We start from the raw sequence: 72,089 nt of genomic DNA, 5'->3' as shown, positions 1-72,089 counted from the left end.
CTGCCAGGAAAAACCAGAATCAAGCAGTCCCCCAAATGCTCACCAGGACATATAAACATTTTTTTGGCACTTTATGGTCTACTGTATAAAAAAACACTGACAGATATTGCAAGACCAGCAGAACACAGTTTCCCTTGTCAAGCTCCAGAGGGAAGATTGTTGACCAAGGCCATGAGTACAGTCTCTGTGCTAAACCGAGTGCAAGAATCAGACTGACAAGGGCCCAGGAATATGATAGTGGCCAGATGCACTGGAAGCTGCTGGGCAACCACCCATTCAATGTCTTTACCCAAAACAGGGAGGTTGGAAATGGAGCAATAGAAGGTATGGAAGTTGACTGCTTGGGAAACAGGTAAAAAAGTGCATGTGGAGCATACAGAATGATAGACAAAACTTGAGTGAGAGTCAAAGAAGCCTCTATTGAAAGAGAGTAGGTAGAAAAGAACAAGATAAAGATCATGGGGAAGAATGTGTGAAAGCACTGTGTCCATCTCCTTTCTGTGATGTTTACTAGAGTTGCTTCCAAAGGCCTCAGACTAGATTTTCTGTTGTCTAAATGCTGCAGAGGTGTATAGTAAAATGTAAAACCTGCTTCAACTCATTATTAGTCTAAAACAGTAATCAGAATAATAGAAAATTAGGGTTGGAAGGGACCTCAGGAGGTCATCTAGTCCAACCCCCTGCTCAAAGCAGAACCATCTCCAACTAGACTAGAACATTTCAGCCAGGGCTCTGTCAAGCCAGGCCTTAAAAACTTCAAGCCACCTCTAGGTAAGCTGTTCCAGTGCTTCACCACCCTCCTAGTGAGAAAGCTTTTCCTAATGGTCAACCTAAAACCTCCCTTGCTGCAACTTGAGACCACTGCTCTTTGTTCTGTCATTTGCCCAACTGAGAACAATCTATCCCCATCCTCTTTGTAATCACCCTTCTGCAGACTAAATAAATCCAGTTCTCTCAGCTTCTTCTCATAAGTCATGGCCCTAGCACCCTAACCATTTTGTTACCCTCTGCTGGACTCTCTACAACTTGTCCACATCCTTTCTATAGTTAGAGGGGGGCAAAACTGGATTCAGGACTCCAGATGTGGTCTCACCAGTACTGAATAGAGAGGAATAATTACTTCCTTCAATCTGGCAACACTCCTACTAATGCAGCCCAGTATGCTGTTAGCCTTCTTGACAACAAGGGCACATTGTTGATTCATAGCCACGTTATTGTCTACAGTAACCCTCAAACCCTTTTCTGCAGAGAAATGGGGATAGGGAAGTAGAGATTCCTCCGTAGTTTACCTTTTTGCAATGTAAGCCTCAGTCTCTCATCAGGATTTATTTGCACAGGCTCTCATACATGCATTCAATTAATTTTGAGGGCTGTATACAAAGAACTTCATGCAAGAAGATGTGAAGAATTGTGCCTTTAAGAGACACTGACATGGGCCAGCTGGATCTGGTTGTTACATCATTCCCAAACCCATACAGGGCAGAGCTTATCTGTTAGTATTCAGATGCTGAATCAAGTGGGCCTGTTCCTCAGCATTAAGTAAGGATGGAACAAAACAGAATTTGAAATTTTCATATTGTATTTGTATCAGTAGGAGCATTTGGTGCAAGACACAGAACGTGATAATGGCTCTGCACTCAGCAATAATTAGGCCTCATCTGGAGTACTGTGTGCAGGTCTGGGCTCCCCATTTTACAAAAGAACATGGAGAAGTTACAGAGGGTCCAGAGGTGGACAACAAAGATGATGAAGGTCTTAGAAATCAATTCAGATGAGGAGAGAATAAGGGAGCTGGGTATGTTCAGCTTGCGAAAAAGGTGCTTAAAGATAGCAGTTGTGAAATATTTGAAGGGCTGCCATAAAGAAGTAGGGAAGCACATTTTCTCTGTTGCTGCAGAGGGGACGACACAGACCAATGGCTTGAAGTTGTAGTAAAGTTTAGACTGGATATCTGGAAAAAATTCTTCACTGTTAGAATAATGAGGCAGTGGAACAGACTGCCTATGGAAGTTATAGACTCTCCATCACAGGAGGTGTTCAAGAAGAGGTTGAACAGACACTGGTCAGGGATGATCTAGGTGCAGCTATGCCTGTTTTCTACTGTGGATATCATAGAATCATAGAAAGTTAGGGTTGGAAGGGACCTCAGGAAATCATCTAGTTCAACCCCCTGCTCAAAGCAGCACCACCCCCAACTAGAACATCCCAGCCAAAGCGTTGTCAAGCCGGGTCTTAAAAACCTCCAAAGACTGAGATTCCACAACCTCTCTTGGTAACCTGTTCCAGTGTTGCAGTGGTGTTTAGAAAATTCTTCCTAATATCTAACCTAAACTTCCCTTGAGGCAACTTGAGGCCATTGCTCCTTGTTCTATTATCTGCCACCACTGAGAACAGTCTAGCTCCATCATCTTTCAAACCACCCTTCAGGTAGTTGAAGGCTGCTATTAAATCCCCTCTCAGTCTTTTCTTCTCTAGACTAAATAAGGCCAGTTCCCTCAGCCTCTCCTCATAAGTCATGTCCCCCAGCTGCCAAACCATTTTTATTGCCTTCCACTGGGCTCTCTCCAATCTGTCCACATCCTTTCTGTAGAGATGGGCCCAAAACTGAACTCCAGATGTGGCCTCACCAGTGCTGAATAAAGGAGAATAATCACTTCCCTGGACCTACTGGCAACACACCTAGCAGTACAGCCCAGTATGCCATTAGCCTTCTTGGCAACAAGGGTACACTGTTGGCTCATACTCAGCTTATAGTCCACTGTAACTCCCAGGTCCTTTTCTGCAGAGCTGCTGCCCAGCCAGTCAGCCCCCAGCCGGTACCAGTGCATGGGGTTGTTCTGTCCTAAGTGCAGGACTTTCCACTTGCCCTTGTTGAACCTCATGAGATTTCTTTTGGCCCAATCTCTCCAGCATATCTACTACTCCCCCTATCTTGGTGTCATCTGCAAACTTGCTGGGGGTGCACTCTATGCCATCTTCCAGGTCTTGATGAAGACATTGAACAAAACTGTCCCTAGGACCAAGGTTCAAATAACACTTTGACTGGGGGGGAGGGAGGGTCTGCAAAAAAAATTGGGCTGCCCGTTATGATAATAAAGTCAGAGACCACCCAGGTTATGATTTTCAAATCTTATAGGGGGATTCTCATTTCTTATGGGGGGGGCTCAGCCCTCCCAAGCTCCCCCATAATTTGAACGCTAGCCAGGGACAACTTCTGGGACACTCCACTTGATACCCGCTGCCAACCAGACATCAAGCCATTGATTATTACCCTCTGAGCCTGATGTTCCAGACAGTTTTCTATCCACCTTACAGTCCATTCATCCAGCCCATAATTCTTTAGCTTGCCTGCAAAAATGTTGTGGGAGACTGTATCAAAAACCTTACTAAAACCAGGGTGTGCCACATCATCTGGTCTCCCTGCATCCACAGAGCCAGTCATCTCATCATAGAAGACAATCAGGTTGGTCAGGCATGACTTGCCCCTGGTGAATCCATGTGGACTGTTCCTAATCACCTTCTTCTCCTCCAAGTGCTTCGAGATGGATTCCTTGAGGATCTGCTCCTTGATTTTTTCCAGGGACTGAGGTGAGGCTGACTGGTCTGTACTGCCCTGGATCCTCCTTTTTCCCTTTCTTAAATATGGGCACTATGTTATGTCCTATGCTTCTGGGCTTTGCTGCTTGCTCCCATCCCCTCCCTCCCCCCTGTTTCTGCTATATGTACTAGAGTGTTTTTAAGCCTCCCCAGAGGCATTGGGTGTTGGGAACTTCAACTGGGGTGTTCCAATTCTCTTGGTAGGGGTGAAGTAGGAGGTTCCTGGGTAAAGGGTCTTACCCCTCTGTTCAGGGTCAGACCAATGGCCATATTCAGGGTCAGGAAAGAATTTTACCCCATAGTAAGACTGGTATGAACTGAGGGATTTTGCCTTCCTCTGTAGCAAGGGGTTTGGCCATCTTCCCAGGACCTATTGAGCATATACTGACCTTTTATAGCAGGACATTGGCTGCCATGGTTCCCCTGCTTTACCTGTGGCAGGTTAGGGTGTTAGGTCTGTGTTGTGTCAGGGCTGAGGGTGGACTTTAGATTATGGTTGTATTAGGTGGTTTGGTTATGGATGATCCTGCCTCAGGCAGAGGGTTGGACTAGATGACCTCTGGAGGCCCCTTCATGCTCTACTTCTCTATGGCTCTATCACACTATTTCAGTACCCAGGAACAATATTATTGAGTGCTGTTACCTTGCTTGTTAACTATTTGCACTACAGACTTTTCTCATCTCTAAAGCACCCTCTTACAGTTAAACTAAAGTCCGTGGGACTCCATACTTGTGTAAAAGGCCTGGGTTGCAAATGCCAGGTTGTGATGAGGGTCTTAGACTGCAAACCTTCCAAGATGCAGCCCTGTCTCGTTATCCTATATTTGCCAGATGCCTGACATGTTTGCTAAACAGTAATACTAGATGTAATGCAAGCGCTCTAGGTAAAGGAAGTTATTGGCACCCTGTATCTTGCTGGTGTGAAGATAATTCATGGCATTTCTGAATGCAAGAAACCGGTATGATCAGAGCCTCTCCATCCCCAATGTGTTTACCTCGCTGCCTTAACCCACCGTGCTAACTACTGTTTTAGTCATGGCTCATTTTTACTAGTATGTGTGGCAAATTTTCATTTTAGTAATCTCCACAGAGCACCTCATGATTCATCTTTTCATGAGTCTACCTCTACACTGACCTGGTTAGTGATTCAAACCAACTGCCAATTTGAAGGACAGGTACAAGTACATTAGAGATGTGGGTGATGAATCTTTGGTGACCCAAGGCAGTCAACCAGCTTACAAAGGGATCTTGTATTTCAGTGCTGAGCAGCTAGATGAGCTGCTGACTCACTACTTCCCAGAAAGGCTACTGCTGCAGTAGTGAAGAGGTGCTTAAGCAAATACTTTTGTCACAGTTCTCCAGTAAAGCAGTGGTCAGGCCCTTCTATCTAGCTGGCACAGAAATATCTTAATTTGGTATTTAAAAAAATAAATGGAGAAATCTGGAAGGCAGAAAGATTTTAGTATTAAAAGGGAAAAAAATAGCCAAGTAGTGCTGGCACCAGACTGCCTAATCCACTTAATAGGGCAGAGAGAGAGAGAGCTCTGTAATTGTACCACAAATGCATCATTTGATAACAGTAATGAAAAAGACAGCAATCTATATCTGCAAATAGCATTACAGCAGATTTGGTTTGAAACCAAACTAGTTGATGTTAAATTTATGAGGTGGACATCTTGGGCAAATCTGATTAAGGCTTTTTCTTTCTTTCTCCTCTCCCTTTACTCTGTTGCTTGATTTGGATAATTGTTTTGCTTAAACAGCTACCAAATTGCTAAATGAGTTAATCCTAATCATGCTGACATAGCTAGTCTTCACTAGCATGTTATTGGTTTCATACTTTGCTCTTTCTTTTCCCTGCAGACCTCTTTGACACCTTTTTGAATGGAATTTGAGCCTCGGAGTTAGATCCACGTGACTGGAAGTTGGACTTTGAAATTCAAGCTTGTAAACGGAGCAGTGTGCCTTGCAGAATGCTTTGCAAGGCAGATGCTAATAGCAGCTTTATAAACTATTTACCGCGTATTCTCCCTGTGAATCACATACCAGCAAGACATGCTGTTGGGAATCACAAATGTATTTGATCTGGTCTGGGTTTTTTGCAGAGTTTCAGGATTTTCCATTTCAGGGTCTTAAGTCCTGCTCTTCTCTGTTAAGACCATAGTGTACATAATTTATGGCAGGACACAAATGCATCTCATGTTTGTCATTGCATGCTAAAGGCTATTCAGCTCATATAAACTGATGGGCCTTCATTGAAGTCATTAGGATTTTTGGCATTGTTTATCCCCAGATACTGAAAATAAGAGCGCAGCACTATAAAAGCACTAGTTTTCCAAAATAATAAATTTGAACCTCTCAGGGTTCTGATTTGCAAGCTTTTTCTCCACAATGATGGCTAGAAACTGGCTTTATTTTTTTAAAACAAAACTTATGATTTTTCTCATCAGTGCATGACTTCAGGAGCTGAGGCTTTAGGAAAAAGCACCAAATATTGGGAAGTATATGATAAAATCCCGAGGCCTAGCTGTCATCAGCAATCCCTCGATTCGAGAATGATCTCTACCATGGCTCATTAATGGGCCTTGAGGTAATTTAAGAGTCCAATCCCGCTCTACTTGGCCTTGGTGAGAGCACAGCTGGAGTACTGTGTCCAGTTCTGGGCACCCCACTTCAGGAAGGATGTTGAGAAGCTTGAGAGTCCAAAGAAGGGCCATGCGCATGATTAGAGGTCTAGTGAGCAGGTCATATGAGGAGAGGCTGAAAGACTTGGCACTGTTCCGCTTGGAGAAGAGAAGACTCAGAGGGGACTGGTGGCAGCCTATATAAGGGCGTACATCAGGGCCTGGGGGAGCATCTGTTCACCAAGGCACCCCATGGGAAGACAAGAAACCATGGGCACAAACTGATTGAAGATTGTTTCAGACTGGACAAAAGGAAAAACTTATTTACAAGTCAAGTGCCAAGGATCTGGAACAGGCTCCCCTAGAGGTGGTACAGTCCCCCACCTTGGTGATCTTCAAAAACCATCTTGACGCCCACCTTGCTGGGGTCATCTGACCCCAGCAGTCTTTCCTGCCCATGTGCAGGGGGCCTGAACCCAATGAGCTTGTAAGGTCCCTTCCAGACCCTAACACAGGCTTGTCCAACATATGGCCTGCAGGCCGCCAAGCCATTTTCTGAGGCCCGTGGTGTTGTGACGGGAAACCCTTCTCCTTTTCCACCCCTTGTCCCTCCCCAGCCCCTCAGAAGCTTCCTAATGGCTGCTGAAGGGCTGGGGAAGGGACAAGGTTCCCACACTCACCACGTCAGCTTGACATTGCCGACACGGTACGGCTCCTCCCCTCCCCCCTCATTTCACAGTGTCCCTTCCTCGCCCCACCCCTCCCTTCCTCATTTGCATGCCAGCTCCACCCTGCGCTGGTCCCCGCCGGCCACGTGGGCTGGAGCAGGTCACAGTGCAGTGTGCGGGCGGGCGCAGGTGGTGCAGATGTCAGCTCAGAGGGATGCTGCGGCTGGGCCTGCAGGAGATGCTGCTGCCACTGCTGCTGTGGCTGTCGGGGCGGGAAGCCGGCACCACTCCCGCCTCCCCACATCCCCCCCCCGCCTGCAGACATTGCGCTGGGGGGTGGTGAATAGTGGGCCCCAGGGAGGGAGGGGCCCCTGCCGCTTGGGCTTGGGCTCAGGTTGCCCCAGGGGAGAGGGAGCAGGAGGGTGTCCCTGCACATCCCACACCCCCCCTGTAGAGTCCCCTCATGTCCCCCTGGCTGCTAAGCCCAGGCGCTCAGGTGTGGAAGCATCCTTGAGGCCACCCAGGTGGCAGGGCAGACATGGTAGAGTTAGGCGGCACCCCTTGACCCCTGTGCCTCCAGGCCATGGCCGGACTGGACAGGCCACATGAGTGCCCGCTCCTGCTGGCCCACTGGGTGATAAAAAGTTCATGATCTGGCCCCACATTCAAAAAGGTTGGACACCCCTGCCCTGACATCTATGAATCCATGAGCAATAGACCTGTCCACAGAAGCTCCAAGTCTTTCTACAGTGAAGAGTGGCCTGCAGCCTGGGATTCCTCTCCTTTTCCCTCCTCTGCTCTCTCTTCTCTGCTTTGAGGACAAGACACTTTACATTGAAATGGGTTCCCACTTGGTTGAGGTTGCAGCACCATTGGAGTCAACAGCCAGCTCCTTCCAGCTCTTGATGTTGCCATCCATTTTCTTAGGTATGCCTTCAATGTGTCCTTCTGGTATTTCTTTTGGCCACTGCAAGAGCTTAGTCCATTTCTTATTTTGGGAGCTGAGAGTCAGGCATCCTCACACAATGTCCAGTCCAGTGAAGCTGATGCTTGAGGATCACCAACTCAGTGCTGGTAATGTTAGCTTCGGCAAGGATGCTGGTGTTTGTGGGGTAATCTTTCCATTTGATGTGAAAGATTTTCCAAAGGCACCATTGTTTATACCTCACCAATGCTCTTGAGATTACAATGGTAGGTCACCCACATTTCACATCTGTAGATGAGAGGGGATGAGGTAGACCTGGATCTTGGTGTCTTTCTGGAGATTGCAATGAATGAAGACATGCTGAAGCAATTTTCCAAAGGAGGCACTTGCACACTGGATCCTGTGCTGGATCTCCTCATCAAAGTTCACTCTCTGAAAGGTGGCTACCAATGTTGGGGAAGTGTTTGACTATCTCCAAGGTCTTTCCCTCGATGATAATTTTGGGAGGGGGGGGGTCGCATTGATGGCCTGGGAAAGATTGATAGGGCACTTTAGTCTTATTGATGTTGAGAGAGAGGCCCAAAGTTTGGTAGGCTTCTCTATAAAGGTCTAGCACAGTCTGGAGGTTTCCCTCACTGTGCACAAGGATGGCATGGTCATCAGTGTATTGAAGGTCAAGGATGGCTGTTTTGAATACTTTGATCTTTGACTGAAAACATCCCAAACTGAAGAGCCCTCCATCCATTAGGTATTCTATGTTGATTCCAGAAGGAAGGTGGTCATTAATGAGAACCAAGATGACTGTCAAAAAATGGAGAACAGAGTTGGGACAATGACACATCCTTGCTTGAGTGCAGTTTGGATTACAAACAGATCTGTCTCCAATCCACTACATAGGATGATTGCAGTCATCTGATCATGAAGAAGCCTCAGGATCTTGTTGTGCTTTTCAGGGCATCCAAATATGACCAGTACTTTCCACAAGGCTTCATGACTGATGGAATCAAAGGCCTTAGTGAGGTCAATGAAGGCCACACATAGGTCCTGATGTTGTTCCCAACATTTTTCTTGGACCTGGCAGGTAACAAAGATCATCTCACATGCTCCATGGGCTGGTCTGAAATCATGCTGAGATTTCAACAGGACTTCCTCAGCAAGAGGTAGAAGACAGCTCATGATGATGCAGGCAAGCATTTTCCCTTCTGTGAGACAGACTTATCTCGTTTCTTAAAGATAGTCATGATGTTGGCATTCCTCAGGTCCCCAGGGATCTCTTCATTGTTCCAAATTTATAGAATAAATTTATGGAGTCTCAATACCAGTTCTTCACTACCAGCCTTGTAGACTTTGTCAAGTATGCCATCCAGTCTAGTAGCCAGAGTTTCCTTGATGGCATTCCAGACTTCCAGGATAAGAGGGTTGATGAGGGTTCCCCTTTCAGGGTACCAGGGAATGGACTTGATAGTGGTATCTGCCACTGTTAACTGACAGTTCAGGAGTGCCTCAAATGGTCTTTTGATCTAGTTTGGATAGATTCATTGTCTCTGAGCTGCATCAAGCCATCCTGCAATCTCAGGAAAGTAGGACTGTGGGAAGTTAAGTTGTAGATGGTTTTCACTGCCTAGTAAAAGCTGTCAATGTCATGTTTGTCACCATAAAGTTGAATCTCCTTGACTTTATCTTTCTGCTACTGATTTTTGATTTCCCAGATCCTCCTTTAAGCTTTGGCTTTTGAAGAGGTGGTATATCTCCTTTTTCTCCTGAGATGAGGTATCTTCTTGACAAACAGAAAGAGCCCTTCTCTTCTAGTTCAGGAGGGTTTGTTGCTCTCATCAAACCAGGCTTGGTGTTGACAGGTGGCACAGCCAATGGATTCCACAGAGTCCATTTGAATGGTGATTTGAAACCCATTCCAGATTTCTTCAGTGTTGCCTTCATTTGTTGACAGGGCAAAGAGCTTTTCATGGAGACACTGTTGGAGATCCGCAACGAAGGAGCCTACTTGTGGCTGGTCACCATATTGACTGCTCCTCCATCTAGGGCAGTTTACCCAAGCTCACCTGCCATGATTTGTTGGGATATATTAGATATAATAAGCAGGAAGCTGCCCATTTAACACCCGATGCCAAAGAGGTTTACACATGGCTCTGCCCTTCCCTTACTGTGTCCCATGCCTTTCAGATGATATACAAAATTATTAGTTGCTCTAGCCAGAAGCCAGGCCAGACTCTGCCCCTTGCTGGGCCTCTCACAGACTACACATATAGTCCGCCCCCTCTCACAAGGCCTCATTCACTCTGCTCCCTGTCACAGGGCCTCTTTCATACCGCCCCTCATTGGGCTACTACCAACCTGCCCTGCTCCTCTTGAGTGGCCCCTCAGGCCATCAGGCTTGCCTATGTCCTCTCTGGGCAATCCCCCCGCATCCCTTTGGGTGCCTCCTGCAACCTACTCTACAGGTGATGGTCCTTGTGCCTAACACTAGGCTGACTGTAGCCACTAGCCCCTCACCGGGCACTGGGCTTTTCTGCCCCCCCCCCTTCCTGGGGCCACTCTCTACCCCATCACTGGGGCTAACTCTATACCCCCTTTCTGGGGTTTGGCATCTTACACCCCCAGGGACTCAGGTGCCTTTCCCTCTGCATGTCTGGCCCCATTGTCTGTTCTATCACCACTGAGTAGCATGGGCTAGGGTTATAAGGTGCCCCTACCTGCCTTTCACTGGGGAGACAACTGGCCTGGCATTTCTGGGGAGCTGCCCCACCACAGGCAGCCCTACCAGGCCATCCTTCCCCAGCAGGGTGCAGTTTCAAGTCCTATCCAGGACCAGGAGCCTCCTGCCATCCCCATAGTTCCTTTCCTTACCTCCAAGGATGTTCCAAGCAACAGGTCAGCTGAATGTTGTTTTTCCAGCTGCCAGCAGCAGACTGCTAGCTCAGCCCTGAGAGCCTGATCAAAAATGGAGTCTGCTCCGCTCTCTCCTCCAATCACATGGCCCTCACAGGGTCATGTGACTGCCTCATCATGGCTGGCCTGCACCTGCTGGCTGCCCTGCTGCCACTCAAAACCCTTAAAGTGACAGGTGTCAAAGGTGCTCTGTCACAAGATCCTTACAGACCTTTGGGGCTTGAACAGATTTGGGGTTGAGAGTCCTTTATTTTATTTTATTTTTTTTTGCTTTTTTTGGTGTTTCAAAGCATAATGGATCTTACAAGACAGTGATCTGTCCAGCAGTCATTGGTTCCTCACATGGCTTGCATGATATAGATGTCCATTTGATTACAGGTTCTAACAATAACATAACTGAAGAGGTGCAGGTGCTTAGATTGAGGATGTCTCTACATCTTCTTTTATTTGCCACTCTGTCTGAAGACGGTGTCTGTGATGACAAGACTGTGCTCTGTGCATTTGCTCAGGAGAAGGATGCCATTGGAGTTGACTTGCCCTACTCCATCCTTCCAATGGTGCCACTCCAAAGTTCCAGGTCATGTCCAACTCTGGCACTGAAGTCACTAAGGAAAATAATCTTGTCCTCCTTGTGAGTATTAGTCAGAATGTGGTCAAGGTTGGAGTAGAATTGTTCTTTGATTCTTAATGGCAAAGCCAACACCATGAACACATCTGTCCTGGGCCGGTTTCCCCTTCCAGATGAAGAGGTAGACTCTGCCCTCTTCCCTCAGCTGACCCCCATCTGGTTGTCTTGTCTCCCTCAGAGCTTCAGTGCCAATGTTCATAGATTCATAGATGTTAGGGTCGGAAGGGACCTCAATAGATCATCAAATCCGACCCCCTGCATAAGCAGGAAAGAGTGCTGGGTCTAAATGACCCCAGCTAGATACTCGTCTAACCTCCTCTTGAAGACCCCCAGGGTAGGGGAGAGCACCACCTCCCTTGGGAGCCCGTTCCAGACCTTGGCCACTCGAACTGTGAAGAAGTTCTTCCTAATGTCCAGTCTAAATCTGCTCTCTGCTAGCTTGTGGCCATTGTTTCTTGTAACCCCCGGGGGCGCCTTGGTGAATAAATCCTCACCAATTCCCTTCTGTGCCCCCGTGATGAACTTATAGGCAGCCACAAGGTCGCCTCTCAACCTTCTCTTGCGGAGGCTGAAAAGGTCCAGTTTCTCTAGTCTCTCCTCGTAGGGCTTGGTCTGCAGGCCCTTGACCATACGAGTTGCCCTTCGCTGTACCCTCTCCAGGTTATCCGCATCCTTCTTGAAGTGTGGCGCCCAGAATTGCACGCAGTACTCCAACTGCGGTCTGACCAACGCCCTATAGAGGGGAAGTATCACCTCCCTGGACCTATTTGTCATGCATCTGCTGATGCACGATAAAGTGCCATTGGCTTTTCTGATGGCTTCGTCACACTGCCGGCTCATGTTCAACTTGGAGTCCACTAGGACTCCAAGATCCCTTTCCACCTCTGTGCCACCCAGCAGGTCATTCCCTAGGCTGTAGGTGTGCTGGACATTTTTCCTCCCTAGGTGCAGCACTTTGCATTTCTCCTTGTTGAACTGCATCCTGTTGTTTTCTGCCCACTTGTCCAGCCTATCCAGGTCTGCCTGCAGCTGTTCCCTGCCCTCCGGCGTGTCCACTTCTCCCCATAGCTTTGTGTCATCTGCAAACTTGGACAGAGTACATTTCACTCCCACGTCCAAGTCGCTGATGAAGACATTAAAGAGTATCGGTCCAAGGACCGAACCCTGCGGGACCCCACTGCCCACACCCTTCCAGGTCGAGACCGCCTCATCTACCACGACTCTTTGGGTGCGACCCTCTAGCCAATTCGCCACCCACCGAACTGTGCAGTCATCCACATCACAGCCTCTTAATTTGTTCACCAGTATGGGGTGGGATACCGTATCGAAGGCCTTCCTGAAGTCCAGGTATACGACATCCACCCCTCCTCCTGTGTCCAGGCGTTTCGTAACCTGGTCATAGAAAGAGACTAGGTTGGTCAGGCACGATCTGCCCGCCACAAACCCATGCTGGTTTCCCCTCAGCATAATTTGCCCTGCCGGGCTCTCACAAATGTGAGCCTTGATAATTTTTTCAAAGACTTTGCCAAGGATGGAGGTGAGACTGACCGGCCTATAGTTGCCCGGGTCCTCCTTCCTCCCCTTTTTGAAAATGGGGACCACGTTGGCCCTTTTCCAGTCCTCCGGGACTTGGCCCGTGCGCCACGAGCATTCGAATATTCCTGCCAGTGGCTCTGCAATGACGTCGGCCAGTGCCTTCAGCACCCTCGGATGGAGCCCATCCGGGCCTGCTGACTTAAAGGCATCCAGTTCTTCCAAATGACTCTGCACCACCTCAGGATCTACGCATGGAAGTCTGGCGCCTTGCTGCTGCCTCTCTACAACCCCAGTGAGAGACTTGTCGTGCCCCTCGCTTAGGAACACTGAGGCAAAGAACTCGTTGAGGAGTTCAGCCTTGTCCCCTCTATCTGTCACCAATTGCTTCTGCCCATTTAGCAGGGGTCCTATTCCTCCCTGGGCCTTCCTTTTACTCCCAATATATCTAAAAAACAATTTCTTGTTGTCCTTTAGTAGGGTTGCCATCCTCAGCTCCATGTTGTATCTCACTAGTTCCCTGGAGACAATGGCAGTTCTTTTTTCAGGTTGTTAATTGTCTTGGTTTTCCATCAAGGTGCCAACATTCCATGTTGTGAATATCATTGTCTTCTTATGATGTTTTCTACCAAAGAGTGATCCCATTGGACATGGTTATCCAGCCAAGAGCAAATACAACAGCCTAGTAACCCTGAGTTGGAGAATATACAGCATGTGAATATCTTCACACATGATCCAGAAAGGTACCTGCCACTCACTCGTGCCATTCTATCTTCCCTGTTCATGTTGTGTTAAAGAAGGCATGTTCCCTTCCAGGGAAAACTTAAATTATATGATAATGTCTGTGGACAGCATGCTGAGATTTATACAAGTACATGCTCACTGCTATGCCACACCCCCTTTTCAGCCTTGCACTTGCTTGGCAAGAGGAAAGTCTGTTCCCATAGCTAAATATGAATTCTCATGCTCCATGAAACCAAAAATCTTTGTCTTATCTAGTGTTATTTAGCATTCCAAATTCTCTCTAGCTGGGACCTAGCCTCCTACTAAGATAGTGGCATGGTAGATGTGGTGGTACAAGTTAGCTTCGTTGTTACGTGTCTGCTTTTAGATCTGTCAAAAATAAAGAGTATTTGATTTTTTTTCTCCCATTCCCTCAGATGAATAAAAAACAATCTTTTTAATTTTTTAAGAAGAAAGGACTGGTCTTTAGATCAGAAATGTTTACATGTCTTATTTCCCCCAAAAATTGCACTGAAGTTGGCTTAAATTTACAATTATTTCACATCTCCTATGTTAATTAAAAACACCCCCCCCCCCCGCAAAAAAAAACAAAACCCCAACACTTGAGCCAGGCATTGACTGTTTTAATAACTAAACAAAGTCAAACCACTGAACGGTGTGGAAATCACTGGCAGAGCCCTGGGGACGGGACTGTTAGGAAAGACTAAAACAGCTTTGGATAGCAGTAATCCCCTGAGCAAGTGCAGAGAGAACTTTTTTTTTTTCATTTTCATTTTCCTTTAGTTATCCAGTTCATTCAAACTGGAGAAACTGATGGGAAGCTAAAAGACAGAGAAGCTTGTTTCCTGCTCCCATCCTGGAATAAGATGGATTTATTAATTCTAAAATGTTGAAGGATGTGGTGACTAGAAACAATTAGTCCAATTCACTACCTGCAAATAAAGCTTCCTTTGCTTAATACATCATTTTTAAAAACAAAACATGTTTTGGTAAGCACACATTTTACCCTATAAATCTAACCCATTTAAATGTTATTGGTATTTAACTCATAAAAAACAATTTTTAAATGCTGGGAGGAAGGGATTGCACATTTTAATTGCATTCCAATATTCACCCAAATACAGCCTGACAACTATTATTAAAAGTGTGTGTGTGTGTGTGTGTGTGTGTGTGTGTGTGTGTGTGTGTGTGTGTGTGTGTGTGTGTGTGTGTTATTACCTGGTTAAAAACACCAATGTGTCATTTACCATTTTCTCCATAATAAAAATGATAAATCTGAATAAAGGTATGTTACTGTCTCTAGTTAATTAAATAAGCAATGCTTATAGTGATTGGGGTACATTAGATTCAGTAAGAGACTTACTCACTGGATAAAAATCAAGAATAAACCTCAGAGCAAAGCCAGGACCTAGGACTTGCATGGGGAACAAGCAGGATGAGCATGGGGAACAAGCAGGATGAACTAGCGCTCCTGCTTGCACTAAACACCTATGACTTAATGGGGCTAACAGAGACCTGGTGGGATTCATCCCATGACTGGGCGGTACATATTGAGGGCTATAGATTGTATAGAAAGGACAGGTCGGGGAAGAAAGGGCGGGGGGTTGCACTTTATGTCAGTGAGCAATATACATCAACCCTCATCAAGACAGAATCCAAGGTTGAGGAAGTAGAAGGATTGTGGGTTAGGCTACATGGGGGGCAAGGAGAAAGGGATTTGGTGGTAGGGGTCTGCTACAGACCCCCACACCAAGGGGAAGAAATAGATGCGGGGCTCCTGAGGCAACTCTCGGAGACCATAAAAGCTAAAGAGGCGGTAGTCATAGGGGACCTAAACTACCCGGACATCTGCTGGGAGACGCAGACAGCAAGGTCCCATCGCTCACGCAGGTTTCTAACCTGTGTACAGGACCTCCACCTAACACAGGAGGTGCATGGTCCCACTAGGGGGAATGCCATACTGGATCTGGTATTGGCAACAGGGGATGACATGATAGGGGACCTCCAGATCGGTAGCCATTTGGGAGACAGTGATCACCTAATAATAGAATTCAACATAAGACGGTGAGCGGGTAAGGTAACTAGTAGGGTGAAAGTGCTAGACTTTAGGAAAGCTGATCTCAATGCACTCAGGCGATTAGTCAAGGAAGCACTGCAGAGTAGGAGTTTTGAAGGGATGGGAGCCCAAGAAGGGTGGCTGTGCCTTAAGGAAACGATCCTTCGGGCACAAAGCAAGACGATCCCCGAGCAAGGCAAAAAAGGGAAAGGGGCCAGGAGGCTTCCATGGCTGACCAGAGTAATCCAGGTCAGCCTAAGGGCCAAAAGGGGAGCACATAAAAAGTGGAAACAGGGTGAGATCACTAAAGATGAATATACCTCCTCTGCTCGTGCTTGTAGGGAGGCAGTTAGGCGGGCCAAAGCTACCATGGAGCTGAGGATGGCAACCCAAGTAAAAGACAACAAGAAATTGTTTTTTTAGATATATTGGGAGTAAAAGGAAGGCCCAGGGAGGAATAGGACCCCTGCTAGATGGGCAGAAACAATTGGTGACAGACAGGGGGGACAAGGCTGAACTCCTCAACTAGTTCTTTGCCTCAGTCTTCCTAAGTGAGGGGCACAACAAGTCTCTCACTGGGGTTGTAGAGAGGCAGCAGCAAGGCGCCAGACTTCCATACGTAGATCCTGAGATGGTGCAGAGTCACTTGGAAGAACTGGATGCCTTTAAGTCGGCAGGCCCGGATGGGCTCCATCCGAGGGTGCTGAAGGCACTGGCCGACATCATTGCAGAGCCACTGGCGGGAATATTCAAACGCTTGTGGCGCACAGGCCAAGTCCCGGAGGACTGGAAAAGGGCCAACGTGGTCCCCATTTTCAAAAAGGGGAGGAAGGAGGACCTGGGCAACTATAGGCCAGTCAGTCTCACCTCCATCCTTGGCAAAGTCTTTGAAAAAATTATCAAGGCTCACATTTGTGAGAGCCCAGCAGGGCAAATTATGCTGAGGGGAAATCAGCACGGGTTCGTGGCAGGCAGATCGTGCCTGACCAATCTAGTCTCTTTCTATGACCAGGTTACGAAACGCCTGGACACAGGAGGAGGGGTGGATGTCGTATACTTAGACTTCAGGAAGGCCTTCGATACGGTATCCCACCCCATACTGGTGAACAAGTTAAGAGGCTGTGACTTGGATGACTACACAGTCCGGTGGGTGGCGAATTGGCTGGAGGGTCGCACCCAGAGAGTCGTGGTGGATGGGTCGATCTCGACCTGGAAGGGTGTGGGCAGTGGGGTCCCGCAGGGCTCGGTCCTTAGACCGATACTCTTTAACGTCTTCATCAGTGACTTGAACGAGGGAGTCAAATGTACTCTGTCCAAGTTTGCAGATGACACAAAGCTATGGGGAGATGTGGACACGCTGGAGGGCAGGGAACAGCTGCAGGCAGACCTGGATAGGTTGGACAAGTGGGCAGAAAACAACAGACTGCAGTTCAACAAGGAGAAATGCAAAGTGCTGCACCTAGGGAGGAAAAATGTCCAGCACACCTACAGCCTAGGGAATGACCTGCTGGGTGGCACGGAAGTGGAAAGGGATCTTGGAGTCCTAGTGGACTCCAAGATGAACATGAGCCGGCAGTGTGACGAAGCCATCAGAAAAGCCAATGGCACTTTATCGTGCATCAGTAGATGCATGACAAATAGGTCCAGGGAGGTGATACTTCCCCTCTATAGGGCACTGGTCAGACCGCAGTTGGAGTACTGCGTGCAATTCTGGGCGCCACACTTCAAGAAGGATGCGGATAACCTGGAGAGGGTCCAGAGAAGGGCAACTCGTATGGTCAAGGGCCTACAGACCAAGCCCTATGAGGAGAGACTAGAGAAACTGGACCTTTTCAGCCTCCGCAAGAGAAGGTTGAGAGGCGACCTTGTGGCTGCCTTTAAGTTCATCACAGGGGCACAGAAGGGAATTGGTGAGTATTTATTCACCAAGGCGCCCCCGGGGGTTACAAGAAACAATGGCCACAAGCTAGCAGAGAGCAGATTTAGATTGGACATTAGGAAGAACTTCTTCACAGTTCGAGTGGCCAGGGTCTGGAACGGGCTCCCAAGGGAGGTGGTGCTCTCCCCTACCCTGGGGGTCTTCAAGAGAAGGTTAGATGAGTATCTAGCTGGGGTCATCTAGACCCAGCACTCTTTCCTGCTTATGCAGGGGGTCGGACTCGATGATCTATTGAGGTCCCTTCCGACCCTAACATCTATGAATCTATGACTTACCCTTGTTTTTAGCTGGGTGTCCTAACCACCAGGCTACAGTTATGCTCCCTCTTGTGTTGTGTCCTTGTGGCCATGAATCTTGCCTCCGTGTCTGCAGGGTGGCATCATTTTAGCAGAAGTGGTAGAGTTGCACCCTCTCAACCTTCCCAATAGCCTGGTAGTTTGGGGCACTCACCTGGCAAGCAGATGGCGTGGCTCGAATCGCCTTAGGTGAGAAGGGCCTAGAAGTCAGCACTTACCACTTCCTGGGTGAGAACTCTAATCACTAGGCTGTGATGCAAAACAAGGAAGCAGCACTTCATCCTCCTTTCCCAGATGTGCTTCAGCAATAAAACAGCTGAAGAAGCCTTTTGTGAGGGGCTGATTCTGCCACTGTGACAACATTGTGCTCAGAGGATACATCCTGGGTCAGATCCCTCAGACGACTTGAGCATTGCTCCACCTGCCTCCTGAATGCTGATGCAGCGTAGGCAAGAGCTAGCCACCATCCTAGCTATTCAGACCAGGGCAGTTCTGGGTAGGCAGGAAGGCAGACCTGAGGATACCTGGCAAAACTTAGGTCGTGCCAGGGCTCATGCACTTGAGAAGAAAGGGTTCTCTGCATCACAGTTTGGGTATTAGATGCCTGAAGTCCTCCTAAACCTTTTTAGGACCTGGTCCATAGTGTATTCACTAGTTAGCAAAAAACCCCCAAAACTACCAACTTATACCAAAAGAGACTCAACCTTTTTTACAAAGATAAAAATTGCAAACACAACACAAGACTAAAGCCAATGATTTCCATCACGCTTTCCTGCTCACTGCTTTAAACTGTGATTCAAATTGACTGCTTAAATCACTTGAGTTATTTCTTTATAATCAATTCAGCCTGCTTGCCAGTACTATCCTTATTAAATTGACCGAAACAAACTCCCAGTCAGAAGTGCTTAGCTATCAATCAACCCAGGTTTCATGGAATAAGAATAACAGTTTCTCAGGCTCCTTTTCTTTTCTTCTCTCTTTTTAATTTTGTGTATTGACATTTTCCACCTTTAAGCACAAACTGGCTTGCTTTGCCATGATGAGTGTGTCATTTGAGGCTGAGACCTCTGTAAACAAGATACAAATTGCCCAAATCACGTGATCAGACACATTTTAAAAGGCAGAACAATGTGTCAGGCAAATGGATACCATCAGAGTCCTTTTCTGCATGATTTGACTTACCCTCCCCAGTCAGCTGTGGTCTCCTATCCACCTGTATCAGGTCCACATTACACTGTGAATGCATGAGTACAGTTCTTTCTTTGGGTGGTTTTGGGAAGACTCCCTTGTAACCTAATTCTAAACCAGCTTTTGGCTTTGGAAAAAATAACCCTCTACTCTTACTCTGTGCTCTCTGTCACATGCTTTTTTTCCCTGCTCCCTATTGTCCTATGGGTCTTTTATAGCAGCACCCAAGCATTTGGCACTCTTTAATGCATCCCTGCTCTCAGCACCCCTGTGAGGTAGGGTAGTGCTGTTCTACCCAGTATATGGAAATGTGCTGAGGCACAAAGCAATTAAATGACTTCCCCAGTAACACTTAGGAAGTCTGTGGCAGAGCTGGGACTGAAACCCTAGCCTTTGACAAATGCCTTAGCCACTGGACTATCCTTCCTTTCTGTTCCCTCTCTCATTAGCACACGTTTTGCTGATAGCTGTGTGTGTGTTGAGGTTGGGGGCTGGGCATAGCTATTTCAGCAACTGCAACAGGAAAATTTATCTCTCCTCTTTCAATCTGATTTAGGGCTAGAGGCGCCACAACATCACATCAACCAGGGCCAAGTTAAGGCATAGACATAATACGCATCAACTTGAGGCCTTGGCTTCCAGTCAAGTGAAGGCAACAGAATCTAAACTTTCCTTTCACAGACATATTTCCAGCTTTCACTGGGGTTGCAAGGAAAACATAGCTGAGGTGGTGCTGTCTGACCCTGCACAAACACTCCCATCAGGAAAGGCTACAGCAATGCAAGCCCACAACCAACTGGTAGTCAGCGCTGTCTCTTGGTTAGCCTCTTACTATAGAGAGCAGCTTCCTCCCTTGGCTTTGGCCTTGGTGATTACAAATCTCTGACAGAGCAGAAGGCTGGGTTTTTGATTAATGTACTGGCCTCAGACTGAGGGCTGAAAAGTCTTAAAAGCATCTAGAGATTTGTCATACCCAACTTCAGATGCCATAATGGGGCTGATTTTAAGAGCATGTTAAGCACCTACCTTCTGAGAATCAGACTTTCAAAGCACCTGTAGCTGAAGAAGGCAATTAATGAAAAATCTCCACCAATCTTGGTCAAACTTCCCCTTAGAAATGGATCATAAAGGGTTAACAGAATGATTCTAAGCATATATCAGATGTGAGAAGCATGTTAAAAATGGCTTTAAGCACAACAGGCTATATAGATGGATACTGGCAACTTATTGACCTGCTAGACTTTAACAATAAAGTAGCCATCCCTAAATTTATTCAATTATTTTAATCTATTTGGAAATGGTACTTTAATATTAAACGTTACCCAACTCTGAATGTACTTCATGCCAACTCAGTCTTTCTTCTCTACCCCTAGTTTCTTTTTCTGAGGCGCCTTTTATAGGCTTTGGTGGTCAAGCTTGTTATGAATAATATACTGCATCTGTTATCTCCATTTTTAAGATGTTTTTGCCAGGAAAAATTCTGGAGACAATCTATTCTTTAACTGGGTTTATATTTGTAAGGATGAATGGCAGGTTTTATAAAGCTTTTATATAATCCCCATTTGAGAGAGGAAGAAAGTAAGAAACAGACTTGGCTAAGGACACCCAGCTGGCCAATGGCAGTCCAGTCTGATGTTCTGTCCACTGGACTGCACTTCTTTCCATACCAGTGGAGATGGGAGAAGGTTGGTGATTCTTGAAATAATAGAGTAGCTGCTCTGAGCTGAACCAAACTTTAGTAGAGAATGTCTTTATCAAGCATTGGAAATAAGAAAATGTATTAGATCCCTGCAGCCATGAGATTACTGTTGCGTAGAAAGTCATGTTCAACAGAAAAGTATTGATCACAGGAACTCTGAACAGTTCGCATAATACACACAAGAGACCACAACACCTGACCACTTCACACTACATAGCAGGTTGCAGAAATGGCATGGCCAGTAAGATAGGGCACCAGATTAGGAGACAAGAGTTGAATCTGTCCTAGACTCTGCCACTGACTTGATAAGTGACCTAGACCAGTCATTCCAGCTGCTGCTATAAACTTCTGCAGAGGCCTCTGCAGTTAAGCAACAGCCTATGCCAGCAGGTGGGATATTATCTCCAAAAGTTTATTGTGGACTAAAACATAAAAATCTGCTGCTGTGTCTCTTTGTGGTCCATAATGTCCCCTCCCTTTTTATTTAATTGCATCGGGTGTCAGCTTTTAACAAGCTCTAATGCTGCAGTAGTTTAACTAGGAATTACAAATAGATCAGGCTATAGGAACACTCTCAATGCCTAAGTATGGACACTGAGTGAATCTACATGTGCAATTAGCACATAGCAATAGACTCTGGTGCAGTTTGCGCCAGAGTTTATTGCTCCCAGGTGCAGAGCTTACATGTTTGCCCAGGACTGCAGCATGTTGAGCCAAGGTAGAGCAGCCCTGAGCTACCAGGGAGCCTGTGAGGCATCAGCCAGCCAGTCTGTGGCTGCTCCACCCCAGCTCAGTATGCTGTGGAAGGGCCGGCTGGGGCACAAGCATGCTCCAGTACAGGCCTCAGTGGCAGGCTGCCCCTGCACTGTAGCACCCTCCTGCCCCAGCCATCCCCGGTTACTGTGTACATGTGTGTTTTGGCACACTTTACTTGCTGTAGGATAGTAGGGCTGTGTACCCTGGCTTGGTGACTGGTGCCTCCTGGGTCTGGGGTTCCCCCATGGCCAACTGCCAAGCCAGGGAGGTGCGCACGGGGGGGCCTGCATGCTTCCTGGTAGACCCAGGAGTACCCCAGCATTGTAGCGTTCATGAGCCGCACCTGGTACCTCAAGGTACGTAGAAAAAAATATTTAAAGCTGTGTCTATGGCTGAATCACTGATTCTCCAAATCAGCATCAAATATTCATATTTGGATTCAGCTGAATCAAATTGGGTACAGTGATCTGAATCAACTAATCAAATCACTGTCCCCAGTTCGGGCTGAATCCGAATCGAATAGGGCCCGCTTAGCACACCCCTATAAGATAGTACTTGTCCCAGACAGTACTATCTTACAGAGGAGTTAATTTACTGTGTCCTGATATGGGCACACATGTAGACAACGATGCTTTACTATGGAGCTAATTAGATGAAGCCTGTGAGTCTGGTTCTCTGTTCCATGAAGGAAGGTGAAGGCAGAACTCCCATCACCCTCTCCTCTTAGAAGCAGGTGACCAGTGAGAAAGGAGTCAACGTGCATGCCAGTTACAAGTACACACCAGTTTCCAAGGTCGCTACCTGCCTGCTTTGGGAGCATGCCTCCCACTGCAAATTAAAATGACTTTGAATCCTGAATCAGCTAAGTACTTTGGGAAAATCCTATCCCAAAAGTGTTGGAATTCAGGTATCTAAGGTTCAGTACCTACATCATTATTTGAATAACCCTTGCAGTAGCAGGATATTGACCACTGTTGTCTCCCTGCTTTACCCATAGTGGGTTAGGGCACTATCCTGTGTGGTTGTGCAACAGGGTTGACTGCATAGCTTTAGTAACAGGTTAGACAAGGATTTGTATGGAATTTTTTGAATAGGGATGATCCTACCTCAGGCAGGGGCTTGGACTAGATGACCCCCAGGGGCAGGTCCCCCTGTACAGGGGTGTGCAGTTTGTGGCACCACAAACCACATGCAGGGAGCGTGAAAACATGTGCCACACTGCAGATGTGCAGTGTGGTGGCAGTATGTGCTACCAGAAAATCCCAGTATCAAAAAAACCCACAAACTCTGGGGGAAAAAAGAAGTGCAGACCACATGTCAGTAGTGTGAGCAGAACAAACAGAGGACTGGCCACCCAGAGCAAGGCTGTGGCTGCCGGCCAGGCTCCGAGCTGCTGGATCTGTGCCCCTGCTGCACCAGGACACTAGGTAATAATGCTGGAGCCAACACACACCAGTGCTGGCCCCAGCCTCCCCTACCCCAGACAATTTCCTGTGTGCTGCTGTTATTTGTGGCTCTACAAACACATGCCCCTGCCTGTAGGGACCCACCCTAGAGGTCCTTTCCAGTCTAACTACTCTATGATTCTATAATTTGGAAATAATTTCTTGACAGTACTTATGGCCTAATTGAATTAAGTGAGCAGGGCACCAATGCCAAGCACCTACTTAAAAGGGGTGCCAGAATTGCAGATTCTCAGGGAGTCTTTGCTTTGCAGGTAGGAGCAACCAAGTGTGCAGACACCAAAGCAGCAGTAGCCAGAGTCTTTGACATCTGGGATGGGTGAGACTGATCCTCATCTTTCCCCCAGCTCTGCTCTCCAGAGCTTGCCTTCCCCTTCCCCAGGGCACAAAACCTGTTAGTTATGCCTCTGTTGGTGACAGATGGCACCATTACACACTTCAGAACACCAGGCCACTTATGGTGTTTAGATGCCTAGTTCCCATCAGTGGCCTTGGCTCCTGCATACGGTTTACATACTTAACTTATAACCTGTATATTTTAAGGTAATGACCATTAGCCTTAGGACCCTGCTAAAGGCGCTGCTGGACTAATAGCTCAGATGTCGACAGCAGTGTAAAGGGCTTTCCTTATACCACTGTGCCACTGAGGGGGGGCATCACTCTGAGTGATGGAGTGTGTTCTCATTTCTGTGCTGGTGCCCTGGACTCTTTGCCCAGGTCTTTTCTACCCAGAACTGACTCAAACTCTCTTGCTGGAGAGGAATAAGCCATCCCCCACATACTGTTTCAAGAAAGAGATGTCCAAAAATGTAGTGGGTCATTGTTTGGTCACCAAGATGCGTGTAACCTCATTGGAAGCCATTAGAATAACTCTACAGTGGTTGGTAAAGGGCTTGTTGGGTGCCACCCTTCATCTTGCCCTGTTACCCTGCACCACAGTGACATCTGGTGGTCAAACTGCAGATTTGTGACATTCATTCTGACCAGTACCTGATTCGAGGCCGCTTGTAAAGAAAACAGGGTGCATCTACAGATGCAAATGCTGCGGGTTGGGTTCACAGTAAAACCTCTCAAGGCAGGCATCTACATGTGCAGGCATGCAAGAGCAGATTTGCTGCTCCTGGCAGCAGTCTGCTCCTGTCCCCCCTGGCCTTGCACCAGCCCACTGCAACTCTAGGCTCCCTCTGGGTGCTATCCCAGGGGCTGGCAGGGAGCATGGGGTCAGGAGACAACTGTCCCCTGGTGGGGGCTGGGAGATGGCTCCCTGCCCCCAGAAGCTGCCTGCTGCCAGGGTGAGCTCTGCCACCAGAGTGCAGGCAGGGACAATGTCCCCCTGTCCCAGCAGCAGGGAACTCCTGGCCCCAGCTCCCCAGTCAGGGGCAGGGGGCTTGGAAAGAGCTGCAGGGGGAGGCAGGTTCCAGCCTCCTGCCCCAATTCTGCACCCAGCCAGGGGCTCGATGCTAGCTGCCCCACCAATGGATCAGGGCAGGGAGCTGGGACATGCTCCCCCTCTCCTCCACAGCTCTTTCCAAGCCCCACACCTTGATTGCCCAACCAGGGCACGGGGCTGGGACCTGCCCCTGACCAGGACAGTACCCAACCAGGCCCATGCTACGTTGATAAGTCTGCACATGCAGCCCAGAGTTGGTTGGGGACTGCCCAAAATGGGACAGTCCCCAGCCACCTCCAGGATGCACATCCAGACTTGCCTGCACAGCCTGGGGCTGGCCAAAAACGGTCCCAGTCAGGGACAGGTCCCAGACAGCTCCAGGCTGGGTGGGGAACTCTCCCCATACAGGGAGCTCCCAGATCCCACTCCAAGATCACGGAGCAGAGGCTGGGGAGCTTGTTCCCAGCCCCAGCTCTGCAATTGCAGAGCGGGGCCTGGGAACAAGCTCCCAGCCTGTTCCCAGCTCCAGCTCCATGATTGTGATCAGGGAGTGGAGGCTGGGAGCTCCCTGCTGCTGGGGCAGAGGGACATTGTCCCCACCCAGGCTCCAGTAGCTGAGCCTGCCCCAGCAGCAGGTAGCTCCCAAGGGCAAGGCGCAATCTCCTACCCCCTGCTATCTGGCTGACTGGGAGTAAATTTTCTCCCAGTCAGCCATCTATACATGCCATACTGCACAGTAACTAATCACAAGTAAAGTTGCTACTTGTATTTACAGGTAGCAAATTTACTTGCAATTAGAGTAAATTACAGCACAATAAGCATCTACACATGTAGACAGTGACACTTACTGTGCAGTAATTTGCACTAATCTCTAGTAAAGCATCTCATATAGACATGTCCACAGTCTGGTAAACTCATCTCCAATATAAAACATGTTTAATTCCAAGGATGTGGTTGAACTCGTCATTGTGTTAGAGCTACTCAGCATTAGTTTTAAACGTGTGGGAATTACACTCTATATTTCAGAGTGCTGAGTAGATTCCAGCACCCATTTAACAATACATGTGGTTCTCCCTTAGCATAGTTTCTGGGCACCTTACAACTCCCCCATGAGGCAAAACAATGCCAATGATCCTCATTTTTGCAAATCTGGAGCAGGGGACACAGAGGGCATATATTTCAGGTCTGCAAGGTGAAACTAGGAGTCTTCAGTAGAACAAGGAATTGACCCCATATTTCCTAAATAACAGGCTAGTGTTCATATCCATCCCTCTTTAGCTGAAAGGAGAGATGATTAATTAATGCACTTACCTATCACCCCATTCTATTCAAAAAGGGCATGGTCTAAAGCTCAGTAAATTCGGGTCTCCACTGACTTTGGCAACAGAGAATGACTCAGACCTTGTTTTGCTCAGGCGGCGCATTGTCTTTATAAAGGGTAGGGATAGCAGTCAGGATCCAGAGGCTCAGAATAGCCAAGGCATTTCTGGCAGCAGTCACCGTGTGTTCCTCTTCCCCCTAACTCTTTATTTGCAGGAGGTGCTCACACCAGGCCCACTGCACCCTGACATTTATGCTTATGTACTTTAGTTTAGGAGTGGAGCCTATTTTGTGCTGTGATAGATTGAGTCATGGCCTGCAGAGTCATTTCTGACAGAGTTAAACAATGAGTCATTTTTATAATCAGGTGAGACTTCTCTGCATTCACACGCTGTTCACCTGAAGTGGCACCAGGGATCCCAGCATGACTGACAAGTCCCTCTCACACTGCAGACAGTACAAGGAGAGACCTTGGGGTGCTGAGACAAAGCTAGGATCTCTAAGTTGATATTTAGGCACACAAATAAGAGTGCCTGGATGGGCCTGAGAAAAACCTGTTTTTCAAAGCTGCTAAACATTCAGCTGTTCCCATTGACATCAATGAAAATATTGGCCTGAATTTTCATAGTTTTCAAAAGGTAGTCTCTAGCCCTTACGACGGTAAAGGGAATGTTCAGAATACAAGCTCATTCAGAGTCTGCTGAGTCTTCAGGCAGCCTGAATAAACAGTGCTACCTAGTGTGACCTCTTCCCAGACTCAGTAGGGTGTTTATTCAAGAGCTTAATGATGCTCATTTAAAAGTCAATGTCTCATTAACTGCTGATTGCTTGGGCAATAGTGGATTAAGATTTATTTGGACCCTGGGCAAACAGAAAATTGGAGGACCCGTACCAAACAAGGGCAGGTTCCCTTTGTGCTCACCAGGGGGCTGCAGCTGGGCATGCCTGGCCTCCTCGACACATACAGGGTGAGCTAGGGGGTGCGAGCACTGCTGGGGTGAAGGCAGCTCTGGCCCCAACTCAGCCCAGCCCCTCTGCCCAATGGGTGTCATGCAGCTGGGGCTGCGGTCCCCCACCACTGCAGCTCCCCTGCACCCCCAGGACAGGCTAGGGTCTGGGCCAGGGCTGGGGCCAGCCTGGGGAGAGGGCATGGGCTCCATGTTGCCCCAGCTACCTGTCTGCCCCAACAGGGCAGAGCTGTCCTGTTCCATCTTGTCCCAGCAGTACTGCTATCAGCGGCCACCCACAGATGGTAGAGAGCAAGAGCATGGGCCACCCATGGGACCTCGTGGCAGCAAACAGCCCCAGGAATTTGCCACCACCCACATGAAGCCCTGCACCCACCCCCTAGCCTCTGGCCCTGCCCCAGCCGGAGGGGAGGAGGCGCACGCTGCCTGCCCTGGATGCCCACGGGCAAGATGCCTGCCTGGGCCATGCTGTCCCTGGCACCCCAGGGAGCCCCAGATTGGAAGGGACCCCGCTGGCCCATACACTAATCTACTTCTGTGCTTGGGCAAAATAATTCACCTTTAAGTAGCAGTGTTGTGGAGGTAGTGGCAAGTGGCAAATGCTGGGTAGGTGTAGTACAGCTGCTGCTTGCTGTCAATTGTTTCTAGGGAAAGGTATCAGGAAATGTAAGGAACTTCACTGAAATTTGGGAATCTGTATCCACCCCACAACGTCAAAAATCTCCTCCTCCAAAAGTGCAAAATCCCCTGACCACAGCTCCTATCCTACTGTATTCTCAGTACAGAACTGTGTCTAATATGCAGGGGCAGCATAGAAGAAACTGAATTTCATATCCAAATAATACTGGATGGGACTGGAAGGGACAATAAGGGGCCAGAGCTTATGGTGGGGCAATGAACCAGCATGCCAGAGCTCCTTCCTGCACCATTTGGGGTTGCTCAGGAGTCAGACCTGGAGCTGTGCTCACCAACACAAAGGGTGGGTAGGCACTAACAATAACACCCTATTTAATATTTGTTTTATATTGCAAGTTGTTTAACTTGCCTTCCCCCCCTCCTCTCCCAAGCCCCGACCACTGACCTCCAGATTTTACATTCCAACACTCTGGCAATGTAGAGTGGTCTCCAAATTGACTTAAAGTACATTCAATTTTATTTTCAGACCACTTTGCAATGTTCCAATAATAAAGGGATGATTTGGACTCTCTGAGGATCAGGCCTCTCACAATTTGTTATTTGATTAGAGAATGAATTTCCACTCTGTCACCAGTTGATGTTTTTAATTTGCTTTTATTATCATCATTTGTAGCACAAACAGCACAATTTGTATTACAACTGCACGATTAAGTCTCTTGTTTGTAAAAGCAAAGTCATGCTTCTGCATGCAGATATAGTAACTGGGTATGTGCAGTCTGAAGCCCTTGATTGAAAATGTTCCATGCATTGCTCACCATGGCATATGATTTTTTTTTATTTTCTAGGAGTAATATTTTGGGGACAACAGAGAAGGATTGCTGCTTGTCTGCTGCTAAAAAAATTGCTAGTAGCAACAAATTATGATTTTATATCCTCCAGTGTGCTCTGAGCTGCATGAAACACAAATGAAAGAAAATCTGAAAAGTTTACAGTTTTACCAGGACGAGGTACCCAAGCTGTGTGAAGTATTCAAGGCTTCTCTTACCCTACTAATTGTCTTGCACTCAATTTTTGTATGAGCTAATGTGAAATTATAAATTAGGTGTACCACAGCACCATCTGGTGGACTGTACAAGTATGTGACAGGAAGTAGGTCAGAAAGAGACCTGGAGAGGCACAAGGTATAAAGGATTGAGAGAGATGTTGAATTCACTTTGAGTCATGATGTTGATTGCTCAATAAAAGCATTGTCCTGAAAACTGAGGCTCCCAACTTCCTTGGAAGTATTGCTCTGTATACCCGCATTTAAAGAAAAAGAGTAAGGGATGAATTAAAAGTGCCATGAAAGGTGAACAACCACCAGAGCCCTCTTTAGGCTTTCGTCTTAGCTGGGGAGTAATCATACACGACCATATTCAAGTAAATGTCTCCCAGGTAAGCAGAATAGCAGGGATTTCCTTAGGAACTAGCTTCCATGAAAAGTCATCATTATATGGAGCCCATTACACAATGTTGCTAAATCTACAGCCTCAGGGAACCCCCCCTCATCATGGAGAGGCTGCAATTTTACACATATATTGGAATGAACCAGCCCCCAAACAAGCTGGAACATTGTAGGGGATTTGCTGCAGGAACAGGAACAAAAGCCACAGTGAATAGCAGAGTGATATAGGTACAGAAAACTCTACATGGCATTTGAATTTGCTCCTGTATAATCCAGGTACAGGATGAGACTGGAAGCCACAACTCTGATGGCGGCAAGAATGAACTTGAGCAAGCAAGAAGCCATCATGAAACTAAAGCTGAGTGAAACAACTTTGATTGTGATGAAGGACCTGGGGGAACGATTGTTCACCAGAGCCCCCCAAGAGATGACAAGGTTGAACAGTTATAAACTACTGCAAGATGGTTTCAGGCTGGACATAAGGAAGAATTTCTTCACTGTCCGAGCCCCCAAGGTCTGGAATAGCCTGCCATCAGAGGTGGTGCAAGCACCTACTCTGGACTCTTTTAAGAACCATTTAGGCATCTATTTTGCTGGAATCCTTTGACCCCAACTGACTTCCTGCCCCTGGGGCAGGGGGCTGGACTTGATGATCTTCTGAGGTCCCTTCCAGCCCTAACGTCTATGAAATCTATGAAGTTCCCAGCAAGCATTCAGGGAAGCATCGCTAACACTCACTTTATCTATCCTGCTATATTGACCACTCCTAATGAACCTCGAGGTTCATGACCAAATGAACCATGACATAAAATGGATTTTCTTGATAAAGTTTGAATTTAATTCTACTGTGTGTGGGCTATTCCCCTATGTGTGGGCCTTGCATGTAAGATGAACCTGAGGAACAGACCTTTTGGGGTCCCTGTGGTTTTGTACAAACATCAAGCATACAGAACGGGAATTTGCTTTTTGCTGACTCAGGCAAAATGGCAGACGGCAGACAGCATCACTCAGGAAAAGTGAATAGTAGCTTAAAATGCAAACAACAGTCAGCAGCCCATTTTAGTGCATTAATAATTTACACTCCTTGAAAAGTTGAATATATTAAAAGGGAATGTCTTGTGGCATTGTTACAAAGTGAACATGGGATCAGGAGATAAGGCGACCATGCAGAGCGGATTCCAGAATCTGGGGTGGCCATACCAATGCTGCTAAATTCCAAGATTTTACCATGTCTTGTGATTTTTTAGTGTTTTTCTTAAAGCCCCAGCTGCTGCAATCCTGAGATGGCATGAGAATCTCAGCTGTAATTTAAAATAAAAATGTTTCCAGCTCCCAGAGTTGTATAGAAGAGCTTGAAAACAGGAAGCATGTAAACACAACTGAGCAAAAAAGACACAAGACAAAGAAAAAGAATCCAACTTCTTTCTTCTTTTTTTAAATCTCACAATTTTTAAGTGATGAGGGGTAGGGTGGAGGGGTGGGATTAGCTCATGATTTTTGAGCCATTGGGATGGGAAAAGGTAAGTTCACTACTAGTTACATTATTCCTGTGCCCTATACCCTGTTATATCTCTTAGTTAGCTACCTGTCCTGATCTCCTAGTCAGATATGGAATGGTCCAACTCCCGTCTGAATAGAGGAAAGGTTCTACCTGTGGTCCATGAATACCTGGTGGTCTATAAAGTACTAGCTGGTACTCCTTAGATTTGGTTGGTTATACGATTCTTACTCTTCACTTGTATTTGCCAGGTAATATTAGAAGTCAGATAAATATATTTTCTATGCAACCCTGGATACTGCTACAACTAACAGCAGACTTATCTGGCTGCCTACAAGATTCTCTGCAGCTCGTATCACACAAACCTCATGCATTCAATATGCCTTCACCTACAGCCAGAGCAAGAGACAGCATAAGGTCACATCCACTCATCTTATACTGGGGAAATTCTCCAGGGAGCCAGCCCAAACACCTTGGGTGCTTATACATGAGCACCAAAGCTGCTGGAATTGAGTCTGCTGCATCTCGTGTATCAGGGTCCCCATTCTTAAAAATGGTGGCAGGGTGCTTGAACTAAAGCTCATCAAATGAGTTTTAGTTCAAGTGAGCCCACTGCCATTTTTAAGTGCAGGGGCACTGATACAGGAGACGTGGCAGCACTTCAATTAGAGCCTCTCTAATTAAAACCCTGCCACCCCCACCCCTGGAGCACATGTAGAAGTGCCTCTTGTGCCTTGTGTGCATCGCCCTTTAGCAGAAAACTGGGGAAGGAAGAGGACCTGTGATCTAGCTTCAGTTCTCTCCATGTCTCAGTCACTTCACCACATTGCCTTTCAGAATGAATGAGCCATATCTACATACTTAGCAATGCAGTCTATGATTACCAAAATAGTTCCAAGATCCCTGATGACAAACATTTTCTACCAACTAACAAATGGTCGTGTAAGACAGCAGTAAACTATATAATGAAGTACTGTTCTCCTGGTCTACAGAGGAGATAACAACTTACTACAGATTCTGATTACTCCTTTAATCTGAATGTCTGCGTTGTGCATTTCAAAGATCCTGGGCATTGACCTAGCTGATGGAATCATAGAAAAGTAGGGCTGGAAGGCATCTCCAGAGGACATCAAGTCCAACCCCCTGCCTGAGGCAGGGATCATCCCTATCCAAACCATCATCCCTATCCAAAGCATCTCCTACAAATCCTTGTCTAACCTATTACTAATTCTATACAATCAACCCTGATGGACAGCCATGAGTCAAAGTACTTTAACCTGCCACAGGTAAAGCAGGGGGACAAAGGCAGTCAGGGTTTGGTGCTGAAAGTGCTGTTAAAATATGCTTGCTAGTTCCAAGAAAGAAAGTCGTGCCCCTTGCTACAGAGCAAAGCAAAACATCCCCACAATCCATTCATATCTGGCCATTGGGGTAAAATTCCTTGCTGATCCCAAATGTGGTGATTGGTTTGACCTTGAGTAGAGGGGCAAGACCCTCGAGTCATGCAGGACATCAGTATGCATCTACATGATGGAATTTCAGGTCTCAGTATTTCTTTCCCCTGACCTTTTTGAGGAAATTTTAACATTTTTTGTATGTAAAAAACTGTGGGGTTCCAAAAATCAAGTGCTCTAAAGTTAGAAAATGCCACAATTTGCCATAATCCATTCCCCTGTGTGTGAAAGTGATGATGCAGTCTTTAATGATCACAGTCACCTATGTTTTCATTCCACAATGCTTGTTCCTCAGATTGCACACACAGTGAATGAGAGAGAGAAGGTTGCCAGGAGAAAAGTGATATTATCTTGTGATTACAATGCCAGACTGTGACCAGGAGAACTAGGCCTCATACTCCTGGCTCTACAAACAACATCCTAAAAGATGTAGGCAAGACTATCTCATAAAATGGCAGCAAGCAAGGGGCTGAATTAAGGTTGCATAGAAAGTCTTATTCCTGCCTTTTCAAGCATTTGGGTACTTGACTTTGCAACCGCTGAGCACATCCCGATGTGTGGGCACATGCAGGGCCACATGTTTCCCACAAGCCAAACAGCAGCAGCTCATATTTGTGCCACTGCTATTTGTCCCTGGGCACACCCTGTGCATGTGCTCTGGCATGCAGCCAGAGGCAGCAGAGGTGCCTCCCAGGTCAGCAGAGGTGCCAAGCTGGCCTCTTGGAGCCTGGCCAGCAGCTAGATCATGCTTCTAGCTGGCCAGGCTCTGTTAATGGAGATACACACTGCTGCCATGTATGCTACACTGTTTTTTTCAGCAGTGGTTTTTTTGACACTGGGATCTCCCTATGTCAAAAAAATGGCGTACTGCAAATTAACAGCACAGCAAATGGGTACACATGTGCCACATGCAGTTTATGGCACCTCAAGTTGCTTGGGGGTGCTGCAAACTTCAAGTGCACACTCATCAGGATGTGCTCTAAATGTTTTTTAGCTACGGTTCTTTTTTCTCTTTGAAAGATGCACATATGCTAGAGTAAATCACTTTTCAAATTCTCCATCTGTCAAAAGTAAATAAAATTTCCTTTTTTTAGAAGACCAGAAAATCAGGAAATGCCTTTTTGATAAATATTAGTCCATTAAAATTGTGTTTGCACTACACATGCTTTTGCAGATGTCTACAAGTGAGGGTTCAGTTTGAGTAAACAGAATTCAGCAAAGAAATGTAGGCTAATTAGAGATGTCATCATTACATTGCTTTTGTCCCTCCCTTCTGTATATGAATAAGCTTTAGTGACATTATTATTTTTGCAATCTTTGCACCCTAAAAAAATACCTATTCTAAGCTGTTAAAGCAAGCTGATGCAAATTATGACAACATTGGCCCAAGAAGGGACATGGCAGCTACTTTGAAGAGACTTGCAAAAACCTTGGAAAAACATTTTGCCCATCCTCTGCAATTAGTTGGATGCACAAAGGATGGTTGCATGTGACCAGGTGCACAGCTGAGACAGACAAGACTACTCTCCTGGAATAGATGGTTTGCTTAGCACTTCTGCAAGCAAGTAGCTGAATCCATGTCCTTTTCTATTTTGCCAGCCTTAGTTATGGCAAGGGAAAGGTGTGTGTTAAGGGTGAACAGATTGGCCCAGATTCTCAAAAGGTATTTAAGTAGGAAATTGGAATTAGGCACATACTGGCTACCAGGGGTGTGCGAAACAGGCCCTATTCAATTCGGATTCAGCCCGAATCAGGGACAGTGATTCGATTCATTGATTCGGATCACTGTCCTCAATTTGATTCAGTCGAATCTGAATCTGAAGATTCGATGCTGCTTCAGAGAATCAGCAATTCGGACATAGATACAGCTTTAAATGTTTTTTCTACATACCTTGAGGTACCAGGCACAGATTGTGAACGTTGTGATGCCGGGGCGGATGGAGCATCCCATGTGAGTGAGAGGGGGGCCCCCCACGTGCTCGGCAACAAACCCGGAAATGGACTGGAAATACTTCTGGTCCACTTCTGAGCCCACCAAGGAGCATGCTGCCCCTCCCCCCCAAATCAGCAATTGGCTGCGGGGGGACCCCCAGGCGCCCCCCCAGACCTAGGAGGCACCAGTCGCCAAGCCAGGTGAGTGCAGGGGGGCCCCCCAACACGCTTTCCGGTGGACCTGGAAGTGGACCGGAAGTGCTTCTGGTCCACTTCCAGGTCTGTTCCCAAGTGCACTGGGGAGCCCCCCATGCTTCTGTGGGACACTCCATGCACCCCAGCATCACAGCGTTCACAAGCCGCCTGCTACTTAGAGGTATGTAGAAAAAACATTTAAAGCTGTGTCTATGTCTGAATCGCCAAATCTTTCCGAATCTCTCCGAATTGATTCAGAGGGTTCTGATTCGATTCAGAGAGATTAAAGAGTCCTCTGATTCAATTCGGATTTCGAGATTCAGCCACTGAATTGAGCTGAATCTCCGCTGAATCAAATCAGTAACTGAACCTTCGCACAGCCCTACTGGCTATGGTCCATCCTGTGACAGACAGGACAAAGACAGAATCAACAGGTAGCTGGTAATGTTCTTCTTTTGTTTTCTTAATGGGGTGGTAAACACTAAGGCTAAGGACAGGTATTAGACATAAACTGGTTTAAGTGATCAGAAACTAGTTTACACCTGTAACAGAACAGATGTTCAGTGCACATAAACCAGTTTGAAAAAGGCTGAAACTAGTTTAAGATAAACCTGGTTGAATGTAGTATAAACTTAACTGATTTGGGTCAAAACAGTTTATGCAATGTCTGTCCCAGACCACCTTGCTGATTTAAGATAAACCAGACAACCCCAGCATCCCAGCATGCTCTCTGGGCTGGGCAGGGCTCTCTGCTCCACAGCAGGGCTGGTCCCTCCCCTCTGAGTCTGCCTGACTTTTCCCTGCTAAGCAGGGATTATTCCCCCATCCCCTCTGCCTTACGCAGACACCTCCGCATTAACTAGCAGACCACATGCTGGCTACAGTCTGTGCTGCGGGAGATGATCAAGGCAGACAGACTTTTTGGAGCTAATCAGCAGGTAGCTTAATGTTCTTCCTTAGAAAAGCTCTTTGAGAAGAGCTGTTTGCTTCCCCGTCCCACCCCCCACTCCCTGCTAAGCACAAATTTCTCCCTCCCCTCTAATACACAGGTGTCTGTGTATTAGCCACATGCTGCATCTGTGCTGAATCAACAGGTAGCTAGTAATGTCTCTCTGTTTTCTTAATGGGGCAATAAACGCTGAGATAGGGGTGATAAACGCTGTTATCAGTCCCCTGGCTTGCTTGCCTTTCAGATTGCTGCAGATAGTATACCGAACCAGAGAAGGAGAGTGAAAAGCTCTGTATCCCCAACAGATGCATGCACTGCAAATACACCCTTGCCTCAGAGTGTTAGCCCGGGGCCCCCCTCAGCTCAGCACTATGGAAGGGAAGGGAGGGCTGTTCTATCACACCCCGGCATCTAGCCTGAGCCACTGCAGGCATGTGCCTGCATATTTGGGATGTCTGTGCAATTACAAACTGATTTAGCCTAGCCAGGTTAGACTTGTTGGAATATGTTTTGAAATATGTTATATCTATACCATTATTATTTAAAATATGTTATACTTATGGTATGACTTTGCTTATGTTATACTTATACTATAATTTTGCTTATGAATGCTTATGCTAAGCCAGCCATTCACTTATGCTAAGCCAGCCATTCGCTTATGCTAATTAGCCATCTTAACTGTGTCAACCATTTTCTGAAAAAGCAGCAAGTGAGTCTATGTAAGTCTGTGTGCTATGAATGAGGTGGAGTGATGGTTGAATGGAGGCTGGTACCAACCAGCTATAGTAAGTAACAAGATAAGATACAGGGGTCTTAGGAATGTGGAGATGGTACAACATAGGACTAAAAAACAGACTGGAATGTGAAAGACAACACGTAAGTGGTAACAGAATCCGAAATAAACATATGCAAAAAGGTAAATGGTGATTGGTAAAGAAACCTCCAGAAGTTTCCATGCTTTGGTCGAAGTCTGCCCAAAAAGAGATAAAAAGGCAGTGAAAAAACAGCCTGATGAGCGCCCTGACCACCAGCACCAACCTATCCACATGTTGAGAGAGAGAGAGAGAGAGCCAGCACCCCCTCTCGACTGGATATTGCCTTGAGGAAGCCTGTGACTGGCCATTGCAGCGTGACTCCAAGAGCCATGGATAGATGACTTAGTGTGAATGGTATGCATGATGTGTATGATATGAGTGTGGTGTGCTGCTAAATAGTCTGACTCAGTTGCCCACTGCTATGCAATAAACCCTGGTTTGCTGAACCTGCATGTTGGTTTTATGTCCAACAGACTAACCTGCAAAGATTGAATCAAAAAGCTCAGGCTTTTTGAATGTCTGTCCCTAGCCATTAAGACTTGCCCTGTGCAGAGCAGAGAGTGCAAGCATCTACCCAGAGCCTGGGACGGGGACCTGTGCTGCACTGAAATTAACACAGTCATTCTCACAGCTCACTCCCTTAATTACTACCTTAGTCATCGACTGCTGTACAATTTCTGCATTAAGCACTCCATTGTTCTTCTAATTTATGCCTGGTATATTGATCTCCAACAGCCTGATCATTACAGCATTAACCCTCCTTGTGCCTTCTAAAGAGGAGAACAAAATATGTGTTTCACAGCTGCCAGAGTTGCACTAAAATATAAAACATTGGAACACGCAATTTAACCTGAAAAGAATCATTTATTGGTAACAAGACCATGAGGGAGATAAATTCTACAATAAGTTATGTTATAGGCACCAGACATGTTCATGGGCAGGATTCTAGGGCTATGCCCCTGATCCACCAAAGCACTGAAGAACTAGCTTTGCTTTACACACAAGGAATCCCTCTGGCCAAGATCCTCAAGGAATTTCAGTGCTAGCTCCTCGTTGTTTCAAATACCTGTGAGGATTCTGGGCCATTATTATCAGTTTTCAAAGGCAACTATTACACACTCAAAGCTAATGTACTATTATGCTTTTCTTACAGGATCTAGCCTCAGACAGATGACTGAGCAAAATTTAAGAATCTTTACAACACCTGAGTGCTCCATGACTCTTGAAGGCACATTTGTTTGGCATAATGAATGAATTCGTAACTGTTTATCAGTACCCAAAAGGTAAAACATTCTTTAGAAAAACTAAGAGGACTAAGACAATTATGTAATGATGAAGTTTAGGGGAAAAGAAAAGCTTTTGAATGTATACCTTATTTTCATGAGACTGGAAGTCATATCCTGCTGTAACTGAGCATAAGTAAACAGGTCATAAACAAGTACTTTTGGATATATATTAGGTCAAAAATCAAAATACTGAACCTACATCAGAAAGTTGTTTGACAACTGTACCTATGCTACCATGTTGCTTAATGTGATCCTGTCCACTGGAAAGCAGCATAGTATTGCCTGCCTGGCACTGGATTGCCCTGCTGAACAGAATTACAAATCAGTACATAGGGATAGTAGTGCTAACAATCTGCTACAGGTATAAAAATGAATCTTACTGAGAGGACCATGGACTATGGAGGGGTTTTTTTTGCCGTCCTCTGTAGCAGGGGCATGGTCCTCTTTCCTTGGATCTCTCAAGCCTGCTTAATAACTTACTGTTGTCCTTGTGGTGGCAAGACCGCCCTGCTTTACTTGTGTCAATTTAGGGTGTCTTGACACTCCTAGGCTTTGTACCTAGTAGTTGTGCTAGAGGGCTGTTTGTGCAGTTTTAAGAATAGGCTAGAACAGGGGTGTTCAACCTTTGGCCCATGGGCCAGATCCAGCCCTCAGAGCTGTATTATCTGTCCTGTGGGGCTTCCCAAGGGTCTGGAAATTCAGTAGTGAGGAAGCAGTGGTAGCATTAATTGCTGCTTTCCTGCTGCTGAATCTGTGGGAAGCCTCATGGGCCAGATAACATGACTTTGCATGTCAGATTGCACTGGCACATAGCCGAATCCAATAGGTGGGCAGCATGGGGCCAGATAGAAGCCGCGCAGGATTGAATCAGGCAGTGTGGGGCTGGATCAAGGCAACAGGTAGCACAAAGTTGGATCAGCCACCACAGAGCCAGATTGGGCAGCAGGCAGCATATGGCTGGATCAGGGTGGTGCGCAGCTGGATTGGAGCAGCATAGGGCCACTTGTGCCAGCTGAACTGCTGAAGCAGCCCTAACCTAGAGTGGTCCCTGCACCCTCTACCCACTGCAGCAGTCTAGCAGTGAGGGCTGTTGCCTGGCTATGACTTGCTGCCACCTGCAACAACATCCCCCTTTGGAGCTGCGGCCCCATGGCTCCATGCCTGCCAGACCTGGATGGGGACTGCACAGCCACCTGGGCTGTAGTATGGCACTGCAACAGAGCCTCCTGCACTTCTGGGCCAGCTGCCAGTGGGCCGTGTCTGCACAGTTAGCCTTCGGGCAGCACTGATATCAAGTCTTCTGGTGCGCCCACCCTGCCATCTGGGCAGCTATCGCCCAGATGTGCTCATTGCGAGGCCCACTTTGAATTGTCTAAGCATGTTCTCTTGGCCCCAAATAGCCAGGTCAGCCACTTCATCTGCCCTCCAGCTGGGTCCCCAGTGCTAGCCCTGGGCAGGCTCCTCTGCCCAGGTCTTACCACTTGTCTCACCAGCAGTGATCCTGGTGCTCCCTGTTTCAAATTTTCAAATTCTCTGATAAAAAACCCAAATTTTCTCACTAAAATACTGAAAACCTGTGTTCTTCCATTATTAAAATGAAATACCACTATATAGAGAGAGATAAGTTGGGCAATGCTTTATTGATATATTTACAATTTTAAGGCAATTTGGAAGCCTACCAGTGCCACTATCATCATCATAAAAATTTCTAACTATCTAGAAATGTTGGCATTTGCTTTTGTTTTTTTAACAATCCGAGCTGCCCCTGCCCACTTCGCTCACCAGGATGTGGAGCAGTGAGCAGCACTGATATGCCAGTGCCCTGCCCCTGTCCTTGCCCCTCACTCTCAACCCACAGCCCTTCCCAGTGCCCCTCACCCCTGACCCACAGCCCGGCCTGCCCCCAACTAGCTCCATCCAGGCAGCAGTTCTGTCCAAGCACCAGGACGGGTCCAGCAGTAGCTGTCTCACCGGTTGCTTTGTGGCTCTGAACCAGGGGCACGCAAAATATGGCCTGTGGGCTGCATCTGGGCCACCAGGCACTTTCCTCTGGCCCATGGGGCCCACCAACAAATTGTACCCCACCCAGCCCTTCCACCCACAAGGGTAGGAGCGAGGCGCCTACACCCACCCCCAACGTACCCTATTACACTTTGTTCCCACCCTCATGGGTGGAAGGGTCCGGCCCCATCAGCACTGGGCAGGGCTACTGCTGCAGGCTTCACTGGTGTCCCACTCCCTCCGAACAGCAGATAGGGAAGTGAGGGACATGGCTCCAGCTGGGCAGGGTGTGGAGCATGGGGCTGGGGCTGGTGGCATTGCAGTGCCCGTGCCCAGGGGCGCAGCAGTAGCATGGAGTTCAGCTGCGCAGGGTGTGGGTGTGAGGGGGGGGGGCCATAGGGACCCCTCCCACATTCCCCCTATGGCCTGCAGCCCTGGCAGGCAGCAAGGTAGCAGCAGCAGCAGCAGGCAGGGGTGCCCATGCTCTGCACTGGTGTCTGACTGGCCAGCGCTGCACATCATGGTGAGCACAGCCCCTGCTGGGCTGTCTGTTTCACCAGCACTCCCCGCACTCATGCAGCATGGGAGTGAAGCTCCAGGCACAAGAGGGAAGCCCCAGGTGCTGGAGCCAGATGCAGCAGAGAAGGTATCCAACTCCAGCACCTGGGGCTTCCCTCCTGTGTAGCATGAGTGTGGACAGCATTGGCAATAGAGACTGCCTGGCAGGTAGCTGCACTCCTTGATGCAATGTGCAGTGCTGGCTGAAGCTGGGCACCAGCAACCTGAGTGCCCCTGCCTGCTGCTGCACTATGGAGGGAGTGGGGGGGGTCCCCAAACCCTTCCCACCCTCCCTCACACCCCACAAATGCCACACACCCACACCACTATGTTGCCTGCATGGACTGCAGGAGAGGTCAGTGTGTTCCAGAACCACATACCCACACCCTCCAAACACCACACAATCCCCAACATAACCTATTCCCCTCCACACACAGCCACACCCCACCACACCCCACCACACACACACACACGCACACACCACCGTACACCCCCCCCCCCCCCACAATACATACACAGCTCCACACAATATAGAAAACTAAGACTTTATTTTAAGGTATTATGCAATCACCTCTATATACAGTATGAAAATACAAATCATGACAAAAAATGGTTTTGTAATAAAATTAAAATATGTTATAGTAGGTGTTTGACTTTTAGTGTATGATTTGTTTTTTTCTGGTTCTAAGATGGCAACTCGCCCTACCTCCCAAAAGGAGTATTTCCAGGGGAGCAAGGGCAAGGACTTTCAGTGGCAAAAGTCAGGGGTTTGGGTGGGACTTCTGGTCTCAAGATGGTGACCAGGGAGCAGGGCAACTGTCAACGGGCAGGGCTACCCATAAGGCCCTTGAAAGTTCACCAAACCTCATTAAGCAGCCCTCCACCTGCAATAATTGCCTGCCCTTGCTCTGAGTAGTGCCTTCCCTTGCCGTTCTGCTCCCTGCACCTGTGTCCAGGCCCCAGCAATCCCTATGCCACTCCTGGGGCTCAGGGTCTGGGCTGGGCAAGGCCCTTCCCTTCCAGGCCGGTCTCCCCCTGCACAGGCTTCTCTAGGGAAGCAGGGGGGCTCTTGGCCTGGCTCTGGCGGCCTCTCCTACCCAGAGCTCTCCCCTACCCCCAATCCCCATCTCTCTTTCTCTCTCTCACACACACACACCCCTGCTGCCACCTGCCCCCTCCCCCCAGCCCATCACACCCCACAAGTGATTCCTGGGACCAGAGCGCCCCCAGGCTGGGGCCGCATATCCCAGCCCTGGTGTGACACAGGGAAGGGCTGCAGTGTGGCAGTTGCCCCTACAGCTGCAGCTCCCACCAGCAGGTCCTGTTTCATCCCATGTGGCCAGCTGGGCATGCAGTGTGTGAGATCTTTGGTGGGGGATGTGGGATTTAGGGTGGGAGGGGTGGGTGTGGGGTTTGTGGGGGGATTGGGTGGGTGTAGGGTTTGTGGGGGTGAGGTTTGTGAGGGGTATGGGGCTTGTGTGGGGGGTTGGAATTTGTGGCTGAATATAGCAGTGTGGGGTTTGTGGGCAGATTGTTTTGGGTTTTGTGGGTATGAGGGGATCATGTGGGTGTGGGGGGGTTGCTTGGGAGGAGTGGGTTCCCTGCCTGCCCCCCACAGGGTGCACAGCCCTCCTGCAGCAGCAGCTGTCTGGCGCTCAGGGCCTGCCCCCCTCAGCGCAGTGCAGCCCCAGGCCACTCTGGCTGTCACCTGGGGTCCGAACACTGTACACAGGGGCCACGCATTGTGCTGGGCCATGGAGCTGGCCTGTCCCAATGGCGTACAGGGCACTTGGAGACAGGACCTGGCCTAATGCATGGCCCCTGCAAGCAATGCTGGAACCCCAGGTGAAAGCCAGGGTGGCCCAGTGCTACCCAAAGGTGCACATCCTGATGCCAGGCTGGGCCCATGACATATGGCACAGGCAGCACTGGGTCTGAGGTGGCTGGAGCCGTGCCATACTGCAGGGGTCTCTGCCAGCAGTGGGCCCTGAGCGCCTGGCGGCTGCTGCTGCTGCTACAGTAGGGGGGCTGTGCACTGTGCAGGGGGTAGGCAGGGGACCCACCCAACACTCACACAGTCCTCCCACACACAATCCCCATCCCCACCCCCACAATCTACTTACCTACAACAGCATCTGGGTCCAGGTCACACTGCAGCCTTGCCCCACTTCTATTTGCCCCAGCATGCTGAGGCAGTGTGCTAGGGTAGCAGGGGAAGGGGGCAACTATAGAGACACTCTGGCAAGATGCCAGAGCAAGTTTTTGGAGGACTCAGACTCTAGCAGTGGCGTACCATGGGTCTCCGGCACCCAGGGGCCAATGCTTGCATTTGTGCCCCTCCCCCCCCCGGGACAATCTGATCAGGGTGCAGGACCTGAAGCAAATCAGCCTATGCAGGGCCCCACCTCCTGCCCCATGGCACATCAACAGGGGAGTTAGCAGCATGGCACACCAGTTGTGGGGGAGGGGCAGCAGCCAGAATTTCCACCCTGAACAGCCAAAAAAAGCTACAACCCGCCCAGCAGGAGGACCACTCACAAAATGCAGGAGGTGCCCCAGCCTCTCTGGCCGGTGCCCCCCAGCCAGGGCCCAGGGGCCATGCCCCACTCCCACGCTCCCCCCACCCCTGCCCATCGGTATGCCACTGCCTTAGGGCACACTACAGAAACATAACTTGGCCTGCTTTTTTCCATGGGTTTTTTTTTTATACCTAGATTTCCAGGTATTGAATTTAGAGCCCGTGCTGCAAATATGGGGAACATTTTTTTCCCAGTGTGCCTCTTGCAGCATCTCAAACTGCTTTGAGATGCCACAACAGACACGTGCACGCTCGTCTAGATGTACATCTTGTGTTCAAGGCACTAAACTAACAGGTGTCAAGCTAGTCACTAGCTGCCTGGGCAATGTTTCTTTTTTTCACTTTCCAAGCAGGTTGTTAGTTAAGTGTTTTTAACCTTCCTTTGAAGCATCTGTTACTGTCTGGTGTTAGAGACAGATAGCCAAGAGACTTTAGATTTAATTGCAGAGGGGAAACTTTATAAAGTGTTTGTAAATAGCAGGGAAGTTGTATGGTCTAATAGAGACAAATAGCCAAGAGACATAGGCCTGTCTCTAAGATGGTCACTTTCCAGCTTCCAAAATCCACATACCAGCCTACAGATAAAAGTGCTTTAATAGCTGAATTTGGGACTTCTTCCCCAATTTCCCACACCTTCCAAGTTGAATTAGGAAAGCAATGTTTGCTCACCTGCTAAGAAATCTTTAATATGTGGGGGTCTTTAATATGTGGAGGGTTCTCCAAACCTGCCATGTTTCTATGGTTCCGCCACTGATGAAACCTGCTTTCAGAACTACACGGCTCAACTTCCTTGTTTTCATTTTTGAAAATATGATCCCAGTTTCAGATCTGGAGTAATTTTAAAACTCTGGCTCCAGATGTTTACGAAAGTGCTTGATAAAACTAATGGAAAAACTGATCACAACATTAACTCATATTGGTATGGATGTCCTATGTCAACCTGACAGAAAGAATACTAATGCAGGACAACAGATTGAAAGGCAAGAGATATCTACAGAGATTGCTTCCTGGATTAAGGATTAGTCCAATCTTAGTTCCTATCTTAGAAAAGCCCTTAACCATATGCTTAAGTATCTTTCCTGAAAATAGGGTTTATTTATTATTTACATTAAAGACCTGTGAATAAAGAGCTGATTAAACTGTTGTTAAATTGACATTGTTGCAAGCTAACAAAGCATATGAGTAACTTTAAGGAAGTGACTTCCTGCCTGTGGCAGGGGGTCAGGCTAGATGATCTGTTCAGGTCCCTCCTGACCCTAGCTACTATGATACTATGATACTACTATGACTTCTATAGGGTTACTCACTTGCCTAAAATTAAGCACATGCTTAAATGTGCTGCTGATTGGAATAATTTAACCTCAGTGGGTGCGTCTACATGTGCACTTTAATGCACAGTAGACTACTTTACTGCACATTAAAATGTCATGTAAAAACCTGTGACATTAAAGTAATGTGCAGTAAAATAGTCTACTGCACATTAAGTGTCACTAAAAAAGTGTTCAAATGTGCTATTGTGTATTAGTGCAGCCTAATGCACATTAATTTAGTGTCTCACATTGGAAGTACTAAATTTAATGCATATTAGAAAAGGTATATTAATGCACATGTAGACATGCCCAGTAAGACCAAAACTATATTTTTAAGCCATAAAGCTGCCCTTTCTCTTGCTAGTCTAAAAAATAATCACAAGTTATTCATACAAAATATTTGGAATCCAACAGCTGACTTCGAAGTGAGCAAATTCTGTGGCCTGAACGTTTTGGCACTTTGTTTTGCAAAACTATTCATTACCTACTTTCCCACTCTTGCCCTTTTATATAATAACCTAACATCATATTTTTCTTAGAAGTTGGTGAGCTGTCTGGAGTGGCTATATTTTAATTGTCAGATGAGTAAAAAGCCAACTTCTCGACAGCACAAACAGTAATATATTTCAGCCATTATCTCTGAGGTCTAATCCTGTAAATCTTTATATCTTAATCACTTCAGTAACCCTTACTCTTGTGAGTTGCCCCACTGGGCTGAGCAAAACCAGACATGAGTCATGTTGTACTATTACTTTTAAGCAGAATTGCCCCTGGCCTGGAATGGAGAGCACCAATTAAAAATGGATGGCATAGTCTGAGCCAGCATGAGTACCAAACCTAGTCTTTGCAGTGGGAGCAAGCCCTTACTTTAGTCCCTGCTTCATCCAAGCATCACAGCCATTCAGCTGTGTGTTACTACTATGGTTTTAATGAAGGAAAGTATATTATCAGAAATGAAACAGAACTATTTATTTTGGAATGATCCTGTGGGGGTTTGGGTGGGGAGGAAGATTCTTGTGCACTTATATTTTAAATAGGAGATGGTGGGCAAACCTTAGCCAGCACGTTTTCCCTTAATCAGTCCCTGGGCACTAGTAGATGGAGCTTCCCAATTCCAACTGCTAATGCTTTCCATGTTTGCACTCCACATCAGGGGACTGAGCTTGCCAAGTCTGAACTAACACTGCTGATATACCAAAGGGGCCAACGATAAACAGAGCAACCTCAGAGCACATGAGCCAAAATCATGGGTTGGTGAAAACTCTGTGAACAGCAACCTAGGGAACTAGAAGCTCAGATCATGGAATATGAGGTCCTAATTCTGCAAGGTGCAGAAGCAACAACCCCTCCTATGCACACAAGTAGTGCTATTAGCTTCACCCAGACAGCTGCACAAAATGAGGCACACATTTAAGTACTTTGGGCTCTTAACAGTGAAAAGTTAGAACTACTGGCAATTAGTATAAAAATATATATATTTTAAAAGTCCCACTGGGTAATCTGTAGTTTAGTATAGTACTCACTGAGTACTGTACCTACTAAAATCTATCTTACAGAACAATCTGACTCTTTTCTCATTAATGACCTACAAATATTAAGGCAGCCTGCAAAAGTTATATTTCATAGGTTCTTTTGTGGAGCTCACTATCTTTGATAGCTTGGCTTGTTTATTCTTTGAATACAAGTGTCCAAAATTCCTGAGCTGAGAAATTCATGTTCCTTTCCACTAGTAGCCTCAATGCTTGGGCTTCTTTCTTGGACTGTTCAAAGCTTGGTATCCACATATCTCTTAGAGAGGCCCGGTGCACATTTGGAGAGGAGAACAAGAAAGCCTGAGGCTTGGGGCAGCTCAGGTGGTTAACCTCTGCATTCCATCTCCTGGGTAAGAATCCCTGGAAACACAGAAGAAATAAACTGGTTTAATTGGACTAGACAACAGGACAGATAGCTGCAGTGATGTTATTGATGAGGATCAAGTTATCTTCCCCTCCCTAATTCCCAGTGAAATATTCACACATAGCTTCTCTCACTGAAGGAGCGTCTCTGCAGTACCAGCTGTGGAACGTTGCCACCCTGACATAGAACCTCTATGATGCCAGAGAATGGACAAGGCACAAGCAGTGAATATGAGCTTTTCCCTGTGTCACTCCAACAATGCCCTGGTCTGGAGAGTGAAAGAGGAAGCAGATTTTCTGCTTATACTTGACAGCAGAGGTCCTGGGGCTGGCTTTTAGACAGAGGAAACCTCGTTACTGGAAACTGGACTAGGACTAGGTTTGTTTCACACAGCCTACCAAAAAAACTCATCAGGCAGAATCTGGAAGCTTTTCCTACAGAGGTGGTCTAGACTGAAATGATAGCTGAGGGGCAGAAACTTCTTTTAGGTAGCAATTCAGAGTCACTTATGGGACATATTCTAATTCCTACTATAAGGTCTGGTTCTATGCCCACTGAAACCATGGCAAATCTTCTGCTGATTTCAGATAAGATGCATGGAAAATACCCAGAATTTCAGCCCATATAAGCTGGCAAAGCTCTGACTTTAAAGGCCAGATTCTATTTCATCTACTGGGCATCTAATTGCATTTAGGCAGGTGAGTGCAATTCTATTCCACCCTGTTTAAATCCTGAAAATCTATTGGTGCATCTACTTTTGCTGTAACACACCAGCATCTGACCCTTAACACTGAGTCACCATAAAAAATCCTGTCTCTTCAGAAAAACTGCATAGAAATCACCCATTTTGGTGAACTGTGCTAGTAAAGGTGACTTTAATATACAGGGCACAATTTCTATTCCCCTTCAAGTAATGAAAATTACTCAGTCCCAACTCCCCTATGAAATACAATTAATTTTCCTAAATATTTCCTCTGTTTCCCCATGCTGGTTGACAATACAACGCTGCAGTTCAGATTACTATTGGAGAAAACAGCAAAATGTATATCACAAGAAAGACTGTAATAATGTGAATATAAGCAGACATGAAACTAATTCAATCCATACTGATAAATGACCAAAAAGAAATTATTTAAAAAGTCAGCTAATTTGGGGTACTTCTTTTCTTTGTGACCACCTAAATATTTTTGACACCCAAAGTCAGCGGCTGTTTCACAATTTGGCTGCTTGTTTTTACTGTGTCACAGTTTACAGCTACACAAAGAATGAGCTCATTTTTTCAATCGAATTCCATGTGTATCAGGAAAATCCACAATTACCCCATCTCAGGGGAAAGGCTATCAGGACTGAACTAATCCAGCTGAAGCATTTCTGAGGAAGCACTGGGAAGCCTGCACTGTATCCATTCTATAAATACAACATATTTTATGTGGTGGTTGTCAATATACCTCCAAAGAGATCCTGCTACCACCAACAATAGCTTCACTTAAAACATCAAAGCACAAGGGCAATGCACGGAGTACCTTTTCCTGCCTTCTGATGTTTTCCCACACTTTATGACACACCATGCATTCAAACACATCAATGTAGTTGTCCTGTGTGATATCTTGGACTCCCCACTTGCGTTCCTTCATAGCAGTGAGCAGCCTTTTATTGGAAATGTCTCCTTTCAGTTTCCATTCAAGGTAGGCCACATATTCTTGGTCATTTGTGTCCAGGGCCTTGATGTACTGGGCCAACTCCCTGGGATGTGAAAATCTTGTTACTAAAATTGCACTCTTATTGCTAGGAAGCCAGTCTGCAATGCTAGGGGATCCAAAATACACTGGCACCACTCCCAATTTTAGCGGCCTCCAGAGTTTTTCGGTGATATAGTCCTCACAGACTGCATTTTCAAAAGCCAGAATGAATTTGTACTGAGCTAGTAGTGTGTAGAAGCTCCCATCATCCATGGAGGCAGGATTTTTGAGGTGCTGAGGAAGGTCACGGTTATGTAAGCATTCCCCATAGGAGTCCACCTCAATGTAGCTCATCAACTCACTCACATAGCTGTCCCGGTCAGAGGGAGGGTCGCAGTCAGACTGCACATACACAAGTGGTGCTAGCCTTTTCCTCAAGCTGTTTTTCTTCTGCAAAGGGATCATGTATCGCAAAGACTTCAGGACCTCTATGCCCTCCAGGTACTGAGTAGTCAGTGGCAGGTGGGAGTGGCGACTAAAGGTAGCTGTGTGGTTAAACAAGGTGATGGTAGGTTTATGGAAAAGTTTGTAGTTGTTTTTGGGTGACTCTTCATGGAAAAGGGCCCAGTCGTGATGGCCTTTACGAGGGAGAGGTAAGCTCTCTATATTAAAGTCAGTACCTAGACAGAAATAAATGGAATTAGACTTATATTTAATATGTTCAACAAGAAAGTGTATTTAGAATGTACCTGAAATACTTGGGGCCCAAATGTGCCTCCATTACTCATGTGAAGCCCCCACCCCAGCTCACAACAGCTCACCAAAACTCCCTAAGTCAGGGGTTTTCAACATTTTTTAGTCTAAGTACCCCCAGTGGCCAGATGCCAAGCTGGGGCAGGTGGCAGAAGGCAGTGCACAACCAGATGCCGGGGGTAGTGTGAGGCCAGACACAGAGCAGGGAGGTGAGGACGGTGCATGGGCAGGCTGGGACTGAGTGCTGCCGCCTCCCAGGAGCAGGGTTTGGGCAGGGTGGGGTGCTCACTGGGCTGGGGTAAGAGCAACAGCACCACTTTACAGGGCGGGGAAGCTCACTGGGCTGGTGTGTGGCAGTGGCGGCCACCACATACAAGCTTCTTTGCCCCACAGAGGAGCGCTGCTGCCCTCGCCCCACTCCGGCCTTGCTCCTGGGAGGCAATGGCTCTCTGTCCCCACTCGCCCATGTGTACCCACCTAGGACCGTTCCAAGTACCCACAGGGTATCCCTGGTTGACAACCCCTGCCCTAAGTGGCTCTGCCTCAGGGCCCATTGCCATCTGGCAATCCTGGCCCAGCCCCAGGGTCTCCATGAAGACTGGCCCGTGATCAGCGCAGGCACAGTGGGCTCAGGTGGATGGGATGTGGCCATGGGCAAGCAGGGAGCAATATCTGGGTGCAGTATGGGCAGGCAGGGCTGGGGCTAGGGCCAGGATCACAGGGCAGTGACAAAGCAGGGCTGGGGCCCAGGGCAAAGTTGCAATCCACTCCCCGCACACCTCTGCCTGTAGAACCAGCGCCCATCACAGGCAGGTTTGGACAACAGATCGTGGCTCCGCCCCAGGCCCACCACCGCGCTGGCACTGCCCCAACATCCCAGCCCCAGCCCTGGCCCTGCCTATCCATTCTGCTCCCGGATGCCACTCCCTGCCCACTCACAGCCCCATCCCATCCACCTGACTGAGCACACCCTGCCTGCGTGGATCCTGGACCAGTCTCCATGGAGACCCCAACCACCTACTCTGTTCAGTGCCCCCGGTGGTGGGTGCGGAGCAGACAGACCAGGGTGCCCAGACAGTGGAGCTTGGTCCAGCAGTGGTGGTGACACTGGCAGCGACAGCAGAAAGGAGCCACTGCCACCAGAGAAGCCAGGAAGCACAGTCCAGCCACCATCCTAGCTCTGCTGCACACCCAGGGGTGACAGGACCAGCTGCATACCCCACTGCCCAGCCTACCCCCCCATGGCTGAGCCAGGTGGGACTGAGGGACCCACCACAGGACAGATAAAATCCCCAAGTGGGCCAGATCCATCCCACAGGCCATATTTTGCCCAGCACTGAGGTAGATGGATACAATGCAGATAATATACAGCTCAACGACAGTTCACTAGTTCTAGTCTTCACAGATTAGATCTAAGTGACAGCTCAAGCAATATACAAGTAAGAACTGAAAGACAGTCCCACACTACAAAATAGATAGGTTTGGTAGTTATTTATTAATACCCCTAAATCTATAAAGAACCCAACAGTACCCAATTCCACCTTTACATTAGAAGGCAAAGAAATATAAGAGATAAATCAGTTCATATACCATGGCTGTCATGAAGAAGCTGACAAGGATGTCAAGAAGGAACTAATATCATGACTTGGAAAGGTGGCACTTATATTCACAAGTTCAAACAAGAGTTGGTTATTGAAAATGTATAGCCTATACACCAAGCTACAAATCTTCAAGTCAAATAATATTTCCATCCTCACATATGGATATAAGTACAGATATCTAAGTGCCTCTGAAAGCAAACATTTTAGAACAGGGGTACCTAATCTCCAAATGAAGCCTGCAGAGCCACCACATCTGGGTCATGGGGCTCCCATGGGTTGGGAAATTTGGCTGTGGGGGGGGGGCAGTGGCCATTAAATATAGCCACCAGTCCGCCTACCAAATCCCCAACCCCCATGCCTCACACAGCAGCTGTGTCCCTTTCCCCCCCCCCCCCCCCAGTGGGACTGGGACATGCCCCCTCCCACCTACAGCTGGATTGGGGGTTTGATCACACCCCCTCCCACCCCTGCAGGGCCCAATCAAGCCCTCTTCCCTTCCTGTGGGGCCGGGTCAAGCCTCCTTCCCCCCTAGAGCTGGGGTGGGACTGGGCTGCCCCCGCTTCCCCCCGCAAAAAACCCTGCTCTATGCAGCTGGATGGGGCTGGTTGCACCCATTCCAGATTCCAGATTGGGACTGCTGGCCAAATCCAGCCCACAGAAGGACTTGGCACTGTTCATCCAGCCCACTGGACAAAAAGGTTGAGCACCACTGCTTTAGAAAAGTCCAATGGATAAATAACAAATGCTGAGGTTCATCATAGGTATTGGAATATCTGCAACAAATGCAAAAAACGAATCCAGAGCATATGCTGGATTGCAATTGGGCCAGAAGCCAACTGAAAGAAGACCACTGTTCAGAGACAGAAAACTTATGGGACATACCAAGAGAGGGGGCATGCAATGACATTTTCCAGGATAGAAAAGGATAGCAGGATGTAGACTTTGGTACTACTGAATTTGACCTTTCCTCTCCAGCACATTTGTGTTTGACTAGATATGATCTGTTTTGGGATTAACTGTGAAGCAGCTAGCCCCACCTTCCCCCTTCTCCTTTCCCTCCCCCTCCAGTATCAGGACAGTTCTTTCGTGACTTAAGGCTTGAACACATCAGGTTTGATTTTAGTTTAAATGCTGGTCATAGAAGTGTGGTATTTTAATCATTATTTTTAATGAAGGGGATACACCTATGGGACAAACTTCTTGATGACAAGCAGTGAATGAAACTAGTGTCTGACCATCTTTAGAAAATATACAATTAAACCCTCTCCACAAACCAGCATTTCTATTACAATACTGACACCGTCATCTGCCTTCAACTCTAGTGAACTGAGGAAATTGACAAAATTTAAAGCAACAACCATACCCCAAGCAGACTTTTGACTTGAGAGCAGAAGTGCCAGAGAACGCTTAATGCTGAGTGAGGATTTCTCTTTTGCTATTACCTGAATTATCTGAATGCTACCCAGATGTCAGGGTGACTGACAACAGTACAAAACCCTAAGGGTATGTCTACATGGCAGGATGTAGTGTCACGCAGATTGATCCAAGCTGGCTCTACATGTTTTAGCTTTGGTATCAGAAGCAGTATAACTATATTAGCAGGACAGACCACCCAGAGAGTATACCCTGCTCCTCAGCAGAGTGCTCTGCTAATGCAGCTATCATGCTTCTGCTACTAAAGTCAGCTCTGAATGAGCTAGTTGAGGTACGTCTTGCACAATGCTGCGTTATCCTATGTAGAGACATAAGATGTGAGAAAAAGAGCAAAAGCCACAAAATACAAATGGGCGGTATATAGGGGACATGGGGAAATAAACACATGCTTTATTCTCCTTTAATGCAGATGGGTATCCCTGTGGTGTGACCTTATCCCACTAGGATGAGGCACCAAATGGCACATTATGTAACTGTATCTGCCTTCTTATTTTTTACAGTATTTCTGTGATATGAGAAGTTAGAGCTAGTGAGGGACTCCATCTTCATATTCAGCACAGCAAAAACTTTGAGGTCTATTTTTTAAAAACTCATCTTCCAAATGCAACTAGGAATACATGAAGAAACAGCAGAGTATAGATGATGTTGAAGTACCAGAACTGAAGTGACAGTCACTCTAAGCTGACTTCTAGGTGGACTCTTCCTTTCAGTCAGGGTGAAGGAAGAAAGGAATATCAAAATGATAGAAGAAAGAAGACCATGGTGGGCAGAGAAAATGGAAGCAACTGAGGCTTATGCAAAGAGAAACCTCCAGAAATGTATGCTATAGATAAAAGCACTGAAATGATTGATTCCAACATAACACACTTAATCAATCTTAGTCAAGAAGTAGACAAAGCTTTTAAGGATTAAATAGATGATAATAACAGTATGTTACCTGCCACCCTAGGACAAAAGGGAATTAATAGGTTTATGATGCGATAAAGGACGCAGAACAAGATTATAATTATGAATGATCTTGACTTCCAAAGTATTAATTAGGAAACCTCTGATATGTGGCAAAGTGCGGACAGCAATGATGGATGTATTGAGGGAAGATTCTGCTTCTTTAAAGCGACCCTACACACAAGAGTCTTGTCCAGCAAATGACAGGCTGGACACTGGGGCTGTGCAAAGCTTCAGGTGCTGATTCAATTTGGAGGAGATTCGGCCTGATTCGGTGGCCGAATCTTTGAATCCAAATCGAATCAGGGGACCAATTAAAAGGTTTGAATTGATTCAAAGCACTCCAAATCAATTTGGAAAAGATTTGGAGAGCTGCGGTGATTTGGGCAGTCGCTGCCTGCTGCAGCAGGGAGCTGAACCCAGACTCCAAGTTGGTAAGTAGGGAGGGGGAGGTTGGAGGAGGGGGGAAGGGGACCATGGGGAACCCCTGCCAGGCCCCATTCCCCTGCCTGCTCTCCCAGCCCCTCCATGGCTGCCCCGCCCACCCCAGCTCCCAGTTGTTTAAAGAAAAGCCCCCACTCACCAGGTGCTGCCTGGCAGGGGGGCAATCCCCACTGCCCCCCACTGCCCCATGCTGCATGGGGGGGTTCTGCCATGAGCCCCCTGACCCACGCCCACTCTCCCAGCCCCCCATGACTGCCCCACCCGCCCCAGCTCCTGGACCTTTAAGAAAAAAAAAACACCCCCACCCTGCACTCACCGCTGCTGCAGCAGCCTCAGGGCTTCTGGGGGCTCATGGCAGAGCCCCCCACACAGTGCTGGGCAGTGGGGGGCAGTGGGGATTGCTCCCTCGCCAGGCAGCACCCAGTGAGTCGGGGCTTTTTTTGTGTTGTTCTTTTTTCAAAGGTCCGGGATCTGGGGCGGGGCAGCCATGGTGGGTGGGGGGGAGCAGGCAGGGGTCAGGAGGCTCATGGCAAAGCCCCCCACGTGGCATGGGGCAGCAGGGATCGCCCCCCCACCTGGTAGCAGCTGGTGAATGGGGATTTTTTTTTTCAAAGAGCCAGGAGCTGGGGCGGCTGGAGCAGACATTGAGAGCGGGCAGGGGATGGGGACTGTGTGATTCGGAGATTCGGCCGATTCGGCAGCTGCCCCAAATCTCTGAATCAGATTCATCTGAATCGATTTGGGACAGTGATTCGAAGCACTGAATTGAATCACTGTCCCCTGAATCGGCCAAGTCCAAATCCGAATTGAATAGTAGCCAGTTCGCACAGGCCTACTGGACACTAGCCTGACTTAATATTGGCTTTAATAGTTAAGCACCCATATATAACAAGAGGTTCATATCAGTGTCTGTCACCTTGAGAACTTTATGATTTGTTTTCTGAATATATATAGGAAGCAGGATCTCTCTATAAATGTTATTCCAATGTTTTAAAATATGCTGCACAGAAATCAACCAAATGATAGGACTAAAATCCACCAGAGAGAGCAATGCTTCACCTTCAGACAAAATCCTGAACTCTGAGGGGAGTGGGATTCTTTCGTGACACTTTTAAAGAAGAGAGGATACAAGTCACCAATTCCTTTGTCTTTAAAGTTACCACAAGGATTTTCAGCTTTGGAGTGTAGACAACCCACCTTAAAAACAAGAGCAGCCAGCAAAGCAATTCCATAGGAACATGCTCTCTTTTTTCTTTTCCTTAATATTCTTTCTTTTAAAAAAAAGACTAGACATCTCCTGGCCTGTAACTGGTTTCCTGAAGGTACACTTTTCTCAGCATTTGATAGCACAGAAAGCCAAGCAGCCAGATTTTTACCCACAAGAGAAAAGCAAACCTTACAGGAATGTAAACTGCACACTCAAGGAGCAAGCTGCCCTTATGAGAAGTCTACCTAGTACATACATACTTATGCTAATACTCTGCTGTATGCATTCCCACATTATCTTGTTATATTATATTTAAATACATAGCAGCACTATAGTAATAATTTGCTTTTAACATAATCCACGAGTCTGGGTTCTGCTTTTATGGGCACTGATAAACCGTTCACTACCATTTTAAACATTTTGGGACCTTGCCTTACAAAAAGATTTCAAAATGTGCATGGACATCATCATCATCATCATCATCATCAAAAAAATGGTACTTGAAGGGTCTTTCTGCTAATGCAGAAATTCCGTGGAAAATGTATTAAATTAAGCATTTCCACAAGCTTGGTAAAAATTAACATTTGTCTTTTAGTAATAGCTGGGCTTCACAAATAACAGTGCAATACAATAAAAATCTTGTATTTTTACAGTCCAAAAATACAAGATTTTATAGGCCACGTACAATGTACACCTTGGTTTTCTTTTTCTTAAATTTGGGTCAGTCTTTCATTCCTTTTGCTATTCTTTCTTCCTATTCATGCTTGGCTACTATCCTACCAATAAGCTAAACTGGCCTACTTACGCTCTAGAATGTGGTAGTATTTGGAACTCACAAAATGGAAAAAGCAAGAAATATGCAATTCAGTGTTAAATGCTGCTTATTATCTAAAGGCATTTGTTTCCCATGTTTCCCATTCACATACACCCAAAGATAATTAAGCAAGTTATGGGACTGTGGAATCATTTTTCAGATACAATAACTGAGAGGAGCCTATCAACCAGGGGATAAAAAATTGTTCTACTTTATTAAAAATAAGTTCTTTGAAAAGCAGTGACATAAAATAATATCACCCTTATACCAAGACAAGTGCAGCTATACCTGTTCAGGCTGGTGCCAATTGTTATTGCTGCTCTTTTCATGCTATTTCTGCAGAGATAGCACAGCTCAGGAGTGAGGTGGAATCTATGCTTCATTTATCATCCGTAGAATTGTTTGCTATAGCAGCATCAGCTCCACTCTGATGGCAGCAGCACTGGCTGGGCTCCCTGTAAACTGACTTTGGTGACCCGTTCATTCCTCCCCACCCCTGAAACATATATATTGGGTACAAGGCTGAGCCTGCTCAGTCAAAAGGTCCCTGGGGTGGGGGGGCACCATTCTGCACTCCCCTTTATCCCCAGACACACTGCGGGGTGCAATGCAGCTCTGCCCAGCTCCTGTGGCCAGGAAGGGACAGTGCAGGGTTACCCCTGCCATGACAAAGACTCCCAGGGCATGTCCACACGAGCACACACAAGCACACACGTGCACTTTGTGGTGCCTCAAAGGCTTTTGAGGTGCCACAAAATACACCCTGCATATATGATTTGGTTCTCCACACTGCAAATATGCAGCATACAGCCAAACTCAGATACCAGGAAATCCCAGTATAAAAAAAAAATAGCATGATGAAAAAAGCAGGGTGGCACACATGGCAGCAGCACGCACTGACTGTAGCCTGACCAGCCAGAGCCACGCTCCAGCTGCCAGCCAGGCTCCTTGTGCCCAAGATTACTGCTGCTGCAGCCCCAGAAGGACCCCAGGATCCCAGGTAAGGCTGCTGGGGCCAGTCAAGGTGCTGGCCCCAAACTCCCCTATCCCACCTGGGGCAATCTGCCCCATGCCAGAGCATGCATGCAGGGGCATTCCACAGGGACTACTAGCAGCAGCACAAATATGTGCCGCTGCTGTTTGCCCCCAGGGAAATGCATGTGCATGCTCGTCTGGACATGCCTCTGGTGGGGGGGATTCTGGTGCCTCTTCATAGGGGCCCCTGGGCCTAATGCCCCACTCACTTTGCCTTAGATTTAGTAGGTTTTATAGACATTAGGGCTAAAAGGGACCTCACAAGATCATTGGGTCCAGCCCCCTGCCCAAGGGGCAGGAAGTCAGCTGGGGTCAGATGACCCCAGCAAGATAAGTACCCAAACACAACTTGAACATATACAGAGTAGGTGCTTGCACCATTTCTGGGGGGGAGTCTATTCCAAACTCTGGACACTTGGACAGTAAAGAAGTTTTTCCTTATGTCCAGTCTAAAATGGTCTTCCAGCAGTTTGTGACCATTGGACCTTGTCTTCCCTTTAGGTTCCCTGGTGAACAGACGTTCTCCCAGGTCCTGATGCACACCCCTGATGTATTTATAGGCTGCCACCAAGTCCCCTCTGAGCCTACACTTTTCCAAGCTGCAGAGTCCTGTGTCTCTCAGCCTCACCTCATAAGGCCTGCTCGCTTGACCTCTGATCATGTGTGTGGCTCTCCTCTGGCCTCTCTCGAGCTTCTCCACATCCTTTTTAAAGTGTGGAGCCCAGCACTGGATGCAGTACTCCAGATGATGATGATATCTTGAGTCTTGCTTGAGATGCATCGGTAGACGCAAACCAGGGTTTTATTTGTTTCGCTGGCTGCAGCATCACATTGGAGGCTCATTTGCACCTTGTGGTCAATCATGACCCCCAAGTCTTTTTCGGACATAGTGCTAGTGAGTGAAGCACTGCCAAGCCTATAGGAATAGTGTGGGTTCTTTCCCCCAAGGTGGAGCACTTTGCATTTCTCTATATTGAAGGTCATCAGGTTTTTGTCTGCCCACTTTGCAAACCTGTCGAAGTCAGCTACTGTTGAGCCTGTCTAGTAGATATGCTACTGTTGCCCCAAAAGGCAACGCAATGTAATCAGCTACAAGTAAGGGCACAGTTTTAAGGCAGAGCTGTCCAACTGGCATCCCCAGGCTACATGCAACCCATTGGATCCCACCTGGCTGCCACTCCCCTTCCCCGCACCCAGTTGCTTCTGCCCCAGTGGCTGGGAAGGGGCTGGGGTGCCCAAGCTGCTCATGTGGCAAAAAAGGGAGCCAGGCTGCCCATGTTACTGATGGGTGATGTGTACAGCTACACCAGGGGGTGAAAGGGTGATGCATGTGCAACAAGGGCGAGTCAAGCTGTCTGTCATATGTATGTGGTAGTGGGGGACACTGGACAATGCATGTGGTAGGGGAGAGCTAGGTGGTCATCTGCCAGTGTGTGACCCTCGGCTCTGTGGCCCACGCAGTGTGTAGCCCTGCAGCATGTGGCCCCCAGCTGTTCAGAAGCTGAACAGCCCTGATTTTAAGATAAAAGGGTTTTTACAAATATCACAGAGGCCATGCACAGCCTTTATCCCAGGTAGTGATGCAAGGAAATGATAGAGACCAGCTTGACATGGAGATCTTGAGCTGGCTTTTTCAAGTCAGGCAGTTGGTAAATTATCACTTCTCTTGTACAGTGAGCGCATGTGAGCTGGGAACCATCAAAAGGCACAACTAATTTCACACTGCTTTTCCAAAAGAAAGCCAGGTTTCAGAGTAGAGCTATGCCTTATGTGTGATCACAGACTTCTGCTGAGGATACGTACTACCAGGTAGATCATCAAAATTTTGCCATGGATGTTTACAGCAATCTATGAGAGAGAAATGGGGAATGGGATGCAGGGTAGAAATCAGTCATTTAAAATGAACGAGCTCCTTACCATAGAACAGAAATGCTCTTGTCATGTGATTATGCTGGTAGGTCCTATTGATGGTAAAGAAGCAAAGATCCTCTCCACACTCCCCTAGCCTCCCTGTCTCTCCAGTCAGAGGGGACCACCAGAGCAGAATGGGATATTGGTCTACAGCCACGGCTGTCTTCACATCACTAAAGAGTTCCTGTTTCTTCAAGAACTGATAAGCCTGTTTCTTCTGTTCCTCCAGTTTTAATGGGCCATCTTGCAAGCTGGAGAGAATTATTTCCTTCCTTTCTGATTTGCCCAATTCAACTACCACCTGTGAAAAAAACAGATACACATACAGCCTAAGCTCCATTATCAGGGATGTACAGTTTTGCCTATGAAATACTAATTAAAACTTATTAACCTTGTGTAAGGTTTCTGTCAGTGAAATTTTGCCAGCTCTTAAAACAGTTGACAGCAGCTGCTTAGTAATAGTAAGCAACACTGCACAGCTGCCTCAGCTTAGGCATCAGCTTGAACTGTTATGGGAATAAGGATATACAAAGGGTAAATTACTCAGGTTGAAATACAGCCAGGGCACCAATAGCTTCAAATGTATTTTCAGTCTGCTGAAGAAAGACAGAATAGAAGTCAAACAACCTATTTTTCTAAATGAGTCCTACTAGTTACAGGAGGGATCTTTTAAAAATGATGTCTGCATACATGAAAAGAGTTAACAGATCAGTTAGAACTGCCAGGGGATGGTACTCAGCCTCATTCCTGGGGTATGCAGGACATATAAACCTTGCTGTATATGACCTCTTGTACACTGCTGTTAACATCTCCAATGCGAGAAGTTATGTTAATCAGAGTTGGAGCTAGGACGCTCTGCACACAGCTCTAGCAAGAACGTTTGTGGTAGCACAAGTTGCAAGCAAACAGACATCCTAGCCCCTTGTCATGCTCTACCTATGAAAAATGTTGACATGACTAAAGATAGTCACAGTTTGTGATGCTTTATAGAAGAGAAAATCTGTTCGCTTATTGTGCACCACAGGAACTCCCTGCAGGAGATTCCCACAGGGTGCATATCTGGTTGCCACACTCCAAGGGCACATGTCTGCAAGCAAGGGAGCCCCCATGGGGGTTCATCCACTTGCAAACTCACACCTTGGGTTGGAGAACAGCACCCAGGGCTGTTGTCCCACAGGATCAAGCCCCCAAAGCCTTAGGGGCAGTAGGGAGCCAACCCTTTGGGACAACAGCCTTAGGCAATGTCTGTAGACACCAATGAAATGGATCAGTTGTAACAAGGCATCCCGGTACACCAAAAACTGCTCCAAATTACAGCATCTGTTTATACCCCAAGAGCCAAATGGGGTGGCTATGAAGGAGAATATCTGAAAGGCTTGGGTGGCTTACATTGTGCTGATCAATGCCATTTTTTAGTATTCATTTCCCAACAGCCTCATATACTTTCGTATGCACTGTGAAATAAAATGCTGTCATTTTAACTTTGTAAACTGCACTGTTTGACTCTGTAACTCACTGAAGAGTGGGATATTATATGTAAGAAGCTATACAAAACTCAGATGTGTTACAGGATGCAAGAACAATCTCTTGTTGGCAGGGAAAAGGGCTGGAAGGTTTAACTGTTGTTTTTCCATTTGGGTTTGTTTGTTTTTAATAACAGTTGTCTATGATTATACAATTCAACTTCTGGACAGATCTGAACCTGCTTAGTGGAGGAGTTCTGTTGAGATGACAGCCTTTGAAGAAGGTAACCACAGCCACAATGGACTTAAATTAACTAATTGTTGCTATCTATTAAATAAGGGCTGATCCAGCAGCAGATGCCTCCATACTGGTTCAGCTGCACTCACTGCCACAATATGGGAATGAGCTAAAGCAGGGGTTTCCAATTCACCTGGCCCTGCAGCCTGGATCCAAACCACAAGGCTTCTTGACCCACCTTCACCAGTGAGGTGATAGCTTATTGGCACAGCTACCAGAACCACTGTGTTGGTGCAGGTCTGGAACCCAGGAGATGAATGCTATACAGGTTTCCCTCGATTTATGCTGTACATGCATTCCCAGAGAACGGTGCATAAATTGAATTTGCATAAAGCAATCCCACTTTACAATGTAACAAATAGGGATTGGTTCCCATGGAGGTGAGGGAGGGAGAGGGAGTGAGGCTGGGACTAGGGAAGGGGTGGGGGGAGGGGTGCCACTCCCAGGGCTGCATGAGGCAGCAAAGCAGAGGCAACAGAGAAGCACTTACCCCAGCTCCAGCTGCAGTGGCCCTGGGAGCAGCCAACACCAGTTGCCTGCAGCCACTGGGCTACACCATGCTCCGCCTGTCCCCACTCACCTCTGCTCCTGGGCTGTGTCATGCCCTGGTGCAGGCAACTGGTGTTGGCTGTTCCCGGGGCTACTCTAGCACGGGCTGGGGTGAGTATGGACAAGCGGAGCCCTGGGCAGCATGGGGCATGGCATTCACCCCAGCCTGTGCTGGAGCAGCCCCAGGAACAGCTGACACCAGCTGCCTGCACCACGGCACGGCGCAACCCAGGAGCTGGGGTGAGCCCAGGTGCGGAGGGACAGTGCATCCCATCAGCTGCAGCCAGCTGGCACTGGCCGTTCCCGGGGCCACTGCAGCTGGGGCTGGGGTGAGTGGGGCCACAGCTCTTTCCCCTCCCCCCACAGACTTACCTGCTTCGGCAGGGGGGCATCTATGCTGATTGCATAACAGTGAATTTACCTCGCATATAACAAATTATGGGTCTAAATATGCTCATCACATAAGAGCGAACTCGTATATAAAGAACCCTCATAAATCAAGGGAAACCTGTATTGCCCCCTTTTCTCCAGCTGCTAATTTTAGTCACCAGTCATAAAGAAAGGATATTGGTGGGGGTGGAGGCAAGCAGCAGCAGTGTTTACCTCCTGGCTTCCGGAGCCATGCCAACAAGCCCTGTGGGCTGCAGCTGAACCACTTGCCAGTTGGACACCCCTGAACTAAGCCATGGCTCAGACTTTAGAAATGGAGGGACAAGAGAACAATTTTGGTCAAAGTAGGATACCCTAGAGAAAATTAAGCCTAACCTCTAATGGGAAGGAGAAGCAGCTGCCCCCAAAGTACCAGCTGAGGAGGAAGAAGACCACTTAAGGCATATCTACATGGCCAGCACTACTGACAAGCTCACACACGCACCCAACTTGCTCCTGCTCAGCACATGCCAAGCCCTAGAAATGAGGCAATGCAGTCACCTTAGAGCAGACCTGAGAGTGTACCCAACAGCATGTCCAGTACAGACAGCCTGAGAGATGTTGGGTGCATGTGTAGAGCCACACTAAGATGCCTATATTACCTCATTTGGAGACTCAGTGTGTGGACTAGGAGGGCTTGCCTTACAGTGGTGCCCCTGCAGCTAGCACAGAGGTCATGTAGACATATTCCTCCTGAGTCTCTATTCCCAATCACTGCAGCTTCTGGGTTTTCCTTGGTGGTCAGCCTGCCTGACCTACCTCACCCATGAGACATAACAGACTACAATTTAACACAGAATGGTGGCAGGTTCACATAGCTAGGAGTGGGATTTTTGTGACATTATGCTAGGACTGAACTAGAAATAGCTGCTATCCCTCGATATGAGGATGATGTCTGCTGGTGGGGGGGATTAGTAGGGGGCTGAGGAATCCAAATCTGTGATTTACAAGTTTTTTCCACAAATATGACAAGTGGTGCCTTGGGTAGGGCACAACTGTTGGCCAGGATGTTGTGCACTTTCCTTCCTCCTCTGCCATTTTTTGGCTTCCTGAGCAAGGCTGTTCTCTTCAAAGTGGGTTGTAGCTTGATGTATGGTGCAGCACTACTGAGACCTGTTAGCAGCCAGCACTTCCCAGTTTGTAGAGTTGATCCCACTCTTCTTAAGGGATGCTTTAAGGGTGTCCTTGTAGTGCTTCCTCTGTCCTTTGCGGTTCCTCTTACCATGATTAAGTTGAGAGAAGAGGACTTGCTTCAGGAGATGAGTGTCAGCCATTTGCACACAGGCCAGCCCAGCAAAGGTTGTGTTTCATGATCCTTGCCTCAGTGCTAATTATGTTACCTACTGAGAGAATGCTGGCATTGGTGCAGTGGTCTTTCCATCTAATGCGAAGGATCTTCCTGAGACAATGTTGATGGGACCATTCCAGGCGCCTAAGATGGTTTTGATATGTCTCCCACCTCTCATACCCATAGAAAAGCATGGGAGTAACTACTGCACTGTAGACCAGGATCTTAGTTTCCATCTGCAGGTTTCAGTCAGCAAAGACATGGCGAAACTGCTTTCCAAAGGATATGCTGGCATAGCAAATCCTATGGTTGATTTCTACATCAAGACTGACTGACTGGGATAGGTATGGAAGGCAAGGTTCTTTGGGTAGATGTGATATCTTTTACTAGACCAACTGAATAGTTGGAAAAAAGTCCTTGGCAAGCTTTCGGGTGCAGTCACCCTTCTTCGGGCGCAGTCACCCTTCTTCAGGCATGGGGAGTATCTGCTGTTCTGAGACTCCACGAAATGAAAGAAGCTAACAGTGTGGCAGGATGTCAGTGAAAATGTAAATAGGTAGAATTAGAAAGACAGAAGGTGAAGCAGAAAGGTAAAGCAAAGGGGGGAGGGGGGAGGAGAAGAGAGCAGGGGAAAAGAATAAAAAAGGCTGAAGGGAGACATTACAGTGATAGAATGCAAGGTAGAAAGGAGGCTGTCAGTGAAAAAGAAAATAGTTGGAAATCAGGAAAACAGGATTGAGAGAAGTTCAAAGTGTGAGAGGATGCAGTGAAAATATAAATAGGTAAAAAGGAAAAACAAAAGGTAAAGCAGGGGAGAGAGGGGGAAGAAAGCAGGGGAAAAGAAAGGCCAAAGGGAAACATTACAGAGGAAATATACAGGATAAGAAAGGCTATCAATAAAGAAGGATATAGCAGGAAATCAGGGAGACAAAGGGCAGAAAAGTAGGGGAGGGGAGGGGAGAAAAGGTGGGGAAAAAGATGAATGTAAGAGGTCAGGTCAGGCAGGCACCTGGTGAATCATATGTCAAGCAGATTGTAACATGTCATAAAATCAATGTCTATATTGAGTCCATGGTTTTACAAAACACCTTCCGTAGACGAGCCTATGAACTTCACTTCCTAAATCTACTGGATACAAAAAATCATTGTCTTTCTAATTTCTACCTATTCACATTTTCACTGACAAGGTATGGGAAATGCTCAACGTTTTCCAAGGGTTCTCCACCAACAGTAATGAGGTGATGCTGAAAGAGATGGGAGACCATGCTCTTGAGAACTCTCTCACAACTGTTTTAACCGCACATTGGGACTTGTCCAGATTCTGCAGCTTGTCACTGGGGGTATTTGGTTTTCCCATGCTTCTAAGTTTGCTTTGCTGGTTACAACAGGGACAAGGAAGGATTTTTTTTTACAATACTTATCCTCAGAAGCACCGGGTAGAGGCTGCCACCACAGCTGAAGATTTTGAGTGGGGTGTACCAATGCTCCTGAGATTAAAAAAAAAATGCAAAGGTTCCTAGCTAGAGAGTCTTGCTCTTCTGCTCAAAATCAGATTATTCGCCACAGTTGGGATGAGAGAGGAATATTACCCCATTGGCAGACTGGCATGGACTGTGGGGTTTTTGCCTTCCTCTATAACAGAGGGTATGCTCTTCTTCCTTGGATCTCTTCAGCTAATTTTAACAACTAGTTATGTCCTTGGCCGGCCACTAATGGTACCCTCGTCCCCCTGCTTTACCTGTGGTAAGTTAAGGTGTTTTTGATGTTTTCAGGCATTCTGCCTGATGGTTGTGTAAGAGGGTTGTTTGTGAACCTTTAAGAACAGATTAGATAAACACTTGTCTACGATGGTTAGATAAGGATGATCCTGCCTTGAACAGGGTGTTGAACTAGGTGGCCTCCTGTGGTCCCTTCTAGCTCTACTTTTCTATAATTCTATGAAAGTGTTAAAACTGCCTCAAAATGTCATTGGTCTGGAATGCTACTGGGTTTGTTTCTTCTTTCTTCTTTTTAATAATGATACAATATGGCTTACAGGTATTAATTTATTTTACCTATTGCCTCTAGCCCTGTACTCTCACTGAAGTACACAATGGGCTTGTCTATGCGTACATTAATGTGCCTTTGCTACTGCACATTAAGTTTAGTACCTCTAATATGAGGTACTACACAAATGTGCAGTAGCTGGCACTACTGTACAGTAGCAAAGGCGCACAGTCTTTTTGTGACACAATGCACAGTGGACTCACTCTACTGCACATTACCAAATTAGCACAGCTTTTGATGTGACATGCTAACACAAGGTAGAATTAGTTTACTGAGCATTAAGCATCTCGTGTAGACATTCCCAATCAGTAGACTTTCTTTATGCAGGTTTGCCTTAATATACTGCTTATTAATGAAAATATTCCATGCCTTAAACAACTGCTTTGTCCTGCTTCAATCAAGTAACATTTTGAGCAGTCATACATGTCCCTTATCTCCTCCTCCCTTCCCAAACCATAATTCTTCAGTTACCCAAACTGAGTACAAAAGGTACCTGGAGTGTCACAAGAAGGAAAAAGCAGGTCACGATGCAAAAGCAAGATGCCCAAAGTTTCTTCCTCCTGATCCTAATCATGCTGCACTGTGAGGCATGCAGGGTAGCCAGCAACAGTTAAGGCTTGGTCCCAGGCATACCAGTTTGTTCCACATGTTCCATCATCCCTCCTGCACTTTTCACTCTGTTCTTCTCCCCAGTCATCACTACTGAGAATGTGACACAATCAAGGACTTTGGTTTTCTGTGGACACCAGACCAGCATTTTGAGCCAGACATGTCTTAGCACTGGATGAAGTAGCTAAATCAAACATGGAGGTAAGAGAGAGACATTAGAAACCTGTATATTATGGACAAAAGTGCAACTACAATTATTGGAGGTGACATCTTCACCATGTTTCAGATAGTGGTTGTGAATAAGCCTAGCTTTTAATAAAACAGACTAAACAAAGCCTGATTCTCCAGTGTCTTGAACTTTATGCAGTTATCTTTGTGCAAAAAACCTAAAGTAGGTCACTGTCTGTCAGTATGTGGAGAATTCTGGCTGATGGTTGCTGTTAACAGCATGAACAGCTAGTGCTTGACACAGCTACCTAACCCCTATGAGCCTGAGAAATAATACCAGAACAAGAATGCCTACATACTACTGAAATAATGTTATGATCGGGGATTCGGGTTTTTTGTTTCCCATGGAAAAATGGAATAAACCGTGGATTTTACCTTTTATCAGAGGCAAACGCGGATTTCTCGTTTTACAAGAGAAACCCACAGATTTTGCCATTTTGCAATGAACTCCCTGCAGGCTGGTGGAGTTCCAGCCTGCAGGGAGCTGGGAGGGAGCAGGAGGAGGGTGGTCAGGCACGAGGCACCACGTGCATGGACATGCATGTGGCCTCAGGCAGCCTGCAGAGCAGCTCCACTGGGTAAGTGGGGGAGAGAGGGGGATTGAGGCCCCTGTAGGGAGGGACAGAAGGAGGGAGGGAGCTGGGCAGGGGCTTGGGGCCCAGGGCAACAATGCATGGTTCCAGGGCCCCAGCAGGGAGCAGGACAGTGCTGCGCATGGGTCATCCAAGGGAGGGTTCGGCCGGCTCCCTGCTGCTGCCTGTATTCCCAGGGAGCAGGGGGGACCTGTGCATGGGTCAGGGCAGGCAGCAAGCATGGGCTACCGCCCTGCTTCCCTTCCATCGGGCATGACCCAGCACGACTGAGGATAGTGGGGCCATGTAGGCATCTTCTCACTTCTCCGAACTCTCCCCCTCCCCCCCCTTGCCCTGGCAACATGTCCCCTGCACGTGCCACTGCTTTGAGGGGGCACAGCCCCGTGCGCAGGAGGCATGTAGCCAGGGCACTGTGGTGTGAGCAGTGGTGAGAAGCTTTTCTGCACAACTCTGGTGCTCCCTGCTGTGCTGGGTGGCAGGTAACGGTGGGCCCACACAGAGAAGCTGGTTGCTGCTGCTCACTCCACACTGCTTCCTTCCCCCAGGGCCTCTGTGGCCCAGCAGGCACCACCTGGCACAGCAGGGAGCACCAGAGCCACACAGAGAAGTTGCTTGCCACTGTTTGCCCCTCACTGCCCTGGTGACACACCTCCTGCATGCAGGGCTGTGCCCCTCAAAGCAGTGGCACGTGCAGAAGGCACATTGTCAGGGCAGTGGTGGGGAGCTCGCAGCGGCAAGGAGATCCCCGCACGACCCCACTGTCCCCAGCCATGCTGGGTCATGCCTGCTGGGCTGTGAAGGCCCCAGGGAAGGGAAGCAGGGTGGAAGCTTGAGCCCACAGACTGCGCTTGGCCCGTGTACAGATCTGGGGGGCGCGTATCATGCACATTCTACTCCGGCAGTGTTTTACACACCCTGCACAGGGGTGCGAGTGACCACACAAGACACAAGGGTCAGACGTGGCACTGGTACCTGCCAAAGAGACTTGCTTTTTGAAACTCAGGGCCAGATTCACTGTTCTGTCCAAGCTGCTTTGTCCTGAGCTGACACACTGGTGAGTCTGTCACAGAATGGGTGGGTCATGCCAGGTATATGTTGAAAGTAGATACTCAAAATAAAAGGGTTAAAGCTCTTCCGAGGCCCCTCAGACTAAGACAGGCCAGTCGCTGGAGGCAACAGTGCACAAAGGAATGATGATCCTAGGACGACATCCAAGCCACCTCTGATGCCCTAGCCTAGTGACCATGGACCAATTCACACATTACTGTGATTTCTTGCATAGAAAATGCCCCCAGATTTAACACACACCCTATTTTTGGAAGGCCTCAAGAAGGATAAAAGATCTTATGCTGCAATACAGGTAAGTACCTGAGGTCTGGTGTCTCTGGGGTTGAGGCCACACAAGGCCTGATCCAGCACGTTGGCACTGGGGCTGCATGGCAGATATGACCCCACATGCTGGCTTCAGAGCCATATGCCAAGTCCAGGACTGCATGATTGCTCTGGAGCCGCACACTGAGTCCAACCTGGCACATGACTCCAGAGCTAACTCATGGGACCAGACCCAGAATGCTGGGTCCAGGGCCATGTAGTGGGTTAAACCCTGTACGCCAGACCAACCCCACATGCTGGCCCAATTCAACATGAAGTTTGAGGGGGGAGGGGGAGGTTCCCCCCCAGGCCAGGAAATTTGATGGAGGGGGCAGCAGGGAGTAGGGCACTGAGTGTTAGTGGCATTAATTGCCATTGCTCTGTGGCAATTAATGCTGTCATCGCTCCCCTCTCTCCCCACCACTACCATATTTGCAGACCCATAGGGAGCCCATTTTCACACATATAATACACACATGAATTTTTCCCAGTTGTTTTTTAGGAGAAAAGGTGCAGGCTATTTGTGAAAAGATACCGTAAATTCAACAAAGAAATTCCCTTTTCTCTAAAATGTATTTTCTATGTCTCAGCCTGGTTCTTCTGTTGTAGTGGCCATCTCTCTCTCTCTATTGCTTCATTTAATTCTGGCTGAGATCTTCTGTGTTCCCTAATCTTTTCCTGTCCTGCTCCGAATCAATTTTCTATGTTGGCTGAGGAAGAAATAAAATTATCGAAGCAAATCATACAGGCATAACCCCATAACAACTTTTTAGTGTTTGCTAAGAGGTAGCTAATCTACCTATTGCTTCTAGACAACCTCCTGTTGAGTTAAAGCAATAAAGTGATACAAAAAAAAGTCAATAACCAGGCTAACATACAGTATTCATAGTGACTAAGTACCTAGAAAATCAAGAACATACATGTAGTGGCCAACTGTGAACATTTTCATTTAAGTTACTTGCCCAGCAATACACAGGTACTCTCTAGAAGAGGTGGGGATACAGTTTATGTCTGCAGGATGGCACTCCACTTCCTGAACCATGAAATGATCTATCCTTTCTCCCCCATCAATGGTCCTGCCTCATTCATTACATACTTGCCAGCACCCGGGATCTATAACTATAGCAGAAGATAGCAAAAAGCAAGGATCTGACACACAGACTCACTTCCTACACATCTTGACTTATTCCCAGACCACCATCCATTCTGTACAATGAATGAGGCAACGGTACCGTGGGAAAAATGTATGTGACCATGTAATTAAGGACTATCACAATACACATGCACAAGACTCCCAGTAGCCTTTAACATGACCTGCTAACTAGTGTAACAGCCTCTTTTTAACTAGTATTTTACCTCAGATTAGTTAAATCTTCATAGTGATGTAATGCCACCAGGCAGGTTGTAGGAAGTGAGTAAGCAGAAGAGTGTTTTGTACCTTATGCTAAGTTTAGGGCCAGATTTTCAAAAAGTTCAGCTCCCATAAATCAAGTGGTATTTTTAAAAGTGTTCAGTGCCTCAATCCTCTTGTTATTCTCCATGAACACTGCTGGGTGCTGAAAATCTGACACTTTAATGTTCTCCAAATAAAGGGAGACACGTTCTAAATATATTGTGCTATAGTTTTTAAAAAATGGGCCCAGATTTAGCAAAGCTTGACAGTCCTGTTGCTTTTATGGGCATGGTTGGTGGATTAAATGACTTTCTTAAAACTCCAGCTCCTATTGTTATGCAAATACATGCGGGTTTCAGATTTCATTTAAAAAACAAAACAAAACTCTGTTTCTAGTCCTCAGTGATGTGGAAAGAAACTTGAAAACTTGATGAATCCCTCCTGGCAACTCAGAAACTAGAAGACAAAAAAGAACCCAAAGTGCACTTCAAAAAAACCTCATGTTTTTTAGCCAATCTCATGATTCTGAGGCCTGCCTCAGCATTTTAACGGGATGAATTAGCTGCTAGATGCTCTGTACTTTATGTGCATCAAGGCTGCTCTGAAACACTGTAATTACAGCACGCCAGAGCAGACTTGATTAATCGAGTCTCTTGGAGCATGGTAATTACCACATTCTGGCACGTGGTAATTACCGTGGTCCAACAGATTCCAGTGTCATGTGTAACAGCGCCCCCATGCTGAAAAATGGCAGCGGGGGCACTTTAACTATAGCTCATTCAATGAGCTTTAGTTAAAGTGCCCCTGTTGCCATTTTTCAGAGCAGGGACGCTGATACATATGACACTCTGGGCACTTTAATTAAAATGGCTCTTTAAAGCACTTCCCTCCACCCTGCCGCCTCCCTAAGCATGTATATAAACGCCCCAAATTTTTATTTAAGTACTTTTTGCCCATGCATTTCATATCCTGCAGCCAAAGGTTACATGTATAGCAGTGCAAATTCTATATTCCCTTACACAGTCTAAATCTAAAATAACTCATCCAGAACAGAATTTAGCATGGCTTCTATAATACAATGCACCTTTTCTTGTCCTTGCTGACTGACGAAACTAAGAATCTAATTATTAATTAATGAGGCTGAAGTTGTCTTTGTTTGGGAAAACAGGCAGTATTGGCATGTTGAATTCTATCATCTGCATGGTATCATGTGATTACATACTGATGCAGTGGGCTTCTTGCTAATTCGCAGTACCCCAAGGTTGAAACTTTTGTGAAGTAGTAGTAAATAGTTATATCCTGGTAACAACTCTGAAAGCTGAGTTGACTGGGCACAGAACATACCTTAGAATATCTGAGGCAGATTTCAGAAATTACTGCCTCTTTTTGTCCTACGGAATGCAGCAAGCTCATTAAAATGGCACTAATACATCTTTGAAACGTCATCTTGCCAAATTACCAAAAACTGTGCTTCTCAGCTACACACTGATTTTTTTTTTCATTCCCAAAACTACATCGACTTAATCTGTTCCACAACAACAACCCAGGACTTAAGGTTTGCTATGCCTGTTCCTCATTTCAAACCTTTCAGACTAGCAGATGGCTCTGCATCTTTTTGAGCATCACTACATGCCATGCTGTTACACAAACCAGGAAATCCTTCTGCAGTGTTTCCTTTAGCTTTTTTTAAACTTACCTCATGAAAATTGGTCCTGTTTCATGCCATTGTTTCTAAGCTGTTTTTTACTTTCAGTTTGTGCATCTACTTGGGATCAGGATAAAACCTGGATTGAAGGATATTTCAAAGCAAATGAAATGTGGCAACAGTCCCCCTTGAGAGGAGCCAGTTCATGTTAATCCAGAATCCAGGGTTTTTGTAGTTCCATTAGGAAGAAGAGCAGCAGCCAAGATTTGGGTATTTCCTAGATCCCGAATGTTCTGCAAAGGAAACTTAACAGACTATAATTACACTAATTGTGTGCCATCAATTTTTAAATTGATCTTCCAGGAAGTTCCAAACAAGGAGATCTCAGCAAAAATCTGTTCTCTGTGATGACTTTAATTTTTTTTTTTTGACAACGGCAGTTATGTTAGCCTGCGCTGGTTCCTCAGAGGACTTAGATTCACTGCATTCTGCCAGAGGTTGCCAGTTATAAAAAGAAATGCGTCACCAAAGTTGGGAAGCTCTCAAGTCCCTTGTGAGCTCCAGGCTTTACAGACCATGCAAGGGCTGAAGTGCATATGCTCGGCAGTTTATGAAATCAGATGTGGCATGTGACATTTTGAAATCAACTTGATATACTCAGGATTAAAAGACTGCATAGTCATCCTCTAGCAGCTGATCCTAGGCAAGGTATAAAAGAGCATCATTCTGCTCTGCTAGATTTGAGCACAGGTGTCCTGCGAGCAAAGCAGTAGGAAATAGGCACTCCTGTCTAAGGATCCTTTGGAACTAGTTTCTTTAAAAATGTTTACAGTAAAAGATATGTTTAATTTTGAAAGCAAGTTATTATGGCCTGACTCAACCCTTTTGGGAGTATGTCAGAAAATGTTATAGTTTATGCTTTGGACATAAAAGGAAGAAGTGGACTGCCTAAGAGGAAAAAAATGACCCAAAAGATTTAAGAAATTGGTACCTTGTTTTGCACCTGATGGAACAGAAAAAGCCCAGGCTACTTGTGGTGTAAGAGGGAGGAAAAGAAATGACATTACACATGGAAAAGGCATGAAAAGATTAGAAGGGGTAACACAGGCCCTGGGCGCAGAGGGCAGACTGAAAGAGTGTGGAGGAGGAATCAGTGGCTCTAAAATGATAAATACATTACATATGCATGATCTATATAATTTATACACGTTGCATGTAGGCCAGGTAAGGTTTGGTTGCTCTGTCAATACAGACAGGTTTGAGAGGAGGGAGTGAAAGAGGCTCCAGGTAAATGTGGCAGCGAAGGAGACAGAAGGATGTTTGAAGAGGATGTTGGGGGTGCAAGAGGAAACCTGAAGAGGGAGTGAAGAGAAATGGCATGTGGGAGATAGAGGCTGAAGGGACAAGGAATGAGACAGCAGAAAGGATTCATAGATTCATAGATGTTAGGGGCTGGAAGGAACCTCTTGAGATCATTAGGTCCAACCCCCTGAGCTTGGGCAGGAAAGACTGCTGGGGTCAAATCAGTGGCGATGTGTAGGGAGTGCACATGCACCCCCTGAGAGCGCCAGTTCACCCCCTGACCAGCCGGGCTTGCTGCTTAGGCAACAGGCAGGGGGGGCAGGTGAGAGCGCCAGTGGCTCCCCTGCAAGCACTGGCCTCAGCAATCAGCCACAGCGATCTGCCAGTCGGTGGGATCGGCCAAGGGGGACCCCTAATCAGCGAGATTGGCTGGGGTGGGGATCTCCCCCTTATCGCTGACAGGTTGCTGGGGGGACATGTGCCCCCCTGACTAAGGCAGTACCAGTCGCCCATGCAAGGTGTGCATCCAGACGTTTTTTGAAGATATCCAGAGTAGGTGATTGTACCACCTCTGGGGGGAGTCTATTCCAAACCCTGGACACTCAAGTTGTAAAGAAGTTTTTCCTTATGTCTAATCTAAAGCAGTCTTTTAGCAATTTATGACCTTTAGTCTTAGTCTTCCCCTGGAGAGCCCTGGTGAACAGATGTTCTCCCAGTCCCTGATATGCACCCCTTTTATACTTATAGGCTGCCACCAAGTCCCCCCTGAGTCTTCTCTTCTCCAGGCTGAACAGACCCACGTCTCTCAACTTCTCGTTGTATGGCCTGATCTCCATACCTCTAACCATATGCGTAGCCCTCCTTTGGACCCTCTCAAGCCTCTCCACGTACTTCCTGAAGCATGGTGCCCAGAACTGTATGCAGTACACCACTTCTTGCAGTATTCATTTCAGCCAGACTGTCACATGTAGCCAATACTGGCAGTGATATGATGTCAAACCAGTTAATTACAGAGACTAGAGCAGTGTTTCTCAACCTTTTTAGAATCAAGACACCCTTTGGAAAGTGCCAGTTTTTGGTTTTCACTCTTTTTTTTTTACTTTGAAATAATAATAGGATAGTTCTTCTGTTGCAAAGAATTCAGAAATACCACAACAGGTCAGAATGTTTTTAACACTGTGGTTTCCTATTTGAAATCTTAGGGTTTATCTTATGAATCATATTTGCATGCCTAACAGTGCTAATATTACATGGCACCCTGCATCACCCTTGGAAGGATCTGAAGGCACCCTAGTTGAGAATCACTGGGCTAGAGACAAACCCTAGATGCATTCCTTACCTCTCTTTGCCACCCAGTGGAATTCAGCTGCTACTGCAGCCTCTGATCTGAACTGTGTTCATATAACACCGGTTTCCCTCGCTTTATGCAGGTTCTGTATGGGAGAATTTACTCTTATGCGATGACCTTTTTTATACCAAAAATTCGTTATATGCAAGGTAAATTCACTCTTATGCAATCTGTGTGGTGGAAGCCCACAGTCAGCTGCTTTGTGTGGTGCACTGTGGGAGCGATATGCACCAAAATGTAGTCTCCTGTGCTCCTCGCTCGTTATCTGCAAATGTTTCTGCAGTTGCCATCCCCATTATGGTAACATTTTCCACCACCCTGTGCCTGTGTGTACTGTCTGCTGTTGGTGAGTACCAAAACTGTCTTGTAAAAGTGGTAGAAATGGGTCTGGGGGTCAGTACAGTCGAGATCTTGCAACGTAACCCTATTTGTTATATTGTAAAGTGGGTTC

General features: G+C 47.0%; 1 protein-coding gene across 1 annotated transcript; it reads right to left on the bottom strand.

The window, feature by feature from the left end:
- Window positions 1–40,000: 40,000 nt before the first annotated feature.
- Window positions 40,001–69,165, bottom strand: FUT10 (fucosyltransferase 10). Its single transcript, XM_006272904.4, has 5 exons — window positions 69,040–69,165; window positions 63,643–63,942; window positions 57,083–57,377; window positions 46,777–47,612; window positions 40,001–45,249 (listed from the first exon to the last, which is right to left on the bottom strand). The coding sequence occupies exons 2-5, from the start codon at window positions 63,721–63,723 to the stop codon at window positions 45,025–45,027; spliced, it is 1,437 nt and encodes a 478-aa protein (XP_006272966.1). The 5' UTR covers window positions 63,724–63,942; window positions 69,040–69,165; the 3' UTR covers window positions 40,001–45,024.
- Window positions 69,166–72,089: the final 2,924 nt, after the last annotated feature.

The sequence above is a fragment of the Alligator mississippiensis genome, chromosome 3, assembly GCF_030867095.1.
Source record: "Alligator mississippiensis isolate rAllMis1 chromosome 3, rAllMis1, whole genome shotgun sequence".
Taxonomy (NCBI): domain Eukaryota; kingdom Metazoa; phylum Chordata; order Crocodylia; family Alligatoridae; genus Alligator; species Alligator mississippiensis.
The sequence above is the reverse complement of the archived record's forward strand: the minus strand, read 5'-3'. Positions and strand labels throughout refer to the sequence as shown.

What these genes read in the sequence shown, in the direction of transcription:
- FUT10 (XM_006272904.4), bottom strand. Translation starts at nt 63,723, where the DNA reads ATGATTAGGATCAGGAGGAAGAAACTTTGGGCATCTTGCTTTTGCATC. An exon ending in TCCTTCTTGTGACACTCCAG is followed by an intron (nt 57,378 to 63,642) that starts GTACCTTTTGTA and finishes TTTTTTTCACAG; the next exon opens with GTGGTAGTTGAATTGGGCAA. An exon ending in AAGAGCATTTCTGTTCTATG is followed by an intron (nt 47,613 to 57,082) that starts GTAAGGAGCTCG and finishes ATTTCTGTCTAG; the next exon opens with GTACTGACTTTAATATAGAG.